Source organism: Rattus norvegicus, chromosome Y (assembly GCF_021556685.1).
Source record: "Rattus norvegicus strain SHRSP/BbbUtx chromosome Y, alternate assembly SHRSP_T2T, whole genome shotgun sequence".
In the NCBI taxonomy this organism is placed as follows: domain Eukaryota; kingdom Metazoa; phylum Chordata; class Mammalia; order Rodentia; family Muridae; genus Rattus; species Rattus norvegicus.
Genome location: NC_141555.1, coordinates 25,052,923 through 25,125,011, shown reverse-complemented (window position 1 = coordinate 25,125,011; position 72,089 = coordinate 25,052,923).

Here is a 72,089-nt window from a genome sequence, read left to right as displayed (position 1 = left end):
ACAATAGTATTGTGAAACAGTATTGAATCCCATGGAAAGTGTTCATTGAATAATATGTTGTATATATTTGCATGCTTTTTTTTTCAGTGGGAACCAAGCTCTGGTTACAAGTGTTCATACATTTGTGTGAATATTCAACTTTCTGCGGTCCAGGCTTACTGACCATAGTTTTCCTGCTGCAAGGACAGCACTGACAACAGTGAATCATAATAACCTGTTGTCCAGTGAATGAAGAAGGATGTGAGGGACTGAATACCAATGAAATGGACACATTGAGGCATCCATGGCTTCAGCCTCATATATAGAAGGGGATGACATTGTCCACCATCAATAGGATGAAAGGCCTTGGACCTATGAAGTCTGGTTTCCCTATTTTAGGGAATGCCAGAGTGTTGAGGTGTGAGTGGGCAGGCAGGATTGGTAGGAAACTCACAGAAGCAGGGGGAGGGAAGTTGGGAGAGAGGGGAACCAGGAAAGGGTATAACATTTGAAATGTAAATACATAAAATATCCAATTAAAAAAGAAGAAAATGAGTGACAAAGGAACAGGAGGCTAACCTCAATGAATGAGAGAGCTTCTAAATGCTGGATTAAGTTAAAAGATTCCAGAATCTTTGTTATGTATGAAAGGCAAGGGTCAGCAGCCTATAGCATTTCATGTTGTTAAAGAAAAGTAATTTAAATAATAGTTCCGTTTTCTTATATGAACACACAGAATCATTGGAAAGAAAAAAGACAGCTGGTTTTATTGGTTTTATTAGTTAAAGAATTATTGGCATATCTTCCAACATAGCTTATACCACCCTTAAAAAGATTTTTATGGGATAAGACAGCAATAGAGAGTCAGTGTTGTGATACAGGTATCTTCCATGTATTTTCAGTCACATACAGACATCTTTTTAAACTGTGAAAATATAAAATAATTAATTGATTGAATGAAATCATATTATGTTAATTCCTTACATGAAGCAGTACTGTCTGTGTATATGACTTTCACACTTAGAATAATATTAGGAGATGGATTCATTTAAAAAATTGTTAAAAGTGTTGTGGTATAGTGGTGGAATACATTATCTAAAGTCTTACTGTCTGGGATGGAATACTGGCTCTCCATTATCTAATCTGAAAGCAAATAAGAATGTAAAGAGACAAGTGCCTCTAAGAAAACACTCATGATAAATATAATATAAAATACACTTATACATTCAAAAGAATACTATAAATATTTTAGATCTTCTAAAACAACATAAGGATGATCATTTTAGACTGGGTTCATATTGCCATACAATATATTTTATTTAAAATTTCAAGCTCACACGTGTGAAATTTTGTTTAGTCAGAACTATTTTCCAGCTAGCATGCATTAATCTTCTACCTGACTTACCGCTTTAATTCTAGTTGATTGATTTTTATTTCAACCTTCTAAGTTGCCAAATTTTTGTCTGATCTCTGATAACAACCACCATTTGTGTGCGGGTGTATTTTTCAAACATGTAGAGTCAGAATAAATCTGATGTGTCATGGTGCATGGAATTGAAACAATTGCTAAAATTTACAGGATATATTTTGATATTAAGTACATTCCTAAATGAAACTCTGTAGTACATATATTTTTCAAAATTTGTTTGTAGATAATTTGAGATAAAAATATAAAAGCATGTTGTTTGAGAAAATGAGAATACCCAATTGCTAAAATGCCAGAAAATATAAGATACTTATTCTGAATTGCAAGGCAATGTAAAATCAAAATTAACAAGAGTAATTTGATGGGATGGCTATTGTGTATGCAATATTTCTATGTCACAGAATTATACCCTTACATTAGTAGTACTTGGTACATTAAAAAGCAAAGAGACCAAACTGCATTTCATTTCTCGTAGAACAGTCAATAAGAACCCAAAAGCTATCCTCTTAAAATCATTTAAAACTTATTTTGCATTAGATTAATATCTCATCTAATAAGAGTAGAATGACTTTTTCTAAAGTACTTTTGTTAAATTGAGACTTTTAAAAATGAATTTTGCTTTCTTTTTTCCAATATCCAATACCATTGTACATGAAGAAAGTCCATTATTAGTGAGAAAGATAATTGCTGCTGTTCTTCAATAATAATTTCCTTTAGTAAGTGGAATTTTATCCAGGTGTTTCAGAATTAATCTAACTATTGTCATTTCCATCAGTAGATGTAGAAGAAACCATGATATAAACAAATGCAATTCACTGATACAGTAAAATCTCATTAAAGTAAAACCATATCTGCAAGCTATAGGAAGTTTTCCAAGCAATTTCAATTGACATTCTTACACAAATTATTTTTATACTAAATGTAGTAAACAAAATACTCCTATACAAATAATAATATCTTTGGAGTTAAGTTCACATTAAATTCAAACTTTCTCTCTAGATATAGTCTTATTAATTAATCTATTATTTCTTTGGAAGAATAAAAGAGAAGATGGATTGTGTTGGGTACCAGGCAGCAATCAGAAGCATCAACCTCTTTGTGGTAATCTAATAGATATGAATTTCATTCCTTACATGAATGTTTAACCGAGATTCTTCCCTTTTAATATTCCTAGACTCTTGATTTTTTTCCGGATATCACAGATCCCATATTGGTTGGATAAAAAAGTGTACACTATGTCATGATAATAAAATTAGTGTTAGAAAATCCTTGTTTGTTGCTACCTCTGAATAAGGAAGTTTGAATTACATCATGCAACTTGAGTCCACAGAGATGGCATCCTTCTCTAAATAGCATTTGCACACTTTTGTCCATAATACCATGTCTTAGCAAGAGTTTTTATTGCAGTTATGAAAATCCATGAGCAAAGGGAAAAAAGAAAGTTGGGGAAGAGAGTGTTTATTTTAGTTTACATTTTCTGTTTTTAAATTTTATTTAATGGAATTTTACAATGTAGATTTCATCCCTCCCCCAGCCCATACTCTGACTGTTCTATATCGCATACATACTCGCCTCTTGCCCATCTGAATAAAGCTGTCTCCTACTCCACTCCCAGTCTACCAGACCTCTCCACTCCCTGGGGACCCAAGTCTCTTGAGGGTTAAGTGCAACTTCTCTTGTTGTGTCCAGATTCTGCACTCCAGTCTTAGGGGCTTCATATAAGCTGGTGCATGATGCCGCATTGATGGCTCTGTGTCTGAAAAATCACTGAGGTCCAGGTTAGTTAATACTGCTGGTCCTCCTACAGGGTTGCTCCCCTCCTCAGCTTCCTCCAGCTTTTCCCTAGTTCGACCACTGGACTTAGCAGCTTCTGTTCACTGATTAAGTGTAATTGTCTGCATGTGACATTTTCAGCTGCTTGTTGGGACTTTCAGAAGGTAGTTATGTTAGGTCTGTTTTGTGAAAATGACAAAGCATGAGGAATATTGTCAGGTCTTATGGGCTTCTACTTAATCTAGTTCCCATATGTGGCAGGTCACTGGAATTCCTTTGACTCAGGCTCTTCTCTGGTTTTGTCCCTGAAGTTCTTTCAGACAGAAAGAAATATGGTTCAGAGTTTTGATTTGTGGATGGCAACCCTATCCCTCACTTGATGCTCTCTCTTCCTCATGGAGGTAGTCTCTACAAGTTTCCTCTACCCACTCCTGGACATTTCACTGAGTCCTGATTGTATCTTAACTCTCATGTCCTTGGAATATTCTAGAGTCACCCCCCACCTCCAAACTTTTAGCTCCTGAGGTTCCCTGTTTCCATTCATTCTGCTGTCCCTCAGGTCTACAGTCCTACTCCCCACCAAAACCTGACCATGTTCCCCTCTTTCCCTTACTGTCTCCTTTCTCACCCAGGTCCCTCACTCTTCCCTACTGTGGTTCATTTCTTCTCCTTCTCAAGTGGGATTGAGATTCCTCACTTTGGCTCTTCAGCTTGTTAAACTTTTACATTTCCTTTTATAAAATTTGGATATTTTTGTTTACATTTCAAATATTAATTATTATCCCAGTTTTCCACTCATAAGACTCCTATCACTTCCCACACCAGTTCTTCTATAAAGGTGTTCCTCATCACCAAGCACTCCCTTTCCCAGCACTCCCTTACATTCCCTTGCACTGCGAGTTCCAGCTTTGGTAGGCCTATGAACTTCTCCTCCCATTGATGTCCAACAAGGCCATTCTCTGCTACATATGCAGTTGGAGTCATAGTTTTGTCCATGTACAGTCTTTGAATATTCGTTTGGTACCAGAAAGGTATGGGTCGTTGGCATTGTTGTTCTTATGAGCTTGAAATCCCATTCAGTCCCGGTAATCCTTTCTCCAAATTTACTAACAAGAGGTTCATTTACATTCCACTGGTTTGCCAATAACTTTCACTTCTGTAGTTGGTGAGCTCTACCTGGGTCTCTCAAGAAAGATCTATATCCATTTCCTGGCAGCATGCACTTCTTAGCGTCATCAATCTTATGTAGTTTTGTGGCAGATCTATCTATCTATCTATCTATCTATCTATCTATCTATCTATCTCTCTCTCTCTATCTATATATCTCTATCTCTATCTCTTTCTCTCTCTCTCTCTCTCTCTATATATATATATATATATATATATATATATATATATATATATATATATATATATATATATATATGGGCTTCTACCGCCATGTGGTTAGGTGAAATGTTAGGATGGATTCTGTGCAACTAGGTCAAAAATATAGAATCATTAAAGGCCAATGCCAATCAGACTCCCTCCTGTTATCATGAACCTATTGAATTTGAGGTTTCTCTGGACATCAGGACATTCCTCTTCCTGCACATCATCCTGAGTCTTGTGTTTTTCCTGAAGAAAGAATCATGATAAAACCTCCAAAACCATTAAGTCTGGCTCTGGGAACACAGGTAGGTAGATATTATAGAACTGATATCTAATGGGACTAGAGGTTCACATTCTACAGTCCATGATGTCCTTTGCTTTACTGATGTCTCATAATATTTGGATAAAATAATTATTTGGTACCTTATCATTTCAAGTAGTTATACAATATTTACACTGTTATATCCACTCTGTATATTGGCATTCTTTGTTGCTAATTAATTGGAAAAAATGGAATTGCTAAACAGAATTTTGAGTACACATTCATATATATATATATATATATATATATATATATATATATATATATATAGTCTCCTTTCAAGGAAAGTACAATATGAAAATGAAATACAATGTTCAATCAATTAAAGTCTGTAGGGAAAATACTGGCCTTTGGAAAACAGAGAAAACCTAGGAAATTGAGGTGTATGTCACAGGAATGTACCTGGGAATAAAATTATTTTCCAGAAGAACCTCCTCTGCTCCATGTTCCTAGATACTTTCTACCCATGCCAATCCCCTGACTAATTTTCTCCATTCAGAGCTACTAACCACTAATGAAGCAAAGAGAAGTCTCTAGCTTTAGAGAGATGTAGCATGTAAAGGTCTCCACTGTGTCACAGAAGACACTCCTGGACAAGGCACTCTCGAATCTGTTCAATGTAAGGAAAGCGGTTAGCAGGTAGGCCATGGCAGCTCTCAGTGACATCATCATTATGCCCTGCCTGATAAATCTCTTGTATCCTGGAGAGCCCTAGCTTCATCTGTGATGTCACAAGTGTTGTCCTGACTGCAACTGCCTTTCACGTATTCCTGCAGTACCTCTAGGGTTTACTAATTGGCCTCTAATTCATAGTAAAAAACCATTTGGGAGTGAGAGGAAAGAGGGTAAAAAAAGAGTGATGGGGAGAAAGAAGTTGGCCTTCTGGATTTGTATAAAAAGGAAGAAATACTTGGTCAATGGGAAAGCTCAGTGAGACCTGGTTAGGGGTTGAGTGGGTTTCCTGAAGAGATATCTGAGCCTTCAACATATGGGAATCAGGAACTGAGAGCCTCCCAGAAGCATCTGGACACAACAGCTTGTTATGGTTCCTGGAAGTCGGAGAGTTTATATCACTAATTTCTTTATTCCAAAAGACAGGTGTTGGAAAGGGCCGAGTTGTTTCCTGAGAGCTCATGGCTTTTATAATTTTTCTGAGAAGAGAAAGGTCCTAAGGAAGAAGGGAAAGACAAGTATTGTGTACTCAGCTCAAAGTAAACTCCTCCTTGCTTTGGATTCCTCTAGTGCTGTTTGGGTCTGACAATGATAATTGGGAGAGAGAAGGGCTTCTATTTGAGACTTCATCATCTCAGTCTTTCCACTGGTATTACTCTACCTACCATTCACTGACAGTTACCCTTTAGATATCTGAGTCAATAGGTGTGATTAGATGGCTTTTAACTTTTCTTTTTTCTCTAATTTTTTTTTATTTTTTAGCAATTTTTATTGCTTTTTCTAATAGGATATTTTTATATTTACATTTCAAATATTATTTCCCTGGTTCCTGTGCATGAGATCCCTAAACAGTCCCACTAACCTTCTTCCATAACCCCTCTTAATGCCCCTTGACATTCCCTTGAACTGGGAGGCAAACCTATGGAGGAGGAAGGGCTTATCCTTCCATGGGGGCCCAACAGGGCCATTCTCTGCTACCTATGCAGTTGAAGCCATAGGTCTGTCCATACACAGTCTTTGAATATAGGTTTAGTACCAGAAAGTTCTGCTTAGTTGAATTGTTGTTCTTATGGGGTTGAAAGTCCATTCAGCTCTTGTAATCCTTTCTAAACATCTACAAACATGAGGTCCATTTTCAGTTCTCTGGTTTGCCACTAGCATTCACTTCTTTATTTGACATGCTCTAGCTGTGTCTCTCAGGAATGATCTATGTCCAGTTCCTGGCAGCATGCATTTCTTAGCTTCAACAATCCTATCTAGTTTTAGTGCCTGGTTCATATATATATATATATATACTTTTGGTGGCTCCAACAATTAAGAATTTTGAAGGAATATTTACTTGGATTCTGTGTAACGAGGTCAAGAATATAGGATCCACAATTGACAATGTGAAATAGATTCGCTCCTGTTCTAATAACCTATGGAAATTGATGTTTCACTGGACCTCAAGCCATTCTTCTAGCTTACCATCACCCAGATACTGTGGTTGGACTGAAGAAAGAATCATGGTAAAACATCCAAAACCCTCAAGTCTTGCCCTGGGACCACAGGAAGGTCGATATTAGAGAACTGTTATCTAATAGAACTACAAAACAGCATTCAATACTCCATGTTGTCCTTTGCTTAACTGATGTCTGGTAATTTATGGGTCAAATAAGGATTTGGGAGTTCATCATCTGGAGGAGTTACATAATATCTACACTGTTATATTCCCTCTATAGCTGGGCCCTGTTTGTAGCCCAATTCATTGCAAAAAATGGTATTGGAAAATTGAAAATTTTGAGTACACATGCAGGAACATACATAATGTCCCCTATCAATGAATGTACAATCAAAAAATGTAGCACAATATTCACTCAATTAAAGGTCTGTAGGGAAAATACTGGCACCTGGGAAACAGAGAACACCTAGGGAATTGAATTTTATGTCATGGGATTGGACCTGGGAATAAAATTAATCTCCAGAACAATCTCCTTCCCCAAGTTCCTAGATCATTTCTACCCGTTTCAAGCCCCTGAGTAACTTTCTTCATTCAGGGAATGTAACCAGTCATGAAGCAGAGAGAAGTCACTAGCTTTAGAGAGATTGAGTATGTAATGGTTTCTACTGTGTCACAGGAGACACTCCTGGAAAAGGCACTGTTGAATCTGGTCAATGTAAGGAAAGCTGTTCAGCAGGTAGGCCATGGCAGTTCTCAGTGACATCATCATTAGGCCCTGCCTGAAAAATTTCTTGTAACCTGGGGAGCCCTAGCTTCTTCTCTGATGTCACAAGTGTCCTCTTGAGGTCAACTGCCTCTCACATATTCCTTCCTTATTTCTATGGTTTACTAATTGGCCTCTAATTCAGAGTAAAGAGCCATTTTGGAGGGAGAACAAATGGGATGAACACATCAGAGATATGGAGAAGGAAGCTGACCCTCTTTCTTGGTATAACATAAAAGAAGAAATATGTGGTTCTTGGGAAAGTACCCTGGGAAGATGACTTTAGTTCTTTTGTTCTCTAAGTGCACCGAGATCTTGGGGAAGTTGCCAAACATCCTAAAGACTTTTGGGCAGATGGTAAAGTTTCTAGATACCCCTTTTTAGATTTCAATTGTCTGCGATTGTATGGCTGATGGTACATATTTACCAGGAAGAGTGCTAGAGCCAGATTGATTTTTAGAACTTTTAGAAGACATGGGATTTTTCTGATATACTTGGGCTAAAGGCATAAGGTCCAAATGATTTTTTTTTACAAAGTGGACATTCCTTCAGACCTTTGTAAATATAAAAAAGGTTTTGTATTTTTGAAGTCTAATTTACAAAATGACAAATCAATTTGAGCATTTTTGGATGATATGGAATGTCCAGCATCCCTTGAATGGACTGGTAACTTTCCATATTTCCTTCGTCATATTTTGAAAATTCCAAGGCCCTTTAGACAGATAGAGAAGGTGTGGGACTCACCTGAGGAGTAGTTGTAGCTTTTGCTGTCACTTTTGCAGAAGAAGATGGAACAAGATCCCTTTTGGCAGAAGTGGGAAGGATGAAACTGTTTTCCTTAGAAGAGAAATTTCTCAAGACTCCATCAGAAGGAACAAACTTTAACGTTTTGTTTCTAGAAACTGGATGCCTGTGGTCCATTTTGGAAGAGGGATAATATCGACTATTTCTCCCCAGAGTGGACATGTGAAATAAATCTACTTGTGTAGATGGGGATAGTTGTGAAGCATGCTCTTCAGATGTAGTAGAACCTAAGACATCCTTCTCAGGTGAGAAAGGTCTTAATATCCCCTTATATGTTTAGAAATCCTGACTGACATCAGAATGGGGGTTAGTTATTAGAGCTACCTCTGAAGATGTGACCTTTCCTAAAGCATCAAGAGCATATGTGAGAGTTCTGAGAGCCTCATAAGAAGATATGGATGTATCTAGATATTGTTGTGTAATTGAGGAAGTTCCAAGAAAAAATTCTTATGCTGGAGAAGAGGAAACAGATTTTCATATAGAAGTGTCAGATTTCCTAGCCTGCTTGATAGGTAAAACAAGTTCAAAGGCCCCTTCAGAAGGTAAGGTAAAATCCAGAGCCTTTGAGGTATTTGGCAGATGTTCTGGGTCTGGTTGTGGGTATAAAGAAGGACTGGAAACCCTTTGTGCACATTTGGAAGAGTGTGTAGCATCTTCTGTAGTTGAGGAAATGTCTGATCTTGAGGAGATAACGAAGTTCCCATAGCGGAGATAGTATGCATTGGTTTGCACAAATGGAAGCCAAGGAATCTGTTTCCTCAGATGTCGAGGATGCTACAGACACCGGTGTTTGTATAGCATATTCCACCATTCCTCTTTCACATATGGTTGGATCCATAATGTTCTCTACAGATGGAATATGTCCAAGAAAATCTTTTGTATATGTGTCACATCCACAAGCCGTTTCTAAAGATGTGACTGTAGGAAGAATGCCTTCAGTAGATGTTTCTTGTCCCACAGTCTCTTTAGGAGATATAGTACTGCTCAGAGAATTCTGCTTAGTTTTGGAAATCCTAGAATCTCTGATGTGTATGAGGAAAATTTTGGAGCCTCTTCTTTCGGACAGAATGACCTAGAGTCCCCTGAGGAGGTATGGGATGTTTTATCTTCTCTGCACATTGTATAAATATGGAGTCTGCATTGCTCATTGACTGTGTGTTCTGATATACTTGTCTCTTTTCGGCCTGATGACTTGTCAGGAGGGTCCTTTTGGGTGGTAGAGGATATTTGAATAATTCTCTGTTGCATAGGGATATTGGAAGTACTGGTGGAGATGGTGAGGGTGCTAGATCCCATTTTTTTATGTGCAGAAGGCACAAGAGTTCCTTGGGTGGACTCAGAATTTTCTACCAAATCTTGCAGGGGTATGGAACACTCAAGAGCCCCTTCTGAAACTGGCAATGGTCCTTGATCTAATGGTGTACATGCAGAAAGTTTTGTCTCTGCCTTGGCTGTTATGTGTGTTATGAGGTTGACTTGGGGATTTGTGACTGTATTTTGTCCCCCTTGGATCATAAGTGATTATTTAAGCCCATTTTTATAATGGAGTACTTTGAAGTTCCTCTTGGTTTAATAGGGAATTTCTGAAATCCCCTTTGTCAGCAGAATCAGTTTTCAACTCATTTTACCTGATGCAGATTGCATAAGGCACTTTGGAGTAGATGGGGGACATCTTTGAGTGTCTTTGTGAGTGGACATAGCTCTCTCCCATGCTTTGGCAGTTGGCGAAGGTATTAAAGTCTCCTGTTGAGAGGGGGCAGGACTTAATCCATGTGTGGAATATGAGAAATCACTGAGATTACTTTTAAGAGAAGAAGTTTTGCAACCCTCTTTTTCTGATGAGGCCTGTTGTACCTCCCCTTGAACAGAGGGGTCTTCTCCAACACAGTTTGGAGGAGAAATGGAAAGACTGGAGACATGTAGGATTGGGAATGAACATTTGAAACTCCTTTGGAAACTCTGTGGGATAGTGAGCTGATCACCCAGAAGAGTGGGCAATACTGATGCCTCAGGGAAGGAGAGCGTGCCCCCTCTGCCCACCTGTTCCCACATCCCTAGCCCAAGAGGAAACTGCATATGGCCTCTGCTCACATGTATATAGGAGCAGTCCAGCTCCAGGAGCCCTGCAGTCCAAACTGCACCTGGATCTGAATTGGTCCAAACAGCTTCCTACACCCAAATCTCATGTGGGGTGGGTCAGTCTGAGACCATCAGAGGGACGGGAAACCCTGAGAACTCTGCTCACATTCCTGACTTAAAAAAAAAAAACCTAGTTCCATCTGGAACTCCTGTGCATAGGGACCTAGGAGCAGTAGGGGCTGTCCGTTTCTGGTTGTGCCTCCCATAAAGAGCTGAAAGTCAGCCCGATTGTTCCAGATTGGTTGTAAACAAATAATTTTCTGTGCCTTGGAAAGGGTTTAAGATTTTTTCCTGAACTTTTGATATGAAATTAGTTAGTACTTGGAGAAAAGGGGGCAGAGAGGCCCTAGAACGTATGTATTTAAAATTCTTTTGCTCTCTAGAGTATAACTTAAGTTCTTTGAATATTTTGGATATTACCCACTATCAGATAAATGTTTGGTAAAAATATTTTCCCAATCTGATGGTAACAGTTTTGTCCAAATGATGGTGTCTTTTGCCTTACAGAAGCTTTGATGTTTTATTAGGTCCTATTTGTCAATTCTTGATCTTTGAGCACACGTCATTGGTGTTTTGTTCAGGAAATTTTCTAAAGTGCCCATGTGTTCAAGTCTCTTCCCCACCTTTTCTTCTGTTAGTTTGAGTGTTTCTGGTTTGATTTGTAGGTCCTTGATTCACTTGCACATAAGCATTGTACATGGTCATAAAAATGGGATAATTTGCATTCTTGTACATGCTGACTTCCAGTTGAACCAGCACTATTTTTGTAAAATGTTCTGTTTCTTCCTTTGGATGGTTTTATCTCCTTTGCCAAATATCATATGGTAGGTGTATGCGTTCATTTCAGGGTCTTCAATTCTATTCCATTGGTCAATCCATCTGTCTCTTTACCAACACCAAGCAGTTTTTATCACTATTGCTATGTAATACTGCTTGAGTTAGGAGTAATGATTCCCCCAGAAGTTCTTTTATTTTTGAGGATAGTTTTAGCTGTCCTGGCTTTTTCTTATTCTGAATTAATTTGCAAATTGCTCTTTCTATCTCTATTAAATAAGTGAGTAGGAATTTTGATGGAGATTGCATCGAATGTGTACATTACCTTTGGCAAAATGGTCATCTTTTCTATATTAATCCTGTTAATCCATGAGCATGCAAGCTTGTTCTATCTTCTGAGATCTGCCTCAAATTCTTTCTTCAGATACTTGAACATCTTGACATACAGAAAAATCACTTGCTTGGATAAAGTTACACCAAGACATTTTATATTATTTGGGACTATTGTGAAGTGTGTGATTTCATTATTTTCTTTCTCATCCTGTTTATCCATTGAGGAGAGTAAGGCTCCTGGTATGTTTGCGTTAAATTTTACCCTGACTCTTTGCTGAAGTTATTTATCACGTTAAGAAGTTCTCTGGAGGAACTTTTGGGGTTACTTAAGTATACACTATCATATCATCTGCAAATAGTGATATTTTGATATCTTTCCTCCTAATTTGAATCCTTTGACCCCCTTTTGCTCTCTGGTTTCTCTGGCTATGACATGGAGTCCTGTTTTGAATAAGTAGGGAGAGAGTTGGGCAGCCTTGTCTAGTCCCTGATTTTAGTGGGATTGCTTCAAGTTTCTTTCTTTAGTTTGATGTTAGCTACAGGTTTGTTGTATATTTCTTACACTATGTTTTGATATGAGCCTTCAGTTCGTGATTTTCCAGTTTTATCCACAAGGTGTGTTGAATATTGTCAAATGCTTTCTCACCATCTAATGAAATGACCATGTGCTTCTTATCTTTGAGTTTGTTTTCATGATGGATTTCATTTATGAATTTTACTATATTAAACTCTCCTTCCATAACTGGGTTCAAGTCTACTTGATCATGATGGATGATTTTTTTGCTGTGTTCTTAGATTCGGTTTGCAAGAATTTTATTGAGTATTTTTTCATCAATATTCATAAGGGAATTTTTTTCTGAAGTTCTCTTTCTGTGCTTAGTCTTTGTTTTGGTTAGGTATAAGAGTAATTGTGGATTCATATAAAGAATATGCTAGTGGTTCGTCTGTTTCAATTTTGTGGAATAGTTTGGATAGTATTAGTATGAGGTGTTCTAAGAAGTTCGTATATAATTCTGCACTGAATCCATCTCGAACTATGATCTGTTTGGTTGGGAGACTTTTAATATCTGCTTCTATTCCTTTAGGAGTTATGGGGTTGTTTAGAAAGTTTAATTCTTCCTGATTTAGCTTTGCTATCTGGTATCTGTCTACAAAATTGCCCATTTCCTCCAGATTTTGCAGTTTTGTTAAATATAGCCTTTTATGGTAGAATCTGATTTTTTTTTAATTTCTTCAGATTCTGTTGTTATGTCTCCCTTTTCATTCCAGATTTTTTTATTTTGGTACAGTCTCTTTGACCTCTGGTTAGATTGGCTAAGGGTTAATCTGTCTTATTGTTTTTCTTAAAGAAACAGCTCCTGATTTTGTTGAATCTTTGTATCGTCCTTTTCATTTCTACTTCATTGATTTCGCTCTGAGTTTGATAATTTCCTGCTTTCTATCCCCCTTGATTTACTTAGTTCTTTTTGTTCAAGAGTTTTCACATGTGCTATCAAGCTCCTGACATATGCTTCCTCCCGTTTCTTTTCGCTAGCACTCAGATCTATAAGTTTTCCTCTTAGCTCTGCTTCCATTGTGTCACATATGTTTGGGAATGTTGTATCTTCATTTTCATTAAGTTCTAAGAAGTCTTTAATTTCTTTTTTTTATTTCTTCCTTGACCAAGTTGCCATGGAGTAAAGTATTTTCAACTACCATGTATACATAAGCTTTCTGTCATTATTGTTTTTGTTGAAGACCGGTCTTACTGTGTGGTGATCTGATAGAATGCATGGGATTATTTCTATATACCTGTATCTGTTAATGTCTGTTGAGGGACCAATTATGTGTTCAATTTTGAAGAAGGTTCCCTAAGGTTATGAGAAGAATGTATATTCTTATTTTTTAGGATGGAATGTTCTATAAATAGCTGTTAAATCCATTTGGTTCATAACTTCAATTACTTTCTCTACAACTCTGGTTAATTTCTGTTTCCAATATCTCTCCAGTGATGAATGTGGGGTGTTGAAATCTCCTACTATTTTCATGTCAGGTGCAGTGTGTGCTTGTAACTTTAGTAAGGTTTCTTTTATAAAACCTCAGGATTTCTCGTGAATCATTTTTATTGCACAAATCCAAATGTAAATATAACATTCTGGTTCTTGAGTTGATATTCTGGAAATTTAACTGGGAGAGGCCTCACTCTCTAACTAGAGAGCTACCTATAAAAATACAGAAACTACTAATGAAAAGGAAGTTGCTTTAAATATTTCAAATTAAATATATAATCATTTTCTGTGTTGGCTGTGGGAAGGTTGTTTATTTGTTTTTGTTTGTCTATTTGTTTTAATTTAGTATGGAGAAATATTTACAGTACATTAAATTAAGTATGAAATGCATCACAATAGAATTCTATGCTTTCCAGCATTTTTTTTCTACAAGAGCAGAGTCCACTGAATGGTCTGGACAACAGAACTCTTGCTTCATAATTTTCAGAGCTTTAAGTATGTCCTGTGTTCTCTACACATAGATTTTTATAAATTTTTCATGAATGGGTGCAGATCTAATCTAATAGATCTTATAAGCTATTATACCTGACTATGTCCCCTGACCCCATGAGAAAACTTTGTATAGTTTTGCTTTTGTTGTTGTTGTTGTATTGGGATCTGCGTTTTTCATTCTCCCCAATAGAAAATTAATCTAGTGATCAATTAGTGAATAGAAACAAAAATTATATGTTGTGATGAGAAATTTCCCAAAATAGAGTTTACACAAAGGTAAATCTAAAATGTTTGTGGGTCAACATGCACACATACTCATGTCCCATGTAGCTGACAAGCATTCAACACCTGATCAACTTAAGTGATTTGGGAAATTAACTTAATTCACACAGAAGAAAACTCATAGGGAATAAATTTTTTACTTAGCTGCACTTATAAATGACCAAATGTTGAAAAAGGATGTAAAGAAATACTGTTACCCTGCATTGTTGTTTATACTAACATTTTAATTCATGTACAATCTCCATGTGCTCTTTCTCTATTGTGTTTCTCTGTGTCTGTGTTTCTGCATGAATATATACGCACACATGTGTATGTGGCATACATGTGAGTGTGTGCGCATGTGTGTGTGTGCATGTGTGTATCTTTTATGGTATTTGTAAACATTGGTACCATGTTTATTTTTAATTTGGAAATACTGAAACTCACATTTGACTTGTGGATCAACCATGTGCTGATCTGCTCACATATTTCTGACATTTCATTATATCAAGTGAATAGAGAGAGAACCTAACAGGCTGGTGATATCTCCTATTCTGCTACGCTTGTCAGGAAGAAGTGGTGTATCTTTTTGCAAGAAAACCCAAATTTCAGGAAAGGCATATACACCCAACAAAACAGAAAAGTTCATCTCCTTTGAAGGGAAAGTTATCAGACTGTGAGAAAAATGAGTTTGCCTCATCTTCAATATTTGAGGGACATGAGACTGAACTTCAGAATATAATGAGAAGGGACAGGCAGAATCACTAAGGAGCTACAGTAAACTAAGCACTGGAGTTTCTCATTACATGAGAGCTTATGGATTGGTAAGGATGGTAAACATAAATATAAGAACTTTGCAGTCCATACTCAGTCTCCATATAAGGCTACAATGTGAAGAAGATGAAAAGTAGTCAGCACCACAGTGCAAACAGGTACTTTAAAAGTTACATTGTGAAAAAACAGAATGTAAGTGTAGAAAGAAGAGAGGGTGGTATCTGAAAACAGACAAGGCTGTGCTGGAACTGAACAGTTTTCCATGTAAGTAACCAAGCAAGCACACAGCAACTGCCCAATGCACAAGTGAGCAAATAGGAATGAACAGTATAAATACTATGAGTACAGAAACACAGGCAATTTGGTGGAATTCTAAGATGTTGAGATGAAAGAATAAGAAGAAATTTCTACCAAGACAGGAACCATGTCTTGCTCTTAGAATACGTATATTAAGGAGACTGAGGAAGAAGAATTAAGAATTTCAGGTTAGCCTGGACTACATATCAAGTCACCACCTTTTTTTCTCTTTTTTCTTTATTTAACTTAATAGTCAGATAGATAGAATATCATGAACAATATTAAGAAAACAGAGATTTAATGCCTACACAGTGATACTCCTGCTAAGAAAGCATGTTCTATAAAGAGACAGGAACTATTACGTTACTGATAACAGCTACCATATTGAAGGATGCAGCATGAAGGCTTATGGTACTCTTTGGTTGATCCTTCTTCTCTCATGGCTCAGTTTACACTTCTTAAGATGTGTTTCTGTCCACATCATTATTGTGCTGACATTGAGATGTTCCCTCCCTTTAATTCTATTTATTTAAACCAGTAATAATTTACGTATTCAATGATTATTTGATTTTAACTTACATTCAAAAATGATGAGTCTTGAGGAAATGATACTTATAATGTGTTTTTGAATATTCATAAAAGCAATCAGAGAATAATCTGAACCCAAAACACACACAGGGGGGTTGGAGAGACTATACCTGTGGCATCAGGAAAGCATAAAGAGGAGTGGGTTGATTAGTTTTTCTGCATAACATTGATGACTAGTTAATGATAAGAATGGGTATAATATTGAGATACAGTCAAGGTTTTCTTTTCCTTCATTTTAATGATAGCTTTTACACCCTGTGAAACTGTACTTATCCCCATGGTAAACCTTCTGCATGAGCTTCATTAGTGCCAGGATTACAAGTTTCTAGTACCATCTATTGTAAATATTTGGATACTAGGCTCAATGCTTAGGACACTTTGGACAATCCCTTAGTGTTAAGAGATAAAGTTTTAGATATGAGATTCTGTAAGAATAAATCTTTTCTAAGCTTTGATTTTTGTGACTGCAGACAAAGACTTTGATTCTGATGTAACCGAGGCTCTAAACATATTTAAAAATTAGTATCTCTCATCTGCAACAATTCTTCTAATGTCTTAATTCTCTGTCTTCCTGGAGATGAGTGTCGACTGTGTCAGTTGGTCTTTGTGTCAGGAGAAGGGCTTTTCTGTCAAATGTTTTCCAATTGCCAAGCTCTCTGAGGTATATGGAGAATGCTTCCTCCTGTTCACCCTCATCCTGCTTTCATTTCCTTTTCAATCTGAACCAGTCCATCTCTACATACCACCATGTACTTCTGTCTGGTGAACTTATGTATTGTGGAAATTGGCTACATGGTCACTGTCATACCCAAGATGTGGAGAGCTTTATAAGTGAGATATGAGGGCCCTCTCAGGAGGGATGTACCACACAGATGTTTTTCTCCACACTTTTTGGTATAAGTGAGTGCTACCTATTGGCGGCCATGGCCTTTGGCCACTGAATGGACCAGATTCACCATGCAATCCAAATAAGTCATGGGGTATGTGTCCATTTTTTCAATTATTTCATGGGGAATATGTTGCCTTGTAGGGTTGGTACAAAACTACTTGAGGCAAAAATCTAACCACCCATCAGTAGTTAATAAACTCTTGGTCTATACAGCAGTGACAACCATGTTGAACCACATCATCTATAGCATAAGGAACCAAGAAGTCAAGGAAGCACTGGGAAGACTCTGGGTCTGAAGAAAGTTGTAATAATAATTAGGTGCATAGTCTGAAAAAAAAGAAAACAAAACACTGTGCTCTTTCTGGCTGTATTAAGACAAACTTTAAGAAACATAAGTTTGTTTTAGAGTGTTCTCTATATTTACCACCATTCTTAATTGCAAACAATGGTAATGTTTGCTTGCTATTAAATAACTTTAGTAGATTAGTCCAATACTTAAAGATTTGGATCTGGGCAGAGTTTAAACCACATGCTAATGTCTCAGGGGCCTTGAAAGTTCTCTGCATCCATTCTTAGGTATTTGGAGATCTTCCAAGAAATTACTTCTAAGTGATCTCAGCTCATTATGCTACAATTCCATTTCCTGAGTACATGTAAATTCATTGCATTGGATTGGAACTGCTAAGTAGTTCTCAGGTCAGTAATTTGTTAGCCTCTGCTTTTTGTATCATTAGATCAGTCCACATGTCAGCACCCAGAGCCTAGGATTTTGGAACAGTAGTAATCTTTCCTCCATTTTATGATTTCTAACAGGGAGGTGGAAAAGAATTTAAGCCAGGTTATTGTCAAAGTCAACATCCTTGTTTCAGATAAACACAGACACACACACATACACACACACACACACACACACACACACACACACACACACACACTCATGCATTAATCGACACATTATACAGGAAATTAAGTGGGTTTACAGGTGACAGAAGACTAATATGAAAGGTCAGCTAGTGTCAGATAATTAGATTCTGGTTGTTATTCCCAAATAAAATAAAATAAAATAAAATAAAATAAAATTAGAATCGTGTATAATGAAAGAAAAATAGAATTCCTTCTAAGTGTGCAGAAAATATGGAAGACTTTAAAATATAAATTACAATGACACTAAAGCTAGTGAATTATTTTAGGCATGAGTCCCCCAACAGAAAGACAATGATTAGATTCTCCTCAGTCTCGTTGTTCTCAGTCTACTTACATGCAGTAAGGACCATTAAGGCCAGAGCGTTGGAAAAAAAATGACCGAGAAGCTAAAAACAAAGCCTAAAGTTTTGAAGAAACACAGTCTTTCCATAGTCTTTAAGTAATTCTTCTATAACTTCTATTACTTTAAAAGTAAATCCAATTGAAAAATGTGTTAAGATATTTTTAACTACAAAAGGAAAATAATTTAAAATAATTTTATTGTTCTTTAATGGGGTGTTTTTAAGATGCCAGGCATCCACCTAATGCTGAACTGAGACAAACAAACCTGGAAACATTTTCTGGTATCTGCGCCAAATACATACAATCTCAACCTAAAAGAGAAAAAAACACTAGGCAAATCCAAAACCAGTGAAATTCTAGCAAACTAATTATTTCTCTTCAAAGGTCTGGTCACAGAAGATAAAAATAGTAATGAATTATCACAGAATAGAATAACGTACAATCCATAATAATTGAATGTCAATGGATTTCTGGATTGGATATGGGCATAGAACATAGAAAGTGTACAGTAGTACAGACATTGCTTTTATGATTTGGTCAATCTACTGTGGTACTTGTAGTATGTTAATTTTTTCAATTATCTGATTTTTGAGAATTAGTTATTAGATGGATTATGGAATATAAAATTCAGGAGTGTGGTACAATATAAAAGAGTACTGTTTCCTATCAATTAAATCTGATTTTCCTGTATATTTTGACTTCTGCTTTATTTTTTGAATTTATTAATTGAAATTAATTGAATTGATTAATTTATTTATGTCTCAAATGCTGCCCTCCTTCCTGTTTTCCCTCTCAGAGTCCCTTACTTCAACCCACATCCCTTTCTGATTTCTTCTTTTAAAAAGAAAAAAAAAAAAAAAACGGTAGCTAAGGCATGTTTCGTCTCTGAATAGTTATACATTTGGATATCCATTTGAAAATCTACAACATTGATAGTGCAGACATCAGGAAATAGTTCCAAAAATGATCTTCAAAAATTATTCATTCTCTAGTTATCAGCTATCAGCTATCAACTATCAGCTTGACAAAACTGGCAGAACATGAATATCCTTGTTCATATATACATAGAGAAAAATGATCACACAAGAAAAAAAGAGATAGCAACTTTTCTGGATTCAACAGAAGAAGACCTCAGTTGCTGTAATGTATTCTGCATGAGTTTACAGAGTTTATGGGTTAATACCTGGTAATAAACACCTACAATATCCAACAACAAACTAACCACAAACTGCAATCTTTATAAAAGCAAAACAAATACGTGGAAAGTATAATTTTTCAGCTATTTATGAGTATACTAATGTTTATTAATTTGTATATTGATAAAATTTAAATTTTATTACTGCAAATTTTTATTGATTTTTTTTAAATAAATAGATTTTAAGTGACTCAGGTGATCGCTAACTTTTTCTGGCTTTGATTGTCTTATGGATCAATACAATGTTTATTTGACTGATTATCACTTTGAATATTCACGTGAATCACATTATGTCAACCAGGAACAGCTTAGTATTTTTGTTGTACATATGTAAGTGTATTACTTGCTTGTCTACATGTGAGACACATGCATGCCTTCTGCCCAGGAGTTTGAAGTGCGTGTGAGATTCCGTGATGCTGAAATTACAGCCACCTGTAAGCTGTCACATGGGAGCTGGGGATTGGCCCCGGGTTCTCTGAAAGAAAGACAGTGCTATTAATCACCGAATCATTTCTTCATCTTCAGCAAATGCCATTTTTTGTAAATATAGTGCCTAAGCTGACCTGCCTTCTGTGTAGACCACTGTTTTCTCAAATGTTATAATTTAATATTAAACACACAGAACTGCTTCTTACCTTCATATACATATATATATATACATATATACATTATATATATATATATATATATATATATATATATATATATATATATATTCACACAGACAACACACACACACACACACAACTGGTTCTTTCTTTCAAGTAGACTTAGTTATTTTCATAGTTATTTGTTCATTTATTCACTTTACATGCTGCACATTGGCCCCCTCCTGTTCACCCTTCTCACAATCTTTCTCCCAGCCCTTTCTCCTCTGAGGAGTTTCAGACCCCTCAGGGTTATCCCTTCATGATACATATCCAGTCTCTGTGATGCCAGTCTCATCCTCTGCTACTGAGTCCAGACACAGCAGTCTAGATGGATAGGGGTGGGGAGGTAGAGGTTATATACAGAAAGAGGCCTAGAGCTGGGGTAAGAGAAATGCCCATGAATCAACGGGTGTTTCTTTACCTGAGACTCACAGCCTCAGTGATATCTACTTGAAGAGTTCTCCTCCTGTAGCCAGAGAGCAACCAAAATGGAGTGATAGAGACACTAGGTTTTGACCCAAAATTTATTCTGACCACAGGAAATGCAGGGTCCGTGCATAGAGCAGAGGTTGAGGAATGGTCATCCAATGATTAGTACAGATTGAAACGTCCCCCATGGATCAGCACCGATCCCTGACACTATTAATGACACTCTGTTATGCTTGCAGACAGGAGTCTAGCCTGACTTCCCTCTCAGAGACTCCACTAAGCTCCTCATTCAGACAGATGCAATAACCCATTAGTCAAACCACGGGTGGTGCTTGGGGACTCTGATGGAAGAACAGAAGGAAAAGGATTATGGCCTCTAAGGACATAGGCACTCCACAGGCTTTGTCTTCATGCGGGTACCGTACAAGTGGAATTGGATTCCCAAAACATGTCGTCTGTAGATGGGATATATGTTTCTTTAAAATTCATTTATTTATTTACTCACTTCATATCCCAAAACTGGTTGTCTATCTTCATAGGATGCCAACAGTCATTGTCCGGGGCACCTGTAAAAAGAAAAAGCTACACATTTGCTACCTATGTCTTGGGGGCTCAGGTTCAGTCCACGTTCACTCTCTGATAGGTGGTTAAGTCTTTATTGACTCTATTGTTCTTCCTGTGGAGTCCCTCATATCATCTGGTCTTCGATTCTTCACCTGTATTTTTTTAAAAGGACTCTCCAAGGTCCAGCTAATGTTTGGTGTTGTATCTTTACACTTTTTTCTCTCAGCTGTTGGGGGGAGTCACTCAGAGGACAGTTATGCTAGGATTCTGTCTGCAAGCATGATAGAGTTATCTTTACTAGTGTCAGAGATTGGTGCTTGCCTATGGGGTAGGTCTCAATCTGTGCTAACTATTGGTTGGACGTTCCTTCCATGTCTGCTCTAACTATCTTTGTCTCTGAAGATCTTGTAGGCTGTGTTCAGTTTGGATTGAAGGTATTGTGGATGGGTTTTTTTTTCCTTGTCACATCACTGGGAGTCATGCCTGGCTATAGAAGTGGCAAATTAAGGATCTGTATCCCCACTGCTAGAGTCACCCCAATAGACACGTTGGGGATTCGCCTTTCTCAGGTCTCTGGAACTTTCTAGAAATGTGCACCCCACACTTGTGATTTCTATTCCCTTTTCCCTACATTCACTATACCTAATTCCTCCAAACCCACTATCCCTAATTCCTCCAAACCCAGTATACCAAATTCCTCCTACCCACTCCCTTCTCTACCTCCCTCCCATTCAGTTTCCTCCCTCCCTCCATCTGCCTCAATATCTATTCTGCTGAATGCATTTTAAAGTCAATATTTTGGAAAAAACACTGAGTAAGTTTAGGAAGTATCCCACAAGTAATTGTGGTGGATGATATGAATATATTAATTTTATAGAGGCCAAAATTACTACATATATTGTTAGAAGAGACACTGTCTTCATTACATTCAACATGAAGGAAAACCATTTGTATGTTCTATTAAGTTATACAAGGGAATCTGTTAAAAGAGTTACACACATCACACAACTTTAATACTTTGAAATCCCTCTTTATTCCAAATATTTACACAATGAAAAGTACAAAGGTTTAAACTCATGTGAGTGTACTTTGTTGTAAAGTTAAAGTTTATATATACAGGTTGATGACAATAGTCATCTCAGATTCACAGGGGATAAATACATCAGGGAGTTCTCTGTTACCTTACCAGTCTTCTTTCCTTTATTCCTGATGAAGATTCATCTCTTTTGTAACCCCTGATGTGAGGAATGGATCAGAAAATGCTTGAGTGTCTACAACCCAGAATACATCGATAGAAAAGATAAAAGACAACTTCTCCAAATAGTATACGCAATTGAAACTTTCTTGTAGAGCTTGAAACAAAATGCGAAGAATAAATGCACATCCTAGGATATTACCACATATAGGAAATGGTAGCTGTAGGAAGTATTCTCAGGGGATTTAAAATGTCTGCACCTAAGACTGAAACTGCCTTCCTGAACATGAAATTTATTCCTTTGCCAAGAAAGTCTGTCTGTCTCTTGACAGTCGTGTCATCTGTCCATCACTAGAGCGAAGGCCATGCTTTATGAATTTGTACAGATGAACTCATACCGGTTTTCATGTCTTCAAAGAATTTCAAGAAGAACATGAAAGAGAATATATAATGTTCTAGAGATGAAATAGGGGAATTTAAATTAGCTAGCATGCACATGTTAAAATTTCTGCCTACTATTATTTAATAATTTTGACTATTCCTGCTATGAATGAAAAGATGGTTATTTAATGTCTACCAATCCCCAAAGACTGAAACATTGTGAAGAACTATCTTATGTCTCCCTAACTTGTGTTTTGGTCACCAACCTTTTCATTGGTCATCTAAATTCTGTTTCTCAAATAGAACTGAGGACTATGTGAGGATGTCTCATGTAGAAGACCAAGAAACTTTCTTTACTTGCATGTATTTGCTCTTGTGAATATATAAATAACACTTTCAGTTTCAAGAACCAAAACATGGCTGTCCAATGGGTCCCACGTGAAGCAAAATCTTCCTGCCATCAGTGAACATTAGCACACTGCTAACAGCACAGACAATAATATAATGGAATAATTCTGGAACAACAATAATAATAATAATATATAATGATAATGATGATGATGATGATGATGATGATGATGATAATAATAAAATAATAATAATGGAATAATCCCCTCAAGGGGTCAGAAACTAAGGAAAGTAAATGTTGAGAAGTGTTTTTCAAGGTTTATTGTATCCATGAAAGCAATTTTCACTAGGACAGACTCCTCATACATGAAAATCACTCAACCTGTCATGGCTTCACAGAGAGATTTCATAACCAGGGTGGTCTTTTCTTAGAATAAGAGAAAGATTTGCCAACCTTCCATAAAGAAAAGCAATCCAGACAGTCTGTGTGTAAGGATGGTTAGCTTAGGCATGACTATCACACACACACACACACACACACACACACACACACACACACATATTCACCCGCACACAGACACAAACACATACACAAAGACATACAGAGAGACAGACAGATAGAAAAACAGACACACACACACAGAAACACACACACACACAGAGACACACGCACATACACACACACTCATACACTCAGAGAGACATACAGAGACACACACACACAAACACTCACACACATAAAAATACACACACACACATACACAGACACACATACACAGACACACACACACATAAACACACACACCGACACAGAGACACACCCACATACACACACACAGACACAGAGACACACCCACATACACACATACACTCAGAGAGACATACAGAGACATACACAAACAAACCCTCACAGACATAAAAATACACACACAGAAACTCACAGATACAAACATACACACACACACACACACACACACACAAACACACACACACCTCTGATGTATGCTTCCTAGAGTGTCTAGGTGCAAAAGGATGAAGTGGCCCCAGGAAATAGTCGGTCAACAGAATATTGGTCTGCCTGCAAGTGAGTTTTGTAGTTGCTCCAAGGTATTCAGTGTCACAACTCTGTTAGAAGGTGTTCAGGGACGCGCTGTTTGCATATATTTTACGCAAGTTGAACAAGCGCTACACAAATCTTGGAGAGCGGGAAGGGGTTTTAGGGTTCATTTACATCGATGGAGGCTTAAGGTACCATGAAGGTCTTCTTTGCTTGAACATTTATAATCTCTGTCCCAGCATCGGTCTGTTGTTCTGGGATCTCCATTTGACCTCCTCAGAAACCGACTCTACTGAATGTGCCCCATCCCCAACATTTAGGTCCCACTTGTTTGATTTCAAAGGAGTGAAGGTTCGGACTCTGCATTCTCTGTCAGATTAAATCCTCGGGAGGCTCCCCTCTAGATGCCATGAATTAACCAGTGGACCCATCGAGTTTCTGCATTTACCCGTATGTCCATTAATTCTGGCCGGTTCTCTCTGCACCGCGCTATCCCTCCATCTTCCCCACCGACCCACTTCTCCTGTCCTCAGTCGCCCTCACTCACCCACAGTATCTGTTCCAGTTTTCCTTTCAGAGAGGTCGATGCTTTCCTTCTCACTGGCCTTCTCCTTTCCTGTGTCCTCTCTATATTTGTGGATTGTAAATAGAATAAGATTTATCTCACAGCTGATACCATGCATAGCAAAATGTCTACCATACCATGTTTGCGTCTCTAGGTCTCAGTTCCCTCTCGGGCGTTTTTTTTTTTTTTTTTTCTTTCTAGTTTCATCTACTTTCCCTGAATCTTCATGATATCATGCCCCCATCCTTATGATATAATTCCCCCACCCCCATGATGTCATGCCCTACCCGCACGATGTCATGCCCCACCTCCATGATGTCATGCCATAGTCCCCGTGATGTCATGCCTGCTCCCCTTGCTAGAATGGTTGTATCAATTCACCAGGTAACATTCTGAATGCTGCCCTGACACCCCACTCCTCTAGGCTCCCAACATTTTCATTCCCTCCTTCTATCTTATCTCCTTTTTCACTGAGAGAGTGGAGGACCGCTCTCGGCACACCCTCTCCCCAGGCAAATCAAGTCCCTGCAGGACTAGATTCATCATCTCCCACCAAGTCCTGAAAACGCAGCCCGGGTGGGAAATCAGGATCCACAGACAGATGACGGGTTTAGTGAACACACGTGAAGACCATTGTGTTCCTCTTCCTCTCTCAATCCTTCCCTCAGCTCTTCAGTGATACTCACTGAGCTTCAGCTGATATTTGTCCACGCGCCTCTGCTTCTGTATCAGTCGGGTGCTCGGTGGAGCCTTGCAGAGGACAATAACGCTACCTTGCCGTCTGCAAACACAAGAAAGGACCAGTAATAATGTCAGGGTTTGCCATTTGCCCATAGGATAAGTCTCACAATCGGCCACTCATCCTTTGGCCATTCCCTCATTTCCTCTTCCATCTCTGTCCCTGTGTCGACTATAGAAAGGGCAATTTCTGAGACAAAATGTTGGGGGTGGGTTTGTGTCCTTATCCTTCCACCTTAGGTCCTCCGTGGCTACGGAACGTGAACATTTCAGTATCCGTAAACCCACTGCTACAAGTCTCAGCTAAAGTCACCCTCATGGACGTCAGGACAGCCTCACCCTTTCCAGATTTCAGGCAAATCATAGAGATAGCACTCACCCTGGACAGTCACTGATTTCAGTTTATTCTCTTTGCCCTCTGTCCCTCTTGCCCGTCTCTACCAAGAAATGATTCTCAAATCCCATTTCCCGTCCTATCCCCTCACCCGCCCATCTGCCTCCTCTCATTACTTTATTCATCCTTCTGAGTGAAATTTAAGCATTTTCTTAGGCCTTTCATCTAGTTTAATCCCTTTGGTTCCATAGATCGTAGTGTGTGAATTCTGTACTTTATGGCTAATAGCCTCTATTAAGAGAATATGTACAAGTTATTTTGTGTCTCAGTTATCCCATTCAGAACTATACTTTCTCATTCAATCTACTTGACTGAAGCTTCACAATGTCCTTATTTATCATAGCTGCATTGTATTTCATTGTGTAAATGAACTAAATTTTCGATAGCCATTTATTGGTTGAGGAGCATCTGGGTTATTTCTATTTTCTGCTCATTATGAAGAACGAAGCTAGGAACATAATGGAGCACATGTCCTATTGGTATGGCAGAATTCTTTTCTGATATAAGGCCAGAAGCAGTATAGTTGAGTCTTTAGGAAGAATATTATTCATTTTCTCAGAATATACTGGATAGATATTTAAAGTCATTTTACGGATTTGATCTTCCCCCAGCAAATGTTATTTCTATCCTGATATTTATCTGCTTCCTCAAAGGAGGTTGCCCTGACTAGACCTCTATCATGGACTCAGGTGATCGCACATGATCCTACTTCCCATTTTAACCGGTCAGTAAGTGCTAGAGCCTATTACTGAGCGTGGGAGGGGAAAGTTGGACATGGAGGGTTAAGGGTGGGGTTAGATAGACAGGAGAGGTAAGAGAGGGGTTGGGGATTTAGCTCAGTGGTAGTGAGCTTGCCTAGCAAGCAGAAGGCACGGGGTTCTGTCCTCAGTCACGAAAAAAAAAAAAAAAGAGGGTAAGATAGATATAGTATTATTACTATATAATATTTTAAAATACATAATATTAGTATTAAATACATTTTATCATGATATAAATATATAGTTTACTATATTAATGTAATATATATTAATTATATATTGTCACAGTGTTGATATATCACAATTTAATATGTTAATATAATATATTAATATTAATTAGATTATTATGATATTAGTATATGACAATTTAATATATTAATTTATTATAGCATAATATTTTATATTTGTGTATATACACACACATACACATATATATACTTATATATATACACATATATACATATATATATATATAATATTATATGCAACTTCAACAAAGTTAATTCCAAGTGGAGCTCACAAATGTATGTGAAATGCTGAGGGCAGAATATATATTTACAGTTCAATTTGCTTATATGGTGGATCATTTTGAACAATTGTCATAGACTGAACCATTCCTGCAGCGTCAGGAGGAAGCGTCCTAGATGGCACTGGATGGAGGATTCATTTGTCCTTCATTTTTGTTTTCTATATTTTTACCTAGTATTTTTCCACCAATGTTCTTAAGGGAAGTTCGTCTGAAATTCTTTTTTTTTTTTTTTTTTTTTTCCCGGAGCTGGGGACCGAACCCAGGGCCTTGCGCTTCCTAGGTAAGCGCTCTACCACTGAGCTAAATCCCCAGCCCTGAAATTCTTTCTTTGTTGAGTCGTTTTGTGATTTATGTTTCAGGGCAACTGTGCTGTCATGGAATAAGTTTTCCTCCTGCTTCTGTTTTTTGGAGTAGGTTGAGAATTCTTTGAAAATCTGGTAGGAGTCTGCGCTCAAACAATCTTGCCTTGGGGCTCTTTCAGTGGGGAAACTTTTAATTAATGTTTCTGTCTCTTTAGGTGTTGTAGAGCTATTTACATAGTTTATCTTACCTCAGTTTACCTGAGGTCACTGTTATCCATCTACACAATCATCCATTTCGTTCAGAGCTTCTAATTGTGCAGACAGCAGGTTTTTGAAGTGAGACCTAAGGATTCTGTGACTTTCATCTCTGCTCTGTGCTGCATGTGCACGTTCCTCTTAGCAGTAATTTCCTTATGTCCCTTAAGTTTGGAGACAATATGGCATCATTTCCATTGAATTCTAGGAACACTTTATTTTTAAAAGTTTTCTCTGAACTGGTGGTACTTCAGTTGCAAGCTTTTGAGTTTCCATGAGTTTATAGGCCTTTTATTATTGTTGAAGTCCAGTTTAAATCCATAGCATTCTGAAAAGATCCAATGGTTAGCACAGTCTTTCTGTATCTGCTGTGGCTTTTTTTCTGTGAGGGAGAACATAATCAGTATAGGATAAGTTTCCATGAGGTACTGAAACAAAAGTGTGTAATTTTGTGTTCATGTGAAATATTCTGTAGATATCAGTGAGGTCAGGTTAATTGAAGCCAGTGTCAGTTACATCTTTTCTTTTTATTGTTTTCTTTTTAGTTTCTGTCTCAATTACATGCCCTTATTGAGATTGGGAAATTGATGTCCCACACTATTAATGTATGAGGTTCTACATGATATTTAAGCTTCAGCAATATTTCTCTCACAAATGTTGCTACTTTTGTCTTTGGGATATAGACATCTAGAATTGAGATGCCATTTTGGTGGATTGTTCCTCTGATGAATATGAAGTGTCCTTCCCCTTCTCTTTTGATTACTTTTGGTGAAAGTCTGATTTGCTGGATATTAGAATGGCTACACCATCTTGCTTCTTGTGTACATTTGCTTGGAAATCTTTTTCCAACCCCTTAGTCTGAGGTTGTGTCTATCTCGGTTGCTGGATTATGTTTCTTGAGTGCAACAGAAGGGTGGATCCTGTTTTTAAATCCATTGTGATAGCTTGTGTCCTTTTACTGTTGAGTAGAGGCCATTAATGCTTAAAGGTATTAATGAGAAGTCATATTTAGCTCATGCTATATTGATGTTGCAGGAGCAGGGTTTTATTGCTTGCATGTTTTTGGTTTTTGGTTTTTCGATTGGGATGTTTCAGTGTGTATGTGAGTATTAGATCTATTCTGTAGGATGCATGGTTTTTTTGTTTGCAGGTTTTTGGGTTTTTGTTTTGGTGAGCTGTTAGAGTATGCATGTGACTATGAGATCCCTTCAGTAGGTTATGCTGTGCAATTATTTATTTCTAGTGGGAGGCAGGGATGGTTCAATTTCTGAAAATCCATCAATATAATCCACTATATAATGAAACTGACAGAAAAATCACATGATAATCTCATTAGATGCTGAAAAAGCTTGGAAAAATATTCCAACCACCCTTCATGTAAAAAGCATTAGAGCGATCAAGGATACAAGACCTATACAGAAACCTAATAGAAGCAATGGACAGCAAGCTGGTATACAACATCAACATAAATGGAAAGAAATGTAAAGCAATTCCATAAAATCAAAGACAATGTAAGGCTGCCCACACTTCCTACTCAGTATAGTATTTGAAATTCTATCAAGGGTAAAAGCATAATTGAAATTTGATTCTGACATGGTATATTGCCAAGACCTTTGAAGGGGGAATGGCACAGAGCTTTAGAACTCATGGGATATGGCCCAGTCTTCAGCACAGCCTTGTTGGGACTTGGTGAATCATGAACCCAACGGGGACTTCATGCAGAGTGTCGCTCAGTTATTGCACTCATATCTCTCTAAATCTAAGAAATACATGAAAATCCTCATAAAGCTTCCCACCACTCAGAGGGCAGCGCCATTGGCATTTGCAATAAAAATGGTTGAGGTCTTTTAGGGATTGCCTCTGGGGCAGATCAGTGCTTCCATCATTGCCAGAGGAAATGTAGAATGGTCAGAGACGACCACCACACTTAAAAAGCATTTGGAAAAATAAAATTGTTCGTGAAACTGGCTAAGATGTTTTCACTACTGACTCTGATGTAAAAAACAATATATGAAACAGTTTGAAGTTCAGAAAAGCTGGGACCTTTTAAGATCAGGGATCAAGAACAATGGTGCCACAGGCTAATGTGGTGAGTGTCACAAATACTGGAGTGTTGAAGACTGATTTCTGACCCAGTTTTGCCCTCAGCTTCCTGTTAGGATTTAATAAGGATTGCCAATCACAGATGTGCATTCTGACCATTTAAAGGAGATATAACATTTTTTTTCCTACTACAAAAGCCTCTACTCAACAAAACTGGAAAATCTGGATGAAATATACAATTTTCCAGATAAACACCAGGTTCCAAAGTTAAATCAGATCCAGATAAACCATCCAAACAGTCCCATAATTCTTTTTTTTTCTTTTTTTTTCTTTTTTTTTGTTACAAATTTCTTTTTTTTTTTATTAACTTGAGTATTTCTTATATACATTTCGAGTGTTATTCCCTTTCCCGGTTTCCGGGCAAACATCCCCCTCCCCCCTCCCCTTCCTTATGGGTGTTCCCCTCCCAACCCTCCCACCATTGCCGCCCTCCCCCCATAGACTAGTTCACTGGGGGTTCAGTCTTAGCAGGACCCAGGGCTTCCCCTTCCACTGGTGCTCTTACTCGTATATTCATTGCTACCTATGGGGTCAGAGTCCAGGGTCAGTCCATGTATAGTCTTTAGGTAGTGGCTTAGTCCCTGGAAGCTCTGGTTGCTTGGCATTGTTGTACTTTTGGGGTCTCGAGCCCCTTCAAGCTCTTCCAGTTCTTTCTCTGATTTCTTCAATAGGGGACCTATTCTCAGTTCAGTGGTTTGCTGCTGGCATTCGCCTCTGTATTTGCTGTATTCTGGCTGTGTCTCTCAGGAGCGATCTACATCCGGCTTCTGTCGGTCTGCACTTCTTTGCTTCATCCATATAGTCCAATTGGGTGGCTGTATATGTATGGGCCAAATGTGGGACAGGCTCTGAATGGGTGTTCCTTCAGTCTCTGTTTTAATCTTTGCCTCTCCCTTCCCTGCCAAGGGTATTCTTTTTCCTCATTTAAAGAAGGAGTGAAGCATTCACATTTTGATCATCCGTCTTGAGTTTCGTTTGTTCTAGGGATCTAGGGTAATTCAAGCATTTGGGCTAATAGCCACTTATCAATGAGTGCATACCATGTATGTCTTTCTGTGATTGGGTTAGTTCACTCAGGATGATATTTTCCAGTTCCAACCATTTGCCTACGAATTTCATAAACTCGTTGTTTTTGATAGCTGAGTAATATTCCATTGTGTAGATGTACCACATTTTCTGTATCCATTCCTCTGTTGAAGGGCATCTGGGTTCTTTCCATTTTCTGGCTATTATAAATAAGGCTGCGATGAACATAGTGGAGCACGTGTCTCTTTTATATGTTGAGGCATCTTTTGGGTATATGCCCAAGAGAGGTATAGCTGGATCCTCAGGCAGTTCAATGTCCAATTTTCTGAGGAACCTCCAGACTGATTTCCAGAATGGTTTTACCAGTCTGCAATCCCACCAACAATGGAGGAGTGTTCCTCTTTCTCCACATCCTCGCCAGCATCTGCTGTCACCTGAGTTTTTGATCTTAGCCAATCGCACTGGTGTGAGGTGAAATCTCAGGGTTGTTTTGATTTGCATTTCCCTTATGACTAAAGATGTTGAACATTTCTTTAGGTGTTTCTCAGCCATTTGGCATTCCTCAGCTGTGAATTCTTTGTTTAGCACTGAACCCAATTTTTTAATAGGGTTATTTGTTTCCCTGCGGTCTAACTTCTTGAGTTCTTTGTATATTTTGGATATAAGGCCTCTATCTGTTGTAGGGTTGGTAAAGATCTTTTCCCAATCTGTTGGTTGCCGTTTTGTCCTAACCACAGTGTCCTTTGCCTTAAAGAAGCTTTGCAGTTTTATGAGATCCCATTTGTCAATTCTTGATCTTAGAGCATAAGCCATTGGTGTTTTGTTCAGGAAATTTTTTCCAGTGCCCATGTGTTCCAGATGCTTCCCTAATTTTTCTTCTATTAGTTTGAGTGTGTCTGGTTTGATGTGGAGGTCCTTGATCCACTTGGACTTAAGCTTTGTACAGGGTGATAAGGATGGATCGATCTGCATTCTTCTACATGTTGCCCTCCAGTTGAACCAGCACCATTTGCTGAAAATGCTATCTTTTTTCCATTGGATGGTTTTGGCTCCTTTGTCAAAAATCAAGTGACCATAGGTGTGTGGGTTCATTTCTGGGTCTTCAATTCTATTCCATTGGTCTATCTGTCTGTCTCTGTACCAATACCATGCAGTTTTTATCACTATTGCTCTGTAATACTGCTTGAGTTCAGGGATAGTGATTCCCCCTGAAGTCCTTTTATTGTTGAGGATAGCTTTAGCTATCCTGGGTTTTTTGTTATTCCAGATGAATTTGCAAATTGTTCTGTCTAACTCTTTGAAGAATTGGATTGGTATTTTGATGAGGATTGCATTGAATCTGTAGATTGCTTTTGGTAAAATGGCCATTTTTACTATATTAATCCTGCCAATCCATGAGCATGGGAGATCTTTCCATCTTCTGAGGTCTTCTTCAATTTCTTTCTTCAGTGTCTTGAAGTTCTTATTGTACAGATCTTTTACTTGCTTGGTTAAAGTCACACCGAGGTACTTTATATTATTTGGGTCTATTATGAAGGGTGTCGTTTCCCTAATTTCTTTCTCGGCTTTTTTCTCTTTTGTATAGAGGAAGGCAACTGATTTATTTGAGTTAATTTTATACCCAGCCACTTTGCTGAAGTTGTTTATCAGCTTTAGTAGTTCTCTGGTGGAACTTTTGGGATCACTTAAATATACTATCATATCATCTGCAAATAGTGATATTTTGACCTCTTCTTTTCCGATCTGTATCCCTTTGATCTCCTTTTGTTGTCTGATTGCTCTGGCTAGAACTTCAAGAACTATATTGAATAAGTAGGGAGAGAGTGGGCAGCCTTGTCTAGTCCCTGATTTTAGTGGGATTGCTTCAAGTTTCTCTCCATTTAGTTTAATGTTAGCAACTGGTTTGCTGTATATGGCTTTTACTATGTTTAGGTATGGGCCTTGAATTCCTATTCTTTCCAGGACTTTTATCATGAAGGGGTGTTGAATTTTTGTCAAATGCTTTCTCAGCATCTAATGAAATGATCATGTGGTTCTGTTCTTTCACTTTGTTTATATAATGGATCACGTTGATGGTTTTCCGTATATTAAACCATCCCTGCATGCCTGGGATGAAGCCTACTTGATCATGGTGGATGATTGTTTTGATGTGCTCTTGAATTCGGTTTGCCAGAATTTTATTGAGTATTTTTGCGTCGATATTCATAAGGGAAATTGGTCTGAAGTTCTCTTTCTTTGTTGTGTCTTTGTGTGGTTTAGGTATAAGAGTAATTGTAGCTTCGTAGAAGGAATTCGGTAGGGCTCCATCTGTTTCAATTTTGTGGAATAGTTTGGATAATATTGGTATGAGGTCTTCTCTGAAGGTTTGGTAGAATTCTGCACTAAACCCATCTGGACCTGGGCTCTTTTTGGTTGGGAGACCTTTAATGACTGCTTCTATTTCCTTAGGAGTTATGGGGTTGTTTAACTGGTTTATCTGTTCCTGATTTAACCTTGATACCTGGCATCTGTCTAGGAAATTGTCCATTTCCTGAAGATTTTCAAATTTTGTTGAACATAGGCCCTTATAGTAAGATCTGATGATTTTTTGAATTTCCTCTGAATCTGTGGTTATGTCTCCCTTTTCATTTCTGATTTTGTTAATTTGGATGCACTCTCTGTGTCCTCTCGTTAGTCTGGCTAAGGGTTTATCTATCTTGTTGATTTTCTCAAAGAACCAACTTTTGGTTCTGTTGATTCTTTCTATGGTCCTTTTTGTTTCTACTTGGTTGATTTCAGCTCTGAGTTTGATTATTTCCTGCCTTCTACTCCTCCTGGGTGTATTTGCTTCTTTTTGTTCTAGAGCTTTTAGGTGTGCTGTCAAGCTGCTGACATATGCTCTTTCCTGTTTCTTTCTGCAGGCACTCAGCGCTATGAGTTTTCCTCTTAGCACAGCTTTCATTGTGTCCCATAAGTTTGAGTATGTTGTATCTTCATTTTCATTAAATTCTAAAAAGTTTTTAATTTCTTTCTTTATTTCTTCCTTGACCAGGTTATCATTGAGTAGAGCATTGTTCAATTTCCACGTATATGTGGGCATTCTTCCCTTATTGTTATTGAAGACCAGTTTTAGGCCGTGGTGGTCCGATAGCACGCATGGGATTATTTCTATCTTTTTGTACCTGTTGAGGCCCGTTTTTTGACCAATTATATGGTCAATTTTGGAGAAAGTACCATGAGGAGCTGAGAAGAAGGTATATCCTTTTGCTTTAGGATAGAATGTTCTATAAATATCCGTTAAGTCCATTTGGCTCATGACTTCTCTTAGTCTGTCGACATCACTGTTTAATTTCTGTTTCCATGATCTGTCCATTGATGAGAGTGGGGTGTTAAAATCTCCCACTATTATTGTGTGAGGTGCAATGTGTGTTTTGAGCTTTAGTAAGGTTTCTTTTACGTATGTAGGTGCCCTTGTATTTGGGGCATAGATATTGAGGATTGAGAGTTCATCTTGGTTGATTTTTCCTTTGATGAATATGAAGTGTCCTTCCTTATCTTTTTTGATGACTTTTAGTTGGAAATTGATTTTATTTGATATTAGAATGGCTACTCCAGCTTGCTTCTTCTGACCATTTGCTTGGAAAGTTGTTTTCCAGCCTTTCACTATGAGGTAGTGTCTGTCTTTGTCTCTGAGGTGTGTTTCCTGTAGGCAGCAGAATGCAGGGTCCTCGTTGCGTATCCAGTTTGTTAATCTATGACTTTTTATTGGGGAGTTGAGGCCATTGATATTGAGAGATATTAAGGAATAGTGATTATTGTTTCCCTTTATATTCATATTTGGATGTGAGGTTATGTTTGTGTGCTTTCATTCTCTTTGTTTTGTTGCCAAGACGATTAGTTTCTTGCTTCTTCTAGGGTATAGCTTGCCTCCTTATGTTGGGCTTTACCATTTATTATCCTTTGTAGTGCTGGATTTGTAGAAAGATATTGTGTAAATTTGGTTTTGTCATGGAATATCTTGGTTTATCCATCAATGTTAATTGAGAGTTTTGCTGGATACAGTAACCTGGGCTGGCATTTTTGTTCTCTTAGGGTCTGTATGACATCAGTCCAGGATCTTCTGGCCTTCATAGTTTCTGGCAAGAAGTCTGGTGTGATTCTGATAGGTCTCCCTTTATATGTTACTTGACCTTTTTCCCTTACTGCTTTTAATATTCTTTCTTTATTTTGTGCGTTTGGTGTTTTGACAATTATGTGACGGGAGGTGTTTCTTTTCTGGTCCAATCTATTTGGAGTTCTGTAGGCTTCTTGTATGCCTATGGGTATCTCTTTTTTTAGGTTAGGGAAGTTTTCTTCTATGATTTTGTTGAAGATATTTACTGGTCCTTTGAGCTGGGAGTCTTCACTCTCTTCTATACCTATTATCCTTAGGTTTGATCTTCTCATTGAGTCCTGGATTTCCTGTATGTTTTGGACCAGTAGCTTTTTCCGCTTTACATTATCTTTGACAGTTGAGTCAATGATTTCTATGGAATCTTCTGCTCCTGAGATTCTCTCTTCCATTTCTTGTATTCTTTTGGTGAAGCTTGTATCTACAGCTCCTTGTCTCTTCTTTTGGTTTTCTATATCCAGGGTTGTTTCCATGTGCTCTTTCTTGATTGCTTCTATTTCCATTTTTAATTCCTTCATCTGTTTGATTGTGTTGTCCTGGAATTCTTTCAGGGATTTTTGCCATTCCTCTCTGTAGGCTTCTACTTGTTTATTAATGATTTCCTGTGTTTCCTAAGTGTGTTCATGTCTTTCTTGAAGTCCTCCAGCATCATGATCAAATATGATTTTGAAACTAGATCTTGCTTTTCTGGTGTGTTTGGATATTCCATGTTTGTTTTGGTGGGAGAATTGGGCTCCGATGATGGCATGCAGTCTTGGTTTCTGTTGCTTGGGTTCCTGCGCTTGCCTCTCGCCATCAGATTATCTCTAGTGTTACTTTGTTCTGCTATTTCTGACAGTGGCTAGACTGACCTATAAGCCTGTGTGTCAGGAGTGCTGTAGACCTGTTTTCCTCTCTTTCAGTCAGTTATGGGGACAGTGTGTTCTGCTTTCGGGCGTGTAGTTTTTCCTCTCTACAGGTCTTCAGCTGTTCCTGTGGGCCTGTGTCTTGAGTTCACCAGGCAGCTTTCTTGCAGCAGAAAATTTGGTCTTACCTGTGGTCCCGAGGCTCAGGTTCGCTCGTGGGGTGCTGCCTAGGGGCTCTCTGCAGCGGCAGCAACCAGGAAGACCTGTGCCGCCCCTTCCGGGAGCTTCAGTGCACCAGGGTTCCAGATGGTCTTTGGCTTTTTCCTCTGGCGTCCGAGATGTGTGTGCAGGGAGCAGTCTCTTCTGGTTTCCCAGGCTTGTCTGCCTTTCTGAAGGTTTAGCTCTCCCTCCCATGGGATTTGGGTGCAGAGAACTGTTTATCCGGTCTGTTTCTTTCAGGATCCGGCGGTGTCTCAGGCGCAGAACTCCTGCCGCTCCTGGGCCCTCCCCCACAGGAGCCCAGAGGCCTTATACAGTTTCCTCTTGGGCCAGGGATGTGGGCAGGGGTGAGCAGTGTTGGTGGTCTCTTCCGCTCTGCAGCCTCAGGAGTGCCCACCTTACCAGGCGGTTGGGTCTCTCTCTCACCGGGTCTGGGAGCAGAGAGCTGCTGCGGGCCGGGATCCGCGGGTGTCGAGATATAACATTTTTATACAGATGTTTAGATTTCTGTTTTTTTAAAGATTCTAATAATAGTACTTTTAAAGATAAATAATACAATACTTAACAATTTCTCTGTAAATTCAAATTGCTTACATGTGAAGTTACATTATCCTTGGGAGTAATTTGTTTTCTTTAGGTGAACTATGGAATATTTGTTCTATTACAGTATTGGGTATCACTTTTTTCAGCACTAAGCAAGAGATGAAAACAAGAACATGATCACATTTCTGTAATAAAATATTCAATAAATTAATGGTGTATAGGGAAAATACTTCCCTTTGGGAAATAGAGAAAACCTAGAAAATTGAACAGTATGTCATAGGAATGAACTTGGGAATAAAAATATTATCTAGAAGAATCTCCTACACTCTATGTTCCTAAATCTTTTCTACCCATGCCGAGCCCCTAAATAACATTCTCCATTCAGAGCAATTAACCACTAATGAAGAAAAGAGAAGTCTCTAGCTGTAAAGAGATGGAGTATATAAAGGTTTCCCCTGTGTCACAAGAGACTCTCCTGGAAATGGCACACTCAAAACTGATCAATGTAAGGAAAGCTGTTCAGCAGGTTGGCCATGGCAGTTCTCAGTGACATCATCATTTCGAAGTCCCTGAAAAATCTCTTGAAATCTGGAGAGCCCTAGCTCCTTCTGTGATGACACACGTGTTGTGACAGCACCTGCAGTTCAGATATTTCTCAGTTCCTCTAGGACTTACTAATTGGTCTCTAATTCAGAGTAAACACACATCTGGGAGGGAGAACAAAGAGGATGAAGAAATCAGAGATGGGAAGAAGGAAGCTGCCAGTCTGTCTTGGTATAGAAAAGGAAGAAATATGTGGTTCATTGGAGAGCTCAGTCCATCCTGGGTAGGTTTTTAGTGGGTTTCCTGGGAAGACAGCCTGATCTGAGCCTTCCACATATTCCACATATCAGGATCTGGGAGCCTCTCAGAAGCATCTGTACTTCCCTGTTCTTATGGTTCCTGGAAGTCAGAGTGTTTATATCATTCATAACTTTATTCCAAAAGTCTAGTGTTGGGAAGGACACAGTTGTTTCCTGAGAGCTCATGGACTTTATCTTTTTTGTCAAGAAGAAAAAGGTCCTAAGGAAGAAGGGATGGAGAAGTATTGTGTCTGCATCTCAGAGTAAACTCCTCCACACTTTGAATCACTATAGTGCAGTTTGTGTCTCACACTGATATCTGCCAGAAAGAAGTGCTTCTAGTTAAGATTTCATCATCTCAGTCTTTCACTAGTATTACTCTAAGTACCATTCCCTGACAGTGACCCTTTAGATTTCTGAGTCAATAGGTGAGATTACCTAGCAGTTTCTTTTCTTTTATTTCTTCCATCTTTTTCATTTTTAGCAAATTTTATTGCTTATTTAAATGGATATTTCTATATTTACATTTCAAATGTTATTTTCTTTCCCAGTTTTCTGTCACTAAGTGCCCTAACTAATCCCCCTCCCCTTCCTCTATAACCTCCCTTACTGCACCTTGACATTCCCTTGAACTGGGAGTCAAACCTGGGAAGGACCAAGGGCTTCTACTTCCATTGGTGCCCAACAGGGCCATTCTCTGTTACATATACAGTTGGAGCCATAGTTCTGTCCATGCAGAGAATATTGGCTTAGTACCAGAAATCTCTGGTTCTTTGACATTGTTTTTCTTATGGAGTTGAAAGCCAATTCAGTTCTGTTTGGAGTGACGCCCTTGACACCCTCCATTGTTGATATTATTATTATTATGGTTAAAATTAAGTATGACTATTTTCATGGATAATTCACAACCAGGTGCAAATTACTAATACACATGTGGTGGTCAAGAAAAATAATAGCATTTTAAAGTTGTCCTGCTGACTAATAATATGACAAACCTGTGACATTTCTGATAATATGTCAACATCAGCTGATTTCCTGACCACACCAATATTGTATCTTTGGCCTGAGTAAATGTTTCTTACTTCTCCCCTCCCTGTGTTACCCTTGTTATGTTATAAATTCAGCCTTGGAGGAAAATAAAATTGTCGCCTTGATTAGACTCTTCTCTTGACTTCCTTCTTTGTGACTCATGTCCCCAATTCAATTCCAGGCACCCTCAGACCTCTCACTTACACATGGCACCCAATGTGAGGCTCTTTGAAGGTGTCCTGGAGGAGAAAGCCATTCCCTGTGAATAGGGCGGTCTGTCTTCTTTGTTTGTGGAGCCTTTCCTCCCCCTTGGAGCTTTTGCTCCCACCCTCACACCCTTCCAGAGCTTTTGCTGAGTGATGGGACAAGCATTCTATAGTCATCTTTTGTGACTTTTGAGAGGACTCAGGGAGTCACTCAGGACACAAAGAATAGGGTTAAATTTAAAAAAAAAAATCTTAGATTTTGTAAAAATATTTGTCCATATTCCACAGGAGGGAACAATTGATTCAAAAGACAATACAGAGTTAGTGATTGTTTAATCGATGGGCTAACACTTTTACTGAAATCTACCCTCTGTAGTTAATAAACGTTTTGTGCTTTTTCAGTAAAAAGGTTGACTCTCCTTGTGTGGATGAGCAACCCCACGTACATGGATTAAAAACCTTATACCCTCATGGTACTGCAGCGGTCACTTTGTCAATCTGTGCTCCATGGTTGTGTTCCAAAGTCATGCACTACGGGTTCTTACAATATTTTGGTGCTTCACAGGGAACTGTGCTCCATCCAGACCAAAATTCACGAAGAGATCGGAGGTAAGCTCAAGCAAATCTGTGTTTTGTGTTCTGTGTTACTTTCTGTTTTGTCTCTGTGTCATGTCTCGTCTTTGTTTCATGTTGACTTGTGTTGTCTGCCTCTGCTGTCTGAAGAGTTTGAGTCCCCACTGGAGAGGGATTAGAGTCCTCTTGGTGGTCGCTATTGCTCTGTAAGGGGCTTATGGCTGTGATAGGTCAACTTGCTAGTTGTCACAGGCCACAGGACCTAGAGGATGCTCTAGGAGGAGAAAGGAACCTAGGGGACATTCTAGAATCCCATTGGGAGGTGGGATCAGATGGTTTGCTTCATCCCAGAAGCAGCTAAAATTAAGATGCATTTTCAGCCATGTTCTGAAGGTCACAGGCTTCAGTGAGATGGCTTGGTGAAGGGCTACTACTGCAGTCTTGGGAGGGCTATACTTCTATTAAAGATCAGTGTTAGTAATCTACTTATAGATCATAAGAGGCAGGAAAACCAATGCAATTGTGAACCCTGCCTCAGGAATGGCTGCACAAAGGGTCCTTAAAACCAATTGTCTCTAACTATAGCTTATTCTCTGATACCTGAGGCTGCAGTCTCATAACAACCCCTTGGACAAGCCCCCTTCAATACTCAAATGGTATTTTCTCTTGATCTTTTGGCGCAAGGTCACCAGGCATGTCTGACAGCCTGGAAGAAACTTCCCACCTAAAGTAGACAAACCATATAATTATTTTACAACCACTTGGCATATAGCACTCAGGTCCTAACCATCTCTCCATCCTTTTGTTATTAATTCTTGTTGGAAGCCTAGTGTCCTTCAGAGTCTGGGTCCCTTGAGAGGCAAAGCCTTTGAGCTTACTCTAAGGAGCTGAGCTGAACTGAGGAGAATCTAAGACCAGAGAGACAGACGGTAACAGACCAGCTGCCCCATCTACTCTCCTTTTTGTTTCACAGGCTCAAAGCTTATGCTCAATAATGGGCTGGACTTTTCACCCCAAGAAAGCTGGCTAATTTAGCTGTGCGACTGAATGCTATTTGTCACCTGATCTGGGTGTTCCACCTGCTCTCACCAGGCCACCACTAGCATTCTTGCCTGGAACCTTACCGCTGTTCTTGGAAATTTTATCACCTAAGACACTGTGTTCTTTGACTTAAAATATATCCCATCCTACTAATATGCATGTCCCAGATTCACGATCTGAAGGACCTAATTCTAAAACAAGGGGATGGTGCATCCCCCTAAATATTAAATTTACCTCCACAGTCTGAACCAGTATTGATATACTTGGGGTCTTAGAATGTTTCAGTCAGGTACTTATACGGAGACTATATTTACTATAAAATTGTTAAAAGAGACAGTGCATTCGTACTGCCCTTCTTTTGGGCACTGATCCAAAGAAGAAGCCCACGGAGGCAAAGAATATGGCACAAGGTACACATGACTTGATCTACAGAGTGCACTCCGCTGAGAGGACCTGCTTGCTCAAAGAACTGCACAGAGTCAAGTCCATGGTCATCCCACACTCCAGGACAGCTAAAATATGTATTGTTCAACAATGCAATACTTTTCATAGTATTTGAGTTTTTGGATAATGCAATTACGATTGTTGCAGGAACACAAATTGTATTGTCTATTTGATTTATTTTGAGAATTTAAAAAATGTCAACCAGCATGTTATTTTTCCTTCTATGTATCAACACATTATTTATTTTTCAGTTATTGATGCTGTACTTTAATGACATGGGGTTTGCTTATTTCTTATTTGACATGCATGGGATACCTATTTATCTCTTTGACTTTTGCCTATATATTTTGGCCCTTGGACATTTAATCATTTAACATGCCTTGTTAAATAACAGGGAGATAATATAGCAAGAAAACCTATTCGCTTATATTATCGTAGGCTAACTATTGACGATGTTTGATGAGGGTCACGCTCACCTAACAAATCTCCATGGCAGTCCAGGCAAGGACATTTTTGTCCTTCAGTCAAATGAGGCCAACATTCTTTTCTGCCTACTGTCCTGATGGCTTTGCTAAAAAAAACAAAAAGTTCTCACCACTATGTGCTAAGCTGGACAGTCAATGATGAATAAGAGAGTGATATATTAATGAATAAACGATCTAAGACAGGAGGGCCGACATTAGCTGCTGCCTTATCCCATGATGGGCCCTGGCTACAAGATTCTCTTATCCTTGTGAGAAATAACACCTCAACCTAAGACAGATGCAGTTTCCAAGGGGTTCATTCCAGTACATGGATGGCCATTGATCACTTTTACATTTGAATATAAGTAAGGGGGAGGTTTTGGTTGTGATGCCCTTGAAGCCCTCCATTGTAGATGTTATTTTTATGGTTAGAATTAAGAATGACTAGGTTCATGGAAAATCCCCAACCAGCTGCAGAAGACTAATACAAATCTGGTGGTCAAGAAAAATAATAATATGATAATGTTTGCCTGCTGATTAATACTATGACAAACCTGTGAACTCTCTGGCATCCTTTCAACATCAGTTTTGTGTCCAAACGAATCCTGTGTTTTTGCCCTGCATAATTGTTTCTTAGTTCCCCCTCCCTCTGTTACCCCTGTTATGGTATAAATTCAGCCTTGGAGAAAAATAAAATTGACACCTTTTTCAGACACTTGTCTTGGCATCCTTCTTCATGTCCTTTCTCCCACATTTTGTTCAATGTATCCTCAGAACCCTCACTTACACAGCATTTGCAATACTTTCTCAAAATCTACCAACCACTGATCAGTTGTCAGTAAACTAGTTTGCCACAAGCATGCACTTCTATATTTGATATGCTCTAGCAATGTCTCTCAGCAAAGGTCTGTATCCGCTACCTGGCAGCATGCACTTCATAGCTTCATCAATCATATCTAGTTTTGGTGGCATACACACACACACACACACACACACACACACACACACACACACACACACATATTTGGTGTCTCCTACAGCAATGAGTTTAGGTAGAATTTTAGCATGAATTCTGCACAATTAGCTATAGAATGTAGAATCCACAAATGACAATACCAAACAATCTCACCCCTATTCTTATGAACCTATTGAAGTTGAGGTTTCACTGGTCCTCAAGCCATTGCTCTAACTACCCATCCTCCTAAGTATTATGTATGGCCTGAAGATAAGAATCATGTTAAAACATCCAAAACACTCAAGATTGACATGGGGATCACAGGTAGGTAGATATGAGAAAACAGATACTTAAATGGAAATAGAACAGCATTCTATAGTCCACGTTGTAGTTTGTTTTATTGCTATCTGTAATTTTTGGATAAAATTAATATTTGGGAGTTTAACATTTGAAGTACATACACAATATTTACATTGTTATATTCACTCTACTGCCGGAGCCACTTTGTTGCCCAAAATCACTAAAAAAAAAAATGGAATTGGAAAACAGATTTTTTTGATATCACATTCAGCAATATATGTAAAGTCCCCTCTCAAGGAATGTTCAATTAGAAAATGAAATACAATACAATGAAGGTAAATTCAGGTCTTTGGGAAACAGCGAAAACCTAGGAAATTGAACTGTATGTCACAGGAAGGAACCTGATAATAGAATTATGATCCAGAAGAATATCCTCCATTCTATGTTCCTAGACGTTTTCTACCCACGACAAGCCCCTGAATGACATTTCCATTCAAACCATGGAAACACTAATGCAGGAAGAGAAGTCTCTAGACTTAGAGAGATGTAGTACGTAAAGGTTTCCGCTGTGTCACAGGAGACACACGTGCAAATCGCTCCCTTGAATCTATTCAATGTAAGGAAAGCTGTTAAGCAGGTAGCTGTGGCAGTTCTCAGTGACATCATCCTTAGGCCCTCCCTGAAAAATCTCTTGTATCCTAGAGAGCCCTAGTTTTTTCTGTGACGTCACGAGTGTTGCTCTGACAACAACTGATTCTCCGATAATCCTTCAGTACCTATAGGGGTTACTAATTGACTGCTAATTCAGAGTAAAGAGCTATTTGGGAGGGAGGACAAAGAGGATGATGAAATCAGAGATGGGGAGAAGGAAGCTGCCCTTCTGTCTTGGTATAAAAAAAGGAAGAAATTCGTGGATTATGGGAAATCTCAGTAAGTAGTGGTTAGGAGTTGAGTAGATTCACTGAAGACAAAGACTTGACCTTAGCCCTCCACAAACGAGACTCAGGTGCCGGGATCTGCTCAGAAGCTTCTGGACTTCCCTGCTTCTTATGGGTCCTGGAAGTCAGAGAGTTTATGTCATTAATTTCTTTATTCCAAAAGCCAGGTGTTGGGAAGTGCACCCTTGTTTCAGGAGAGTTCATGGCTTTTATTCTTTTTGCCCAGAATATAAAGGTCCAAAGGAAGAAAGGAAGACAAGTATTGTGTCTTCAGATCAGGGTAAACTCCTTGATGCTTTAGATTCCTGTAGTGCAGTGTGTGTCTGACACTGCTATATGGTAGAGAGAAATGTATATAGTTGAGACTTCACCATCTCAGTATTTCTACTAGTGTTACTCTGACTGCCATTCCCTGACAGTGACTCTCTAGATTTCAGAGTCAATAGGTGTGAATAGCTGGCAGGTTTTTTTTTTCATTTTTTTTTTTACTTTATACCAAATGTTATTACATTTGTGATTGGATATTTCTATAATTACATTTCAAATATTTTTCCTTTCTCAATTTCCTGCACAGAAGTTTCCTAACCAGTCCCCTTCCCCTTCTTCTACAAACCCCCTTGCTGCCCTTTGACATTCCTTTAAACTGGGTTTCAAACCAAGGAAAGACCAAGGACTTCTCCTTCCATTTCTGCCCACCAAAGCCATCGTGTGCTACATATCCAGTTTGAGCCATAGTTCTCTCCATGTTCAGTCTTTGAATATGAGTTCAGTACCAAAAAGCGCTGGTTCGTTGGCGTTGTTTTTCTTTTTTTTTCTTTTTTTTTTTTTTTTTTTTTCGGAGCTGGGGACCGAACCCAGGGCCTTGCGCTTGCTAGGCAAGCGCTCTACCACTGAGCTATATCCCCAACCTGGCGTTGTTTTTCTTATGGGGTTGAAAGTCCCTCCACCACTTGTAATCCTACCTCAAAATCTACCAACAAGAGAACCTTTTCAAGTTTACTGGTTTGCCAGTAGCTTTCATTTCTGTATTTGATATGCTCTAGCTGTGTCTCTCAGGAAAGTTCTATATCCTTTTCCTGGCATCAGGGACTTCTTAGCTTCATCAATCTTATCTAGTTTTGGTGGCTGACAATATATATATATATATATATATATATATATATATATATATATATATATATATATATATTCTATATACTTTTGTTGGCTCCTACAGGTATGAGGTTAGGTGGAATTTTAACATGGATTCTGTGCAACTAGGTCAAGAATTTAGAATCCACAAATGACAATGCCAAATAGACTCCATCCTGTTCTTATGAAACTATTGAAGTTGAGGTTTCCCTTGACTTCAAGCCATTCCTCTCCCTGCCCATCTTCCTGAATTTTATATTTGGCCTAAACAAAGAATCATGGTAAAACATCCAAAACCCTCAAGTCTCTTCCTGGGAACATCATAAGGTAGATATTATGTAAATGATATCTAATGGGACTGCAAAACCACATTCTATAGTCTATGTTGTCCTTTGTTTTACAGATGTCTCATAATTTTTGGATGATATATGCATTTCAGAGTTCATCATTTGAAGTAGGCACACAATATTTACACTGTTCTTTTCACTCTATAGCTGTCCCACATTTGTTGCCAAAATCATTGCAAAAAGAATTTTTGAGTGCACATTCAGGAAAATATAAAGGCCCCATCAAGGATTGTACAATAAGAAAATGTAATACAATATTCATTCAATTGAAGGTCTGTAAGGAAAATACTTCCCTTTGAGAAACAGAGAAAACCTAGGTAATTGAAGTGTATCTCACAGGAATGGACCTGGGAATAAAATTATTATCCAAAAGAATCTGCAGCACTCCATGATCCCAGACCTTTTCTACCCATGCCAAGCCCCTGAATAAATTTCTCCATTCAGAATATGTAATCACTAATGAAAGAAAGAGAAGAACTTAACTTTAGAGAGATGTAGTACGTAAAGTTTTTCAATGTGTCACAGGAGACACTAAGGGAAAGGGCATCCTCGAAACTGGTCAATGTAAGGAAAGCTGTTCAGCAGGTAGACCATGGCAGTTCTCAGTGACATTATCATTAGGCTATGCCTGAAAAATCTCTTGTACCCTGGAGAGCCCTAGCTTCTTCTGTGATGACACAAGTGTTGTCTTGACAGCAACTGCCTCTCAGATATTCCTTTAGTATATCTAGGGTTTACTAATTGGTCTCTAATTCAGAGTAAAGAGCCATTTGGTCGGGAGGACAAATAAGATGAAGAGATCAGAGATGGGGAGAAAGAAGCTTTCATCAGTCTTAGAATAGAAAAAGAAGAAATATTGGTTCCTGGAAAAAATCCAGGGAAGATGGCTTTAGTTCTTTTTTTCTCTAGGTTCACTGCGCTCTTGGAGAAGTTTCTGAACATCCTAAAGACCTTTGGGCAGATAGTAAAGTTTCTAGATACCCCTTTTTAGATTTCGATCGTCCTGGGGATTATATGACTGATAGTAAATGTTTCCCAGGAAGAGTGCTAGAGCCAGATTGATTTTTAGACGCTTTAGAAGACATGGAATTTTTCTGATATACTTGGTCTAATTGCACAAAGTCTAAATGATTTTTTTTCAATGTGGACTTTCCCTCAGACCTTTAGAAATTTAAAAAAGGTTTTGTATTTTTGAAGTCTAATTTGCACAATGACAAATCACTTTGAGCATGGAGAACACTTTCTGGAGCCCTAGAGAGGGGTGAAGAAATTCCCTGAAACCCTGGGAAAGCTGGTGAACATGCCTCTTGGGTAGAAGGAGGTGTTACTTTAGCATCTTTGTACGATATTGAATATTCAGCATGCCCTTGCAAGGATTGGCAACTTTCTACATTTCCTTGTTCATTTTTCGAAAATTCCAGGCCATTTGGACAGATGGAGAAGGTGTGGGACTCACCTTAGGAGTAGTTGTAGGTTTTGGTGTCTCTTTGGCCGAAGAAGATGGCACAAGATCCCTCCTGGCAGAAGGGGGATGATTTAAACTGTCTTCCTTAGACGAGAAATTTCTCAAGACTCCATCAGAAGGATCAAAACTTAACGCATTGTTTCTAGAAACTGGATGACTGTGGTCTACTTTGGTAGAGGGAGAATGTTGACTATTTCTCCCCAGAGTGCACATGTGAAATAAATCTACCTGAGTAGATGGGGATAGTTGTAAAGCATGCTGTTCAGATGCAGTAGATCCTTAGACATCCTTCTCAGATGAGGAAGGTCTTAATGTACCCTGTATATATGTAGAAATCCTGACTGTGACATCAGAATGGGGGGGGAGGTATTAGAGATACCTCTCCTAGAGCATCATGGACATATGTGAGAGGTCTGAGAGCCTCATGAGCAGATAAGGATGTTTCTAGATATCTTTGTGTAATAGTGGAAGTTCCAAGAAAATTGTCTTCTGCTGGAGAAGTGAAAACAGACTTTCAAATAGAAGTGGCAGGTTCCCTAGACTGCTTGAAAAGCAAAACAGTTTCCAAGGCCCTTTAAGAAGATAAGGTAAAATCAAGAGCCTTTGAGGTATTTGGCAGATGTTCTGTGTCCGCTTCTGGGTATAAAGAAGGACTGGCAAGCCTTTGTACATATTTGGAAGAGTGTGTAGCATCTTCTGTAGTTGGGGAAGATGGCTCATCTTGAGGAGATAAGCAAGTTCCTATAGCCTACTGTGAGTTTGTGGAGGTCGTATGCATTCTTTTGAACAAATGTAATTCAAGGAATCCCTTTCCTAAGATTTCGAGGATGCTACAGACACTGGTGTTTCCATATCATGTCCCTCCAGTCCTGGTTCACATATGGTTGGATCTATAACCTTCTCTACAGATGGAATATATCCTAGAATATCTTTTGTATATATGTCACATCCACAAGACATTTCTAAAGATGTGGTTGTTTCTTGTACCACACTCTCTTTATGAGATAGAGTACTCCTCAGAGAGTCCTGCTCAGTTTTGGGAAATTCTAGCATCTCTGATGTATATGTGGAAAATTTTGGAGCCTCTCCTTTCAGGACAGAATGACCTAGAGTCCCCTGAGGAGGTAGGGGATGTTTTATGTTCTGTACATTGTATAAATATGGACTGTGCATGGCTCATTGCCTGTGTGTTGAGATAAACTTGGCTTTTTTTGGGCCGGATGACAAGTCAAGAGGGTCCTTTTCGGTGGTATTTGAATAATTGATATTTGAATAATTCTCTGTATAGGGACATTGGAAGTACTGGGGGACATGGACAGTGTGCTACTCATATTTTTTATGTACAGAATGCACAAGAGTCCCTTGGGTGGACTCAGAATTTTCTACCACAACTTGTGTGGTTGTGGAAATCTCAAGAGCCCCTTCTGAAGCTGGCAATGATCCTTGATCTAATGATGTACATGCAGAAAATTTTGTCTCTGCTTGGGCTGGTATGTGTGTTATGAGGTTCACTTGCGGATTTGTGACTGCATTTTGTCCCCCTTCGACCATAAGTAATGATTTAAGCCCATTTTTAATAGTGGAGGTCTTTGAAGGTCCTCTTGGTTTTATAAGGAAGTTCTGAAATCCCCTTTGTTAGCAGTATCAGTTTTCAAACTCATTTTACCTGAAGCAGATTCCATAATTAACGTTGTTGGAGATGGGGGACATCTTTGGTGGTCTTTGTGTGTGGACATAGCTCTTTGCCCTGCTTTGGCAGGTGACGAAGTTATTAAAGTCTCCTGTTGAGGGGGGGCAGGACTTAATCCATGTGTGGAATATGAGAAATCACTGAGATTACCTTTAAGCGAAGAAGTTTTGCAGCCCTATTTTTCTGATGGGGCCTGTTGTACCTCCCCTTGATCAGAGGGGTCTAGTCCAACACACTTTGGAGGAGAATTGGAAATACTGGAGATCTGTAGGAAAGGGAATGAACATTTGAAACTCCTTTGGAAACTCTGTGGGACAGAGAGCTGATCAGCCAGAAGACTGGGCAATACTGAGACTTCAGGGAAGGAGAAACTGCCACTTCTGCCCACCTGTGCCCACATCCCTAGCCCAAGAGGAAACTGCATAGTGCCTCTGGACACATGAATATAGGAGAAGTAATGCTCCAGGATTCCTGCAGTCCAAACTGCACCTGGATCTGAACTGGCCCAAACAGTATTCTACACCCAAATCTCGTGTGGGGTGGGGAAATCTTAGACGTCAGAGGGACATGAACCCATGAAAACTCTCCTCACATTTCTGACTCAAGAAAAAACACCTATCTCCATCTGGGCCTCCTGTGCATAAGAACCTAGGAGCACTATGGGCAGGACATTTCTGGTTGCAGCTCTCATGGAAAGGGGAAAATTACCCCAACCAATGATTTCAGGCCTGAGATAAGAGGTAAATCAAACTTTTCTGCTGCATGTGACCTGACTGAAGGACTCAGGACATGCAAAGTCAGACTGCCTCTGGGACCAGGCACTATCAGTTTCTAGCTGGCTCCTGAACCTCTCTATTCCTGACCTAGAGCTCCCTGCTCCTAAACGCTCTTGGACAGAGAGATGATCACCCAGGAGTGTGGAGAATACCAAGTGTACAAGGCACAGAGACTGGCACTTCTGCCCACCATTGCCACATCTCTGGTCCAAGACAAAAATGCATAGTGCATGTGGACACAGGAATATAGGACGGGTCAAAGTGCAGGAGCACCATGTTCTAGACTGTGCTAGAACTGGTCAAACAGCTCCCTGCACAAAAATCCCGAGGATAGGGAAACTAGACCTTCAGAAAAGCAGACAGTCCTGGGAAACCAGAGGAGACTATTCTCTGCCCAGATTCCTGACTCATCAGGAAAACACCTTGTGCCTTCCTGGCCAACTCCCCCCCACAGTGGGACCTAGGAGAAGTATGGGAAGTTCCTTCTGGTTCCCGCCCACAGGGACAGATGGAACTCAGTGGACAGGAGCAACTACATGCCTGAGAGCAGAATACTCTGTTCCCTTAACTGGGTAAAAGAAAACAGGAAAATAGCTCTACAGCAGTCCTGACACAGGAGCCTACAGGACGGTCAAGCCACTTTCAAAAAGAGCAAGACAAGCTAACTCCAGAGACCACCTGATGGCTAGTCAGGGCCACAAGCAACAGAAATCAAGACTACTTGGGCTCAACAGAACCTAATTCTCCCATCAAAACAAACACTGTATATCTAAACACCCCAGAAAAATAAGCTCTAGATTTAAGTTTACATTTTATCATGGTGAAGGAGTATGTTAAGAAGGTCAAAAATAACTCCCTTAAGAGAATAAAGGACAACAGAAAATACAGAATAAAACAATTAGAATCCCTGAAAGAGGGAACTCTAAACTACCTTAAAGAACTACTGGAAAAAGAGCAAAACAGGAGACGGAAATAAACAAAACCATCCAGGTGTTAAAAATGAAAATAGAAACAATAAAGAAAGCACAAGGAAGACAACCCTAGAAATGGAAAACCCAGGAAAGAGATCAGGAGCCACAAATGTGAGAATCACCAACAGGATAAAAGAGATAGAAGACATAATCTAAGGAGCAGAAGATTCCATAGGTAACATTTACACAACTGTCAAAGATAATGTAAAACGGAAAAGCAGCTAGCATAAAACATACAGGATATCCAGGACACTATGAGAAGATAAAAACTAAGCTTAACAGGTAAGGAAGAGAGTGAAGACTGCCAATATCAAGGGACAGTAATATCTTCATAAAATTTTAGAATAAACTTCCCTAATCTAAAGAAAGAGATGCACATAAACATACACAAAGCCTACAGAACTCCAAATAGAATGGATCAGACAAGGATATCCACCCATCACATAATAGTCAAAACACCAAATGCAAAAAAACAAATAAAAATATTAAAAACTGTAAGGGAAAAGGTCAAGTAACATATAAAGACAAACCTATCAGAAATATACCAGAATTATCACAAGAGACTATGAAAGCCAGAAGATCATGGACAGATGTCATGTAGACAGTAAAAGAATAAAAACTCCAGCCCAGGGTACTGTATTCAGTAAAACACTCAATTAACATAGAAACCAAGGTATTCCATGACAAAACCAATACACAATATCTTTCTACATATCTAGTCCTACAAAGGACACCTACGGGGAAACCCCAAAACAAGGAGGCAAGTAAAATTATAGATTAAAGCAAGAAATTAATCTTTTCACAACAAAACAAAGAGAAGAGAAGCACACAAACAAAAACTAACCTCCAATTATGAAAATAACAGAAAGTGACATTTACTATTCCTTAATATCTCTCAACATCAATGGACTCAATTCCCTATTAAAAAGACACAGATTGACACACAGGATATGTAATGAGGACCCAGCGTTTTGCACTACAGGAAACAAACTTCAGAGACAAAGGCAGATACTACCTCAGAGTAAAAGGCTGAAAAACAACTTTCCAAGCAAATGGTCTGAAGAAACAAGCTGGAGTAGCCATTCTAATATCATATAAAATTGATTTTCAACTAAGAGTCATCTAAAAAGATAAGGAAGGACACTTCATATTCATCAAACGAAAAATCCACCAAGATGAACTCAAAATCATAAATATCTATGCTCCAAATTAAAGGGCACTTACATACATAAAAGAAATCTTACTAAAGCTCAAAGAACACATGGCACGGCAAATAATAAGAGTACGAAATTTCAACACACCATTCTCAGATTACGGAAAGAGAAATTAAACAGAGACATAAACAGACTAACAGAAGTTATAAACCAAATGAACTTAATAGATATTTAGAGAACATTCTATCCAAAACAAAAGGAGATACATTATTCTCACCACCTCATGGCCCTTTCTCCAACAATGATCATAGAATCAGACAAAAAGCAGGCCTCAAAGGATACAGAAAGATAAAAATAATCCAACGCATCCTATCAGACCACCATGGGCTAAGGCTGTTCTTCAATAACAATTAGGAAAGAACACCCACAGATACATGGAAGCTGAACAATGCTCTACTCAATGAGAACTTGGTCAAGGAAGAAATGAAGAAAGAAATTAATGACTTCTTAGAATTTAATGAAATTGAAGGTACAATATACCCAAACTTTGGGACAAAATGAAAGCTGTGCTAAAAGGAAAACTCATAGCTCTGAGTGCCTGCAGAAAAAAAAAAAAGAGCACATATCACTAGCTCTACAGCATGCCTAAAAGCTCTAGAAAAAAAAAAAAGAAGCAAATGTGTGCAGGAGTAGTAGAAGGCAGGAAATAACCAAAATAGAGCTGAAATAAACCAAGTAGAAAAAAGGGGACCATACAAAGAATGAACAGATTCAAAAGCTGGTTCTTTGAGAAAATCAACAAGATATATTAACCCATTGCCAGAGTAACCAGAGGGCACAAAGAGTTTGTCCAAATTAACAAAATCAGAAATGAAAAGGGAGACATAACATCAGAATCACACCAAATTAAAAAGTCATCAGATCGTCCTACAACAGGCTATACTCAACACAACTTGAAAATCTGGAGAAAAAGGAAAATTTTCTAGATGAATGCCAAATCTAAATCAGGAACAGAAAAACCATTTAAACAACCAATAACTGCTAAAGAAATAGAAACAATCACTAAAATCCTCCCAACCAAAAAGTATCCAGGATCAGATGGGTTTAGTGCAGAAATCTATCCAACATTCATAGAAATTTCATACCAATACTCCACAAACTATTCTACAAAAATAAAACAGATGGAGCACTACCTACTTCCTTTTATGAAGCCACAATTTCTCTTATAGCTAAACCACACAAAGACCCAACAAAAAAAGAGAACTTCAGACCAATTTCCCTTATGAATAACGATGCAACATTACTCGAAAAAAGTCTTGCAAACTGAGTCCCAGAACACATCAAATAATCATCCATGGAATAGAATTGACGACCCAGAAATGAACCCACACACCTATGGTCACTTGATTTTTGACAAAGGAGCCAAAACCATCCAATGGAATAAAGATAGCATTTTCAGCAAATGGTGCTGGTTCAACTAGAGGGCAACATGTAGAAGAATGCAGATCGATCCATGCTTATCACCCTGTACAAAGCTTAAGTCCACGTGGATCAAGGACCTCCACATCAAACCAGACACACTCAAACTAATAGAAGAAAAACTAGGGAAGCATCTGGAACACATGGGCACTGGAAAAAATTTCCTGAACAAAATACCAATGGTTGGATCTGGAAAATATCATCCTGTGTCAGGTAACCCAATCACAGTAAAACACACATGGTATGCACTCATAGATAAGCGGCTTTAGCTCAAATTCTTGAATTACCCTAGATGCACAGAACACATGAATCTCAAGAAGAATGACCAAAATATGAATCCTTCACTCCTTCTTTAAAAGAATACCCTTGTCAGGATATAGGGAGGCAAAGTTTACAGAAGCTAAAGGGACACCCATTCAGAGACTGCCCCACATGTGGCCCACACATATACAGCCACCAAACTAGATTAAATGGATGAAGAAAAGAATTGCAGGCCGACAGGAACAGGATTTAGATCTCTCCTGAGAGACACAGCCAGAATACATCAAATACATAGGCAGATGTCAGCAGCAAACCACTGAGCTGAGAGCGCGACCCACGCTGAGGGAGTCAGAGCAAGGCCTGAAAGACCTGAATGGGCTTTAGACCCCATATGAACAAAAATGCCAACCAACCAGAGCTTCCAGAGACTAAGCTACTACCCAAAGATTAAACATGGACTGACCCTGGGCTACAAAATCATAGCTATCACTGAATGCCTCTCAGGGGCACCAGTGAAATGGGAAGTCTTTTGTCCTCCCAAGACTGAACCCACAGTGAATGGCATTGATGGGAGAAGGGCAGTAATGTGAGGGTGGGTCGGGATAGGAACACCCTTATAGAAGGGGAGTGGTAGGGACTAGGGAGATGTTAGCCTGGAAACCTGGAAAGGGAATAACATTTGAAATGTATATAAGAAATTCCCAAGTTAATAAAGATTGAAGAAAAAAACACTCCTTTTGGAAGAGGAGAATGTATGTTTTTCCATTCAGGATCTAAGGGAAGAATTTTGGACACCTGGGCAAATATGGAACATTTGAAACATTTGGTTATTTCCAGAAAGTCCTGTGTTGGTAGGAACATCTTGGGGAAAAATGGGAGATCCAAGTTCTCCATGTCTATATAGGGAAGGATGTTGGCATCCTGGAATGTGTGGAAAAATCACCAGTCCCAGTTTGTCAGTAGAAAAGTCAGCATAAGGTGGCCCAGGCACAGTGTGATCTTCTTTGAGTCTTTCACTGTTCTCTCTAGTACTGTGTTTTGTAGATGTTGCATGTACTGTGGCTACCAACTCGTTAAAGTCCACATGTTCTTCAAACACAAAAGACATAACCAGCTTTTTTTTTTTTTTCATCTTCCCAAGAATGGGCACTAAAGATGAGGCCACTCTTTCTGGTAGCAGGATGTAAAGCAGATGTTCTGGTATCCCTGGGCAGTGGGTTACTCAGTGATCTGCTATCCTTGGTCAGTGGATTACTCATGCCCTCAGGACCAATCTGAGGAAGTGTAACTGTCCATTTCTTCTTCTCTCTCAGTTCCCTTCTGGGATCTCGGGCCCTCTTGTTGACTGAAACCTTTATATGGTATTTGAGTTTCTATAGCTTTTCTGTAACACGAGCATCATGTTTTTTGAATCTCTTGTCTTCATAGGGTTTTGTGCATCTGAACTTGTGCTGAGTCCGTCTAAGTAGTCCCGGAGGTGCAAAGTCTCTCGGGTCTCTGCTGTTCAAGTCCTTCCCCCATTGGAGTCCGGTGTTAAAATCCGGTTGGGGACACTGAAGGGGATTGCAAGCTGTGAAGGCTGCGAACCCTTCAAGTGATTCCCTATAGAGAGCCACTATAACATTCGCCACCACAAGATGGCGCTGGCTTACACTGCGCCCCACGTGGAAGGTCAGGATAGCTTCAGCCATTACACATGGTGCTGTCCTCCGCCGCTCCAGCCGACTTCCTTTCAGGAAGTTAACTGTGTGCGAATATGCAAGAGTGCCTTCGTTACAGGTCTTTGCCCACTCCGGGTCGTGCCTAATGAGATCATGGGTAAGCGACCAATCAGGGGTGGATGCTCCGCACTAGGATGTATATAAGCCGCGCAATGCAGGCCCGAGGGGCTCTCCTTAAGATTGAGTAAAAGTTTTAGCTGTAGCAAGAATCCGTATGTCCCCACGTGTTTTCTTGCTGGCTAGGTCGCACACGGGACAATTCCCCAATTGCGCACCAGTGTTATAATCATCTTGGGGGACCCTGAAGGGGTTCCCAGCTGTGGAGGCTGGGAAAGCGGCGGTGCATGGTGATCCTTTAAATCCGGGATGAGGCTCGCTGACCTCTCTCTCACACATCTGGCCGTTTAGTCATTTAGTAAATTGAACAAGAAATGGTGAATGGGCTAGTACCCATGAAGGGGCAGTGAATATACTTGCCAGTGGTGAGTCCTGGCCAGCATGAGCTGAGCTTTATAGTTTGAGTATTGCTCTCTCTCCCGAGAACTGTGGACAAGTCTGGAAGGCAAAGCAGGGCAAACTCGAGTGACCGTTGATCTCAGGAAACAAGCAAAGCTAGAGAGGGGCTATCTTCAAGTCTGCACGGGGCAGTCGTGAGGTGTGCACAGACCAGTCTTGAGGTCTGCACAGGGCAGTCTCGAGGTCTGCACGGGGCAGTGACGAGGTCTGCTCGGGGCAGTCGAGAGGTCTGCACGGGGCAATCAGGAACTGGCTCACTTGTCAGTTCTGCTTATAGTAGCGGGGCGATCATCCAAGCTTTCTGAGTGAGGAGGAACACTGTCGACTCTCTTCCTTAGAGTCCAGAGTGCTACCTGCTCTTGTGCTCACTGTCAGGGGCCAATACAAGGCATTCTGGAAGGAGCAACATGAATGGAAAGGGCAAGGGTTTCTTCGGACACTGTGTGGTCAAGTGACTCTTACAACAGGGTAGATCCCTCTAACCAGAGGCAATCAGTGGTGCAGTGATGTGTCATGGAGCCTCATAACCGAATGGGAAAGTCTGATCCAGACCCTTGCTCCTCACAGACTGCAGGGACTAGAAAATCACTGGTGGACTGTGTTAGGGAATGAACATGTGATAGGATGTGAATAGAGCATAGAATGCATGGCATTGACATTAGAATTCCATGTGACTTCCAGGTGTTACTGTGAAGCTTCTGCCTTGATGTATCACTATTTTTTCTTGTCCTAAAGTTCTTAATATTCTTTCCGTGATGATATTTTTGAAATATAGAGTATGCTACCCAATGGAAAGTATTTTCTCTAGTCACATATTTTGAAATTCTAAATGTCTCTTGACATCATATGCAGTTGCCTGGCCAGAAGTCCTAGGGATGCTTTCAATACTGGTAAGTTGATTGAACACAACTGTTTGTGTTACAAGCTTTTCTTGTAAATAATTCTTTTGGTGACCCCCAATTAGATTGTACAAATGTCTCCTGCCTTTTGCTTGGAGAAAGTAGGTAAGTGTTATGCCTTCTTTGGATGAAGAGGAAGATCTAAGGCTACACTCCTCAGAGAAACAAGATATCAGGTACTGTAGGAAGAAATATGCATCTAGGCAACAATAAATGTTCCAAGCTAACCTGTATAGTAAAGTAATGTATGGAAAATACCACTCCATTATTAGTAGTATTAATAAGCATTGTATTTGTTTATATTTCAAATATTACCCCCTTTCCATAAACCCCAACTCCACATATTCCTCCTCTTTGTCTCTAAGTGGGTGACTCTGCAAGCCCCATTTATTCTTTCTTTATCCCTCTGGAATCACTCCTCTCTAGGACATCAAGCATCCAAAGGACCAAGTGCTTCCCCTTCCACTGGTGTGAGATGAGGCAGTCCTCAGCTACATATGTAGGGTACCAAACCATGTATATTTTATGGTTGGTGGTTATGGCCATGGGACCCTGAAGGGTCTGGTTAATTGATATTGTTCTACCTCTAATTACAGTCTCCTTCAGCTCCATTAGCCCTTCCCCTACATCTTCCACTGGGATCTCTAGGCTCAGTTCAATGTTGGCGGTGAATATCTGCATCTGTATCAGTCAGGTGGTGGCAAAGCCTCTCAGAGGACAGGCATACCAGACTCCTATTGGAGAGCACATCTCAGCAGCAGCAACATTGTCCGGTTTTGTGTCTGCAGATCTCTGGATGGCCTTTCCTTCAGCCTCTGCTCCATATTTGTCCCTGCATTTCCATTAGACAGGGATAACTCTCATTTAATATGATTGGGTATGTGGTCCCATCCTTACACTGGGGGCCATGTCTATCTACTGCATGTGGTGACTTCAGATTCAATTTCACTGTTGCTGTTGATGTTGACCAATGTCATCACTGTTGGGTCCAGGGAACCTGTCACATCCTTAGTATGTGGAACATTGTAGGGATTACCCCAATCCTCAACTATTCCTTCTTTCTATACTCATTCTCTTGGTCCTCTGTGTTTCTCTCCTGTCTCTTCCCACATCTGATCCTGCTCTCCTGTTTTTCCATTTCACTCCCATCTCCCACACACAGTCCTTCGTCCATCTGCCTTCCATGATAATTATCTTCCCCCTTCTAATTGGGAATGAAGCAGTCCCTATTTGTCCTTTATTGTTAAGCTTCAGAGTGTATATGAGTTTATTGTGTTTATTCTGAGCTCTTGGGCTAATTTCCACTTAGCAGTGTGTGCATGTAATGTCTGTTTATTTGTGTTTGTGTTATTTCACTCAGGGTGATATCTTATAATTTCATCCATTTGCCTATGAATTTCATGAAGTAATTCTTTTAATACCTAAGTACCACACCATTGTGTAAATGGACCACATTATATAAATCTGTTCCTCTTTTGAGGGACATCTGGGTTCTTTCCAGCTTCTTTCTGTTATAAATAAGGCTGCTATGAACAAAGAGGAGCATGTGTACTTGTTATATGTTGGAGCAAGTTTTGGATATATGCTAACGAATGGTACAGCTGGGTCCTCAGGTAGTAAATACTATGTTCAATACTCTGCAGAACCTCCATCCTGGTTTCCAAAGTGGTGTTCCTTACTCTCCACATCCTTGCCAGAGTCTGTTGTCACCTGACTTTTTTATCTTAGACATTCTGATTGGTATGAGGTAGGATCTCAGGATTGTTTTGATTTGCATTTCCCCAATGCCTAAGGATGTTGAACATTTCTTTAGGTGCTTCTCAGCCACTCAATATTCATCAGTTGAGATTTTTTTTTGTTTAGAACTGTACCCACTATTAAATAGTGTTATTTGATTCTCTGGAGGATAGCTTATTGAGTTTTTTATATATATTGGATATTAGCACTCCATCGGATACAGGATTGGTAAAGATCTTTTCCCAATCTCTTAATTGCTGTATGGAAGTAATGACACTATCCTTTGCCTTACAGTTCCATTTTTCAATTTTTGATGTTAGAACAAAAGCCTTTGGTGTTCTATTCAGGAAATTTTCCCCAGTACCAATGTGTTCGAGGATTTTCCCTGCCTTTTCATCCTTAGTTTCAGTGTATGTGGTTTTATGTGGAGATCTTTAATCTACTTTTACTTGAGCTTCGTGCAAGGAGATAAGAATTGATTGATTTGCATTCTTCTACACTCTGCCCTTCAGTTGAAACAGCACATTTTTTAAACAAAATGCTATCTTCTTTTCCACTGGTTGATTTTAGATACTTTGTCAATTTTCAAGTGGCCATAGTTGTGTGACTTTTTTTTGTGTGTGTCTTCAATTCAATTCAATTCTATTCCATTGATCTACCTGCCTGTCTCAATACCAATTCAATACAGTTTTTCATCACCATTGCTCTGTAATACAACTTGAGCTCAGGGATGGTGATTTCCCCAAAATGCTTTTATTTTTCAGAATAGTTTTCTCTATCCTGGGATTTATTTTATTCCAAATAAATTTGCAAACTGCCATTACTATGTCTGTGAAGAATCGAGTCAGAATATTGATGGGGATTGCATTGAATCTGTAGGTTGCTTTTGGCAAATGGCCATTTTTACAATATTAATCCTGCAAATACACAAAGATGGTAGATCTTTCTAATTTCTGAGATCTTCTTCAATTTATTTCTTCAGTGACATGTGTTCTTGTCATATATATATTTCATTTGCTTGGTTAGAGTCACATTGAGGTATTTTATATGCTTTTTGACTATTGTCAAGTGTTTCATTTCTGTAAATTCTTTCTCACTCGTTTCTCTTTTGAGTAGAGGAAGGCTACTGATTTGTTTGAATGAATTTTATACTCTGCCACTCTGCTAAAGTTGATTATCAGACCTAGAAATTCACTGTTGGTATTTGGGGGGGTCACACCACCTGCATATAAGGACATTTTGAATACTTCCTTTGCAATATGTATCCCTTTACCTTCATTTGTTTTCTAACTACTCTGGCAAGGACTTTGAATACTATATTGAAAAGGTAGGGAGAGAGTGGTTATCCTTGTCTAGTTCCTGATTTTAGTGGGATTGCGTTAAGTTTCTCTCCACTTAGTTTGATGTTGGTTACTGGTTTGCTTTATATTGCTTTGACTGAGTTCAGTATGGTCTTTGAATTTCTGATATTTCCAAGACTATTAACATGAAGGGGTAGGTTCTGTGAAATGCTTTCTCAGCATCTAATGAGATGATTGTTTGTTTTGTTTTCTTTGAATTTGTTTTTATAGTGGGATTAGGTTGATTAATGATCAGGTTCTGTATATTGAACCATCCCTGTATCTTCAGGATGAAGACTACTTGATCATGATGGATCATTGTTTTGATGTGTTCTTGGATTTGGCTTGCAAGAAATTTTTGAGAAATTTTGCAGGGATATTCATGAATAAATTGATCTGAAATTCTCTTTCTTTGTTGGGTCTTTGTTTGCTTTACTTATAAGCATAAATGTGGCATCAGAGAAGGAATTGTGTAGTGTTCCTTCTATTTCTATTTTGTGGAATTGTTTGGAGAATATTGGTGTTAGGTATTCTATGAACGTCTGAAAGAATTCTGTACTAAACTTTTCTGGTCCAGAGATCTTTGGTTGGGAGACATTTAATGGCTGCTTCTACACTTAATAAGTTATGGGAATATTTAGATGGTTTATCTGATCGTGATTCAACTTTGGTGCCTTGTATCTGAATAGAAAATTTTCCATTGAATCCTTACTTTCCCGTTCTGTTAAGCATAGGCTTATATAGTAGGATCTGATAATTTTTTGAGTTTCCTCATTTTCTATGGTTATATATCTATTTCAATTCTGATTTTGTTATTTTTAATTTAAATATAAAGGATTTACCCATTTCTGGAATTTTCAAAGAGCCAGCTAGTGGTTTTGTTGATTCTTTATAGAATTCATTTTGTTTCTACTTGGTTGATTTCAGTCCAGAGCTTGCTTATTTCCTGCTGTCTAGTCCTCTTGGTGTATTTGGATTTGTATTGGTTCTGAGATTTCAGGTGTTCTGTCAAACTGCTAGTGTATGATAGCTCCTGTTTCTCTGTGGAGGCTCTCAGAGCTATGTGTTTTCCTCTTAGCATTGCCTTTTAGTTTTCCCAAGTTATGCCTTCACTTTCATTAAATTGTAAAAAGTCTTTAATTTTTTCTTTACTTCCTCCTTGAACAAGTTCTCATCGAGTAAATCATTCTTCAGCTACCATGTATATGTGAGTCTTTGGTTGTTCTTGTTGTTATTGAAGACCGTTTTAGTCTGTAGTGATCTCATAGGATGCATGGGATTAATTCAATCTTCTTGTATCAGTTGAGGCCTGTTTTGTGATGGATGATATGGCCAGTTTAGGAGAAAGTACCATGTGGGACTGAGAAGAAAGTGTCAGGAGCCATAACAGGTCACACTAATAACTATGAGGTGATCATCCTCAGATGGACAGCCTTGGATTATGTTATAATCCACAACTGGTTCTCCCTTATTAACCAAGGCTGTAAGTGATTCATTTTGGGAAAGTGTCCTGCTATTAAAATGCTATTCCTGTTGTTATTATGAGACATATATAACAATCATTGAGTAATAGCACACCCCTTTGGAGCAGATTTCTGCAGTCCTACGAAGTTGTATTGTTCATTAGTGATGCTATACAGACAAACAGATGAATTCTTTAGTCTTAATAATGATCCTACAATAATTCATAAAATTATGTCAATGGTTATTAAGCTCTTTTATAGTGGGATTGCTATGAGTCTCTTTCTAATAGTCAGAATTTCAGTGACAACTCTGCCAGTCTCCCTGGTGTCACCAGTTAATTGTTCTGTGATAGTAAACAGACTTTCTCCTACTCAGAACATATTCCAAGGGACACAAAAACAGTTATTAAGAATCATAAAAAGAGAACAAATGATTTGTTACAGGTGCAAGGACAGAGGATAAGATATTGACTGGCTTTATCTGTATATAACTTAACTAACAACTATGGTTTTAGACCTACAGAAAACCTGTAGAGCTGACCCTGGTGATGAATGTTTAGTCAGATAATTACACCTGATGGATATTCGTGTAAAAATTCTCAGTTGTAAATTACATTTCGATTTATGTTTTGATCTTTCATATGAACTTGTGATGAACATAGTAACACGTGATCATGTATTCTGAAATATGTTTAAGCGATGAGGAGAAAGAAAAGACACACAGAAGGACTGAGAGAGAAGGACTGAACTAGAAGGACAGAGACAGATGGACTGAGCTGGAGAGGGGCTGAGCTGAAAAGTCCGGTTTGAGCTAAGGAGAACTGAGGATAATAGAACTGAGCCGAAAAGATCTGGGCTGTGAAGAAATGTAGAGATGAATAACATAGAGACTATAGGTAACATAAGAAAGCAATCTGCAGAGGAGAAGAGGAAACAAGAAGAAGCTGGAAAGAACAGAAGGTGCAGGCAGGTTTCTCCTTAATGTGGGACAGAACAGGTCATTTTTTCATTTTCTTTTCTTTATTAACTTGAGTATTTCTTATTTGTGTTTCGAGTGTTATTCCCTTTCCCGATATATGGTCCAACATCCCCCTAAACCCTCCCGCTTCTTTATTGGTTTTCGCCTCCCTATCCTCCCCCAAGTGCCACCCTCCCCCCATAAATCATGTTCACTGTGGGTTCAGTCTTAACAGGACCCAGGGCATTTGAATATATAACAAATATTCTGTCATTTGTTTTTCATTTAACAATGTATGTTGAACATATGTGCATGGGGAATTTCGTCATGGAATATCATGCTTTTAATAAATGGTAGTATACTCATTTGTTGAAATAATAACCTAATTGTGCCTTTCAGATTATTTTCATTTTCATTACCTAAAGTTAGCTACAGAAAATCAGCATGGCTCAGGCACAGTACTCAATGGTGTTTATTTACATTATATTTTGTATAATTTACAAAACACATTGTTGGAATGATGTCAAGGCTGTTAAGTAATATACTTGTATTAATATTGCCAAATTTGCATCTCAGAAGACTATAATAAAATATATTGCCATCAATTTTATATGTGAACCCATATTATACCATTCAAAATTAAATGGTACACATATTTTAAAAAGGTATCAGTCTCTGACTTCTATCAGTTCTTTAATTAGGGGAAGTATTGAAGAATTTGGAGGGGACAGCAACCTCTATATTAAGACCAGCTGTCGCAATTAATCTGGACTGCTGAGATCTCCCAGACACTGAGCAAACAACCAGGCAGGATACAGAAGTTGGACTGTGGTCCTGACACATGTTTAGCACAGGATTGGCTGGTCTGCCTAATCCTTAAGAGACTTGAGGCCCCAGGGATTATGGTGCCTGGAAGGATCTGGGGAGCATCCTCTTTGAGTCAGGGGAGGAAGAGGTGGAATGGGATGAGGAACTGTGGGAAGGGACATGGCACAATTGCAGGAATGTAAATAAATATAATAAATTTTAAAATAGTTTCACTCATAGATTCAAATGCTTGTTCCTTTTTAATATCTGTATTGCAATTCAGTCGTGAGGTTCAGCTTTTTTGCTTACTGAACTGTGTAAGCATTAATCCTTAATTTATTCTTCATACTATTTGTGATTTTCTCCATTCTTTTTACTTTGCATCAATTGTGTTTGCATATGTAGAATGCTTAGTATTCATAATATGTGGAGAAAATACATTCATGAATCTTTTTTATTTTAATGATCTGTTATGTGTAAATGTCTATTTATAGATTTGTGCACATGAACACAGGTGCTTGGGGATAGAGACCAAGAGATGTCAGATCCCCTTTAGCTGCTTTTACAGTTGGTTGCAAGTGGCTTCTTGGTTGTTGGAAACTAAACGTGTTTGCTATAAAAACTAGTAAGTACTCTTAACCACTAAGCTAATACTACAATACTTATTCGATAATAAGATCAACCTATTTATAATTTTCTCATGTATTTCAGGGTATCTTTGAATTTGAGACATCTTGCCACCTTCTAGGTGCTGAGACTACATTCAGGCATTATTTTTTACAATTTTCTTTCCTTTATCATAGTAAGATGTGCTAGATTAAATATGTTAATATTATGCAGTAAATCTTCCAAATGTTTACTTATAGAACCTTGGGTTAGTGTCTGTTTGTTTCCTCTGTAATGACTATATTCATTTTGCAGTTTCCAGTTCTCTCTTTCTTTAATCAATCCGTATGATGTGTTTTTGCTTTCATATAGAATGTAGTAAAAGCCTTTTAGTTTTTCTTTGAATAGTTAATATACTAAGAACTTCTGTTGAATTTCCTAATTTAAGGGCAATACAATACATTATTTCTTTAAAATGTTCCTAGAGTTTTGTTTTTTTTTCTTTTTCTTATTATTATTGTTCTCATTAGTCTCATTATTATTATTCTGTGTAAGCTTTTATGTGCTCAGGTCATGTAGTGAATATGGAAGTCTTCCAAACGTATATGTGTAGGTATCAAATTTACGTTATTGGTTTTTCAAGGCATGAAATTTTATGTACTCGGCCACATCACTGGAATAAAGTATAAAACTTTAAATTGACATATAGATCCAGGCTGGTTTATATAGACAATATTTTCATCATTTTGCTTTTAATAAATATTTTTGGTTATTTTAATATATTTTATTTTCCATGTATACTTGGTAACCCATGTATGCTTATTTTAATATTTAATTAATAATTTAATCATAATTATGAACTTGAAACCTAGCTAATATGAAACAATCTTAGATACATTTGAATAAATGCAATTAGTTACCTAAAGCATAATTTTATTCATTAATCCTATGCATTTGCATAAAGCAGAGAATATTTCATTGTTACAATCCTGATGCCAAATTTTCACAGTATGACAGCTACTAACTACATGTGACATTTAAAAATTTAAAAGGAGTTTGGATTATATTATTAAATTATATTTCCCCAACATCAAGTAAATAGATTTATTTTGCCTCAATAAATTAAAGGTGCTATAGCAGGAAAAAGTTTAATTTCCTTTTTTTAGGTTAAGACCAAATTTAACTTTTACATTCTCCTGCCTATCAGAAAGTCACTATTCTTATACAGAAAGATGTGCAAGGCACAGGTCTTATTTCTAGTAAAAGCTGTAATTACAATCATCAGTCTTGTCAGTTTCAGGGGTTGTTCACATCAAGTCTGTAAAACACAATGATCAACATGGCAGGATAACCATAAGGGCAGTGCAGAGGTATAAATAGCTTGGAGATAGCCAACATCTCTCTAATTTTGCTTAAGTCCTGTTCAATGAAGATGGATGGTACTGGTAATTTAGCCACATATATAAGGCTATTAAAGCTGTGGTTATGGGAGAGAATGTACAGCCATTTACTTACTTAAGCCACTATCATACCTAACACCAATCATAGCCATGTGTTCTTATATATAAAATTAATTACAGTCTCTGCAACAAAGATCACAGTAAATATCCCCGCCATTCAAAATTCAGGATAGAAATTTCAAGTCCAGTCTCAATGGCTCTATCTAAAAAATGTCACTTGATTCAAGGCTGAGGAACATTATAGAAGAGGGGGCGAGAAGATTGTAAAAGACTATAGTTTACTATTAGATGGTGTCTCAAAGTAGCACCAGAAATTACTCTTATAATGTCTCTCTTACATGATTGACTAAACACCAGCTGAGGAAGAGAGGGAATGGGGAAGTATTAAAGTTTAGTTTTCTTTCTGTTTCAACTCCTTCTCCTCCCCCTCCTCCTCCTCCTCCTCCTCCTCTTCCTCCTCCTCCTCCTCCTCCTTCTTTTCTTTTTCTCTCCCTCTCCCCTTACCCCTCTCCCTCACCTCTTTCTCCTCCCCCTTTCTGTCTCTGTCTCTCTCTGTGTCTGTCTGTCTGTCTGTCTGTCTGTCTGTCTGTCTCTCTCTCTCTCTCTCTCTCTCTCTCTCATTTCTGGGTATTTCCTCTTTACATTTTGAATGTTATTCCCTTTTCCAGGTTTCCATTGTATAAACCCCTTAACCCTTCCCCCTACCCTTCTATAAAGGAGTTCACATCTCCACTCATGGCCTCCCAACACCTCCCCACATTCACCTACACTGGGGATCCATCCTTGTCAGAAAAAAAGTGTTTCTCATTCCATTGTTTCTCAGAAAGTCCATGCTTTGCTACATGCAGTTGGAACCATGGCTCAGTCCATGTATAGTCTTTCCATTGCGGTTTGTCCCTGGAAAGCTCTGGTTGGTTGGCATTGTTATTATGGGGTTGAAAATCCCTTCAGATATTTCAATCCTTTCTCTAATTCCTCCAACAGGGTTCTGGTTCTTGGCTCAGTGATTTGCTGTTTGAATTTGCCATTATATTTGACATATTCTGGCTGTGTCTCTCAGGAGGGATCAATATCCAGTATTGTCAGCCTGCACTTCTTAGCTTCATCCATCTTATCTAGTTTTGCTGTCTGCACATGTATGGACATTTGGTAAAGGCTCTGAATGGCAGGTCTTTCAGTATCTGTTATAAACTTTGCCTCCTATCCCCTCCTATGAGTGTTTTGTTTCCCCTTTTAAACAAAGAGTAAAGTATCTGCATTTTGGTCATCCTTTTTGAGTTTCATGTGGTCTGTGTATTGCATGATGGGTAACTCAAGCTTTTTGGCTAATATCAGCTTATCAATGAATGCATATCAAGTGTGTTTTTCTGTGATTGAGTAACCTCACTCAGGATGATATTTTCTAGTTCATTCTATTTGCCTAGACTTTCATGAAGTCATTGTTTTTACAGCTGAGTAATATTCTTTTGTGTAGATGTACCACATTTCTGTATTCATTTCTCTGTTGAAGGGCATCTGGGTTCTTTCCAGCTTCTGGCTATTATAAGTAAGTCGAATATATTTCTCTGTTGTATGTTGGACCATATTTTCGGTATATGCCCAAGAGTGGTATAGCTGTGTCCTCAGGTCATGGAATGTCCAATATTCAGAGGAACCTTCAGACTGATTTTCAGAAGGGTTGTACCAGTCTGCAATCCCACCACAATGGAGGAGTGTTCCTCTTTCTCCACATCCTTGCCAGCATCTACTGTCACCTGAGATTTATATCTTAGCCATTCTGACTTGTGTGAGGCAGAATCTCATATTTGTTTTGAATTGAATTTCCCCGATGACTAAGGATGTTGAACATTTATTTAGGTGTTTTTTGGCCATTTGATAACCTTCAGCTGAGAATGTTATGTAACTCACTCTACCCCATTTTTAATAGGTCATTTTTGCTTTCTAGAGTCTAACTTCCTAAGGTCTTTGTACATTTTGGATATTACCCACTAACAGATATAGCATTGGTAAATCTTTTCCCAATCTGTTGGTTGCAGTTTTTTCCTAATGACGGTATCTTTTGACTTACAGAACTTTGCTATTTTATGAGGTCTTATTTGTCAATTCTTGATCTTATAGCATAAGTCATGTGTGTTTTTTTCAGGAAATTTTCTTTAGTGCCCATGTGTTGAAGACTCTTCCCCACCTTTTCTTCTATTAGTTTGAGTGTATCTGGTTTAATGTGTAAGTCTTTGATTCACTTGTACTTAAGTTTTATACATGGTAATAAAACTGGGAAAATTTGCATTCATCTACAACTTCCAGTTGAACCAGCACTATTTTTGGAAATTGCTGGTTCTTCCTTTTGGATGGATTTATCTCCATTGCCAAAGATCAAGTGATAGGTTTGTGGGTTCATTTCTAGGTCTTCAATTCTATTCCACTCTCTATCTGTCTGTCTCTCTACAAATATCATGCAGTTTTTATCAATATTGCTGTGTAATACTTCTTGAGTTAAGGGGTGATGATTCCCCCCAGAAGTTCTTTTATTGTTGAGGATAGTTTTAGCTATCCTGGCTTTTTCTTATTCCTAATAAATTTGCAAATTTCTCTTTCTATATCTATTAAAGAATTGAGACGTAATTTTGATGGAGATTGCATTGAATATGTAGATTGCTTTTGGCAAAAAGGTCATCTTTACTATAATAATCCTGCAATCTATGAGCATAGAAGCTCTTTCTATCTTTTGAGATCTTCCTCAATTTCTTTTTCAGATACTTGAACTTCTTGTCATATAAATAATTCACCTGCTTGATTAATCTCACACCAAGATATTTTATATTATTTGGGACTATTATGAAGTGTGTGATTTCCTTTTTTTTCATTCTCAGCCTGTTTATCCATTGAGGAGAGGAAGGCTACTGGTATGTTTGAGTTAATTTTATACCCTGACACTTTGATGAAGTTATTCATCATGTTAAGTAGTTGTCTGGTGGAACTTTTGGGTTCACTTAATTATACTATCATATCATCTGCAAATAGTGATATTTTGATTTCTTACCTTCCAATTTGTATCCGTTTGACCTCCTTTTGTTGTCTGGTTTCTCTGGCTATGACATGGAGTCCTGTTTTGATTAAGTAGGGAGAGAGTTGGGCATCCTTGTCCTGATTTTAGTGAGATTGCTTCAAGTTACTCTTCTTTTAGAGTGATGTTATCTAGAGGTTTGTGGTATATTCCTTGAATATGTTTAGAAATGGGCCTTCAATTCCTGACCTTTCCACGACGTTTATTATGAAGTTTCATGCCCACATCGTCCGGCAAGGAAGACACAACACGGTCTGATTCTTCTATACAGCCTTTATGGCAGGACCACCTCTTTGCTGATACGGGGACCTCGAGAGGCAAAAGTGTTCGCCATATATACACAACAGACTGTGGTAGTGCTAATTATCCTTCAGGGATTGGCGGAGCATGAATCACCACACTATCACCCCTGCGACTTTTCCTTCAGGGATTGTCAGAGCATGAATCCCTCATTAGGTTTCCTGGCCAACAGACACCAGGTGCAAAATCCGCACATGTGCAGTACCATTGTTCACCACAGAAGGGCGCGGGATCACCTCATTAAACTACAGCCTCCCTGGCAAGGATACAAGCCTGTGCATGCAAAATAAATCATATACTACCAGACAGGACTGGGTTTCAGCACCATCTATGTTTTACTGTGATGCTCCCTACACTGAAGAGTTGTTGTATTTTGTCAAATTCTTTCTCTGCATCTAATGAAATGACCATGTGTCCTTATCTTTGAGTTTGTTTACATGTTGGATAACATTGATGGTTTTCTCTATATTAAAACATCCCTGCATACTTGATTATGATAGATGATTGTTTATTTTAGATATGGTTTTCAATAATTTTTTTGAGTATTTGTATGTCAATATTCATAAAGGAAATTGGTCTGAAGTTCTCTTTCTTTGTTGGGTCTTTGTGTGGTTTAGGTGTAAGAGTAATTGTGGCTTCATAGAAGCAATTTGGTAGTGCTCCGTTTCAATTTTGTGGACTAGTTTGCACAGTATTTGTATGAAGTCTTCTATGAATGTTTAATAAAATTCTGCCCTGAACCCATCTGGAACTGGCTTCTTTTAGGTTGGGAGACTTTTAATAACTGCTTCTATTTCTTTAGGATTTATGGGGTGTTGAGATAGTTTATTTGATCCTGATTTAACTTTGCTACCTGGTGTCTGTCTAGAAAATTGTCCATTTCCTTCATATTTTTGAGTTTTCTTGTATATAGACTTTTACAGTGGAATCTCCTGATTTTTGGAATTTCTTCAAATTCTGTTGTTATGTATCTCTTTTGATTTCTGATATTGTTAATTTGGATACAGTCTCTGTGACCATGGGTTATTCTGGCTAAGGGTTTATATATCTTGTTGTTTTTCAAAAAGAAACAGCTTCTGGTGTTGTTGAATCTTTGTAAAGTCCTTTCTGTTTCTACTTGGTTCAATTCAGCCCTGAGTTTAACTATTTCCTGCCTTCTACACCTATTGGGTTTACTTTTTTCTTTTTGTTCTAGAGCTTTAAGGTGTGCTGTCAAGCTGCTTATAAAGGCTCTCTCCTGTTTCTTCTCCAAACAGTTCAGAGCTATAAGTTTTCCTCTTCGCACTGCTTTCATTGTGTCACATATGTTTGTGGATGTTGGATCTTCATTTTCATTAAGTTCTAAGAAGTGTTTAATTTCTTTTTTTATTTCTTCCTTGACCAAGTTGTCATAGAGTAGAGTATTGTTCAACTTCCATGTATATGTGAGCTTTCTTTCATTATTGTTATTGTTGAAGAACAGTCTTTGTGTGTGGTGATCTGTTAGAATGCATGGGATTATTTCTATCTTCCTTCATATGTTGAGGCCTGTTTAGTGACTGATTATATGGTCAATTTTGGAGAAAGTTCCAGGGGGTTCTGAAAATAATGTATATCCTTTTATTTTTAGGATGGAATGTTCTATAAATATCTGTTAAATAAATTTGGTTCATACCTTCTGTTAGTTTCTCTATATCTCTGTCAAATTTCTGTTTCCATGATCTCTCTAGGGATGAGAGGGGGGTGTTGAAATCTCCTACTATTATCTATCATGTGAAGTGCAATATATTCTTTGTACTTCAGTAAGGTTTCTTTTATGAATGCAGGTGCACTTTCATTTGTAGTATAGATACATATGATTGAGAGTTCATCTTGGTGGATATTTCCTTTGATGACTAATGGTATGTTTGACTATGAAGTCATCATCCTCCTTATCCTCCTTAGAAAGCCATGTCCTTCCTTATCTTTTTTTAAAGACTTTTCATAGAAAGTCAATTTTATTTGATATTATAATACAACTTCAACTTGCTTTTTCAGGCAACTTCCTTGGAAATTTGTTTTCCAGCCATGTACTCTGAGGTAGTGTCAGTCTTTGTCTCTGAGGTGTGTTCCCTGCCTACAGCAAAATGCTCAATACTGTTTATGTATCCATTCTGTGAATCTGTGTCTTTTCATTGGGGAATTGAATCCAATGATGTTGAGAGATATTTATTTTTCTAGTTAGAGGTAGAATTTTGTTTGTTTGTCTCTCTTTTCATTTCATTGCAAGGAAATTATGTTCTTGTTTTTGGTATGATGTATTTTCTCTTCTTGTGTTGGACTTTTCCATTTATTATCTTTTTTAAACCTGGATTTGCTGAAAGAGATTTCATAAATTTGGTTTTGACATGGAATACCTTGGTTTCTCTGTCTATGTTACTTGAAAGTTTTACTGGAAACAATAACCTTGTCTGTCAATTGTGCTCTCTTAGGGTCTATTTGAGATCTGTCCAGGATATTCTCACTTTCATATTCTCTGGTGAGAAGTCTGGTGTAATTCTTACAGGTCTGACTATATATGTCACTTGGACCTGTTTCACTTACTGCTTTTAATATTCTTTCTTTATTTTGTGTATTTGCTGCTCTGACTCTTATGTGATGGGAGGAATTTCTCTTCTGCTCCTATGTATTTGGAGTTCTGTAGGCTTCTTGTTTGTTTATGGGCATCTTTTTCTTTAGGTTAGGGATATTTTCTTCTATAATGTTGTTGAAGATATTTTACTGGCCCTTTAAGTTGGGAGCCATTTCTTTCTTCTATACCAATTATCCTTAGGTTTGATCTTTTCATTTTGTCCTGGATTTCCTCTATGTTTTGATTCAGGAGCTTTTTGTTTTCCATTAACTTCATCAGTTGTGTCTATGAGTTTCTATGGAATCTTCTGCCCCTGAGATTCTCTCTTCTATCTCTTGCATTCTATTTGTGATGGCTGTATTTATGGATCCTTGTCTCTTCCTTTGTTTTTCTATCTCCTGCTTTGTCACCTTTGTGGTTTCTTTATTGTTTCTATTTCTATTTTCAAGTTGTCCACCTGTTTGGTCGTGTTTCCTGTAATTCTTTCATGGATTTTTGTTTTTCGCTCTAAGGGCTTCTACTTGTTCCCTTGTGTTTGCCTGCATTTTTCTAAGGGAGTTCTTTATGTTTTTCTTAAAGTGATCCATCATTATCAGCAAATGACATTATAAATATAAATCATGCCTTTTGGGTGTGTTTAAACCCCGAAATATCCTGTAATTTCTTTGGTGGGATAACTGAGCTCATTGATGCCAAGTAGTATTGTTTTCTGTTGCTTAGGTTCCTGTGTTGCCTCGAGTCATTGGTTTCTCTCTGGTGTTTGCTTGTCTTGCTGCTTCTGAGAGTGACTTGACCCTGCTCTAGGGCTCTGTGTCAGCACTTTGGAGAAATGTTTCCCCATTTTGCTTCAGCCTTTCCTGAGAACAGGTGTTCTGATTTCATGTGTGTAGGCACCCCTGGAGACAGTTTTCCACATCTAGGTACAGGCAGGAATCAAAGGGTCCTGCCTCTGATTGCTCCTGTTATGTCCGTGCACTCGATGAACACAGTTGGCACTGTGCAATTTTCTCTTGGGTCTCTACTGTGGGAAGGTGGGTATTCTCCTGTGACTTCTCAGGATTATCCAAACTCCTGAGGTCCAGCTGTCTCTCCCATGGGATTTGGGTACAGGGACATGTTCGTCTGTTCAGTGCAGTTCTGAGTGCAGACCACAACCGTGGGTACCGGCAGCCAACAGTTCCTATATCCCGGTGTCCAGAGGCATTGTACAGTTTCCCTTTGCACCAGGGATATGGGAAAAGGTGTGCAGATGTATCGATCTGTCCTGCGGCCTCAGGATTTCTCACAAATCATTTTTATTACACAATTTAAATGTAAATATAACATTCTGGTTCTTGAGTTGATTTTCTGGAAATTTAAATGGGAGAGCCAAGGCCTCACTGTCTAACTAGAGAGCTACTTATACAAATACAGAAACTACTAATGAAAAGCAAGTTTTTAAAATATATTTCAAATTAAAAGAAGTAGTAATTTTCTATGTTGTCTGGGGGAGGGTGGTTTATTTGCTTTTTATTTGTTTGTTTGTTTTAATTTAATATGGAGAAATATTTATAGTACATCAAAATAGGTGTGAAATGTATCACAATAGAATCCTCTGCATTCCAGCCACTTTTCTACATAAGCAGAGTCCACTGAGAGGTCAAGTATGTACAACAAACCTCCTGCTTCATAATTGTCAGAGCTTTAAGTCTCTCCTATGGTCTCTACACTTAGATTTTTATAACTTTTGCATGAATGTGTGCAGATCTAATCTAATAGATCAAATAAGCTAGTATACCTGACTATGTTCCCTGTCCCGATGAGAAAACTACGTAATTTTGGCATTGTTTTTGTTGTTGTTATAGTTGTTGTTTTGAGGAGCTGTGTTTTCCATTATACCCAATAAAAAATAATCTAGTGATCAATTAGTTAATAGAAACGAAAATTATGTATTATGGTGAGAAATTCCCCAAAATAGAGTATAC